A 70,420-nucleotide genomic window follows, 5' to 3' on the forward strand; every position below is an offset into this window, starting at 1 on the left:
TGGTTTGTGCCTCTTCCAATATCCTACCCACTTGCATGCTCCTCTCCTCTTCTATCACCCATCGGATCCCCTCTGTGACGGGTTCCCTCTGCCCCCCAGGATGGCAGCTGGAGCTGAGACAGAGCTGAGACCCCTGCTTCCCATGTCTGGGTTCCCTCCTGTGTTGTGAATTGCAAGTGGCAAAGCCCCCCCATCTGCCTCACCCCAACTTTCACAGGCAGGCCCCGCACTGAGCGGTGTTCATGGATGCTCAGCCAGCCATTGCTTGAGCCCCCAATGGAGAGGCTACAGCCCAAACACCCCCAGACCTCCAGCCAACGCCTCCGCAGCTGCCCTGCCCTTGTCCCATCCAGTATGGATGTGATGCCCAGTGCCCTGCTGCTAGAAAGGAAAGTGCGTGTTCACCATCTAAGGTTCCTGAGCTGAGACTGGCCCCTTTGCACTGATATGAACACACAGTGTGCGAGCTGACGTGTATTTAATAGATTTCTGAGCTACAGAAAGAGTGATTTCCAGGGAGCGGCGGTGATAGCAACCAGGAGAAAGTAGAATAACCCCTAAGGAATGAAAGAAAACCTTGATCCAAGCCTAACCTCCTAGTGGGGCTATGAATGGAGCAGTGTCTCACCAAGTGTTCTAGCACAACAGGGTAGCTTTTTCAGGCAGGCCCCCTTGGTTCCATGCATATGAGCTGTACAGACAGAACCAGCAAATCATCTGCTTTCAACAGACAGCTCCCTCGGCCCGCTTTGTACAAAATGTGGGGCAAACACACAACTCATGTGTTCATAGAACCGTGGAGCTGGAGGAGACCTCAGAAGGTCATCAAGTCCAGCCCCCTGCAGGTTCACATAAGAAATCGGCACAGAGGTGGCCAAGCAGAAATCCTCCCAAGGTTTGAGTGCGGGGCCAGCAGATGCCTCCTAGAGAGCTGTTCCCAATGGGACCAACTTTCACTGGTGCACATATCACAGAACCCGTCAGTGCTCAGGCCGGTGAGGGTGGCACCGCAGGCTGCACATTTCAAGCCCCTGTCACACACTCGAGTCCAGCCCAAATGCAGCCTGGCTGGAGTTGCAGACGCAAGGCACCAGGCACCAGGCACTAGGCACGGGACAGTTGGGGACCAAAGGAGGGGAGCAGGAAGACTCACAGGGAGTCTGGTCCATTTGCTCCCAGTGGCACTCCATAGCAAGCTTCGCTGAGCTCAGAATTTCCTGTAAATGTCTTTCAAGCCACCCAGAGTTGGTGTGGGGTGCCCAGGGGCGAGAGGGAGCCAGAATGCAGCTCTCTCAAATCTTATCCTTGCAGGGGACTCTTGAAAGGTGTATACATTAAATGACCTGGAGAGACCCTGCTCTGGTCTCCTGCTTTGCACAGGCCGCAGGACTGCTCCGGAGTCATCCCTGCCTGAAAGGAGCAGAGCTCTGAGGAAAACCCTCCATCCTGAGTGAAACATACGCAGTCAGTGACCCTCCATGTTCCACATTTCCACTACGTCTGTATCATAGAATCATAGAATAGCAGGAATGGAAGGGACCTCGAGAGGTCATCGAGTCCAGTCCCCTGCCCTCACGGCAGGACCAAATACTGTCTAGACCATCCCTGCTAGACATGCATCTAATCTACTCTTAAATATCTCCACAGATGGTGTGACGGACTGGGCCGTATCTGGGCACCGCTGAGGGCGTCCGCTCAGGGTGAATTGCTCAAATCCGGCCCCCAGACTGATGACCTTCCCAAACAGGCCACAAACCAGTCCCACAGAGCACTTCAGCAGCCTGCCTGAAGCCTCATGAGCAAAACCCCTTCGACACCCCAGCAATATCCGTGCCCCAGATGGCCCCAGGCCTCATATACTGGTGGGGGGTCTTAGCACCCAATATCATCTACCCTGAACAAGTTCTGTCCGGTTCCAAGAAACCAGCCACAGATCCCTGGTCAATTTACCCTCTGGACCTTACCCACAAATCACGCTGGGCCAATCCTTTAGAATCTATATCTAAAGGTTTATTACCACAAGAAAGAAAAGCATGAGAGTGAGGTTGTTAAAGGATAGTACATTACATGCACCGAATCTCCCAGTTCTCGGTGCAGGCTCTAGCAGAGATGTTACAGCTGCTGGTTTAAAAGTCCTTGTTGCGCCTCCTAGGATCAGGATGGGTTCACAGGTCTTCCGGGCTCTTCGATCCCTGCACTGCTGCCTCTGGGATGAAGTGCTGAGCTGAAGACCAAGATGGAGTCCATCACATGGCATCTTTATCCCTCCTTCCTGGTCTCTTCTTGGCTACAGCAGGTCACCTGGCCCACAGCTTATTCCTGTGTTCCCTGCTGGTAGCCCTTAGGTATGAGTCACCCTCATTCTTTAGGTGTGTCCTTGGCCCATTGAGTGCCATTGTCCCACAGGGCCTCGCATGTCCTTAGCATGTCCATAGGCTGGGCTCTGCCCACTGCTCAAACACATGCAGAGAAATATTCAGTTTCCACTCAGATTACAGATTCCTACCTACACACACAGACATTATACACTCACATGAACAGCGTACATAGGATTAGCAGACAGTGAGCTTCTATTCAATACCCCACATGGCCCCTTTTATACCATTTTTGGGGCCAACACCCCCACCTAGGGTTGCAGCAGCGATCTGGCTGCTCTCCTCAAAATCCAGTAATGTGACACCCCCAATGCATCATTGATGCAGGAAGTGATGCCAGTAACATCACTGAGGACATCACAGGCCTCCCCATGCTTTGGTTCTGGGTCATCACATGTTCTACCCAATGGCAGAAACAACAGTACAGAGCTGGATGAGAGTATGAGAACCCAGTGTGCCTAAAATGGGCTTCATTATTGCAAGGTCTGCCCTATTGACACCCATGTCCTTGCACTGTCTCACCAACCCAAGGTAAAACTTGGTAAAAACCACAGCTACCTGGATCTGCTTCTGCGGCATGATCCCTAAGTGTGTCAGGTGATTTTGCCCCGAGCTGAAGAAAATAGTGAATTTATCCAGGCTAGCTCTGGCAACTCTCTGAACAACAATTAACACTGTGTGAATGCAGGTATTCTCACCCCAAATCATGTAGGCATTTTTGCAATTAGCCACAAAAACAAAATGGTGGTGTGCCTCAGTTTCCCTTTTCACACAGGACCGTCTGGCTGGAACCTTTTTTGTCCTGTAAGAAGTTCCAAGACCAGTTACAAGTGTTAACCACGAAATAGCAACATCACAATGTCCCCTTACATACCGTCTGTCGTTTGGTACATCTCTGGACAGATTACATGGTATTTCCATAAGCTCATGCACACTGTATACCCTTACATTTCTCTGCAACAATAATACATCGGTTACAAGAATTAACATCAGTAACAAGAACAATCCTATCTCAGGTGTATATTGACATTCTCCATCAGGCCCCTTCTCTGGCCCCACACCATTGCAGTTTTGGCCCTTCAGGTTTAAACTTCATATCTTCTTGGCCAAAGCAGGTCCTGCCCCTCCCCCTTGTCCTGTGGCTCCAGGCCTGAAACCTCTGGCCTGACCAAGACAATGGGCTGGCTGGGTGTGACTCCCTGGCTCACAATGGCCCTGGAATTCTCCCCCTTCCCCCACTCAGTGCGGTAACAGCAGTGAGCTGTAGACTCCCAAGTCTCTCCTCTGACCACCTCCAACCTCTGTTTCCACATGGAACCAGATATCCACCTCCCTGATTGATTACGAGCGTCCACCGTGTCCAGAGATGGGAGCGTAACTGCCCTCTCCTGCATCCTAGGGAGAGTGACCACACAGCTGTTCTGCTCTGCATACTTAGTGTCTCAGATTCAGGAGAAGGACTGTGTAGCTAAGTTCCCACTCTCCTCATCCACCTGGGAACAATCCTGTCCCACACACACTGACTTCCCAGCAGGCTGGTCACACACAGTCACTTGTTCATCAGCCTGCTCCAATTCTCTGGCGGTTTCTGCCTCATCTGAAACAACCCACTGTCCCTCTGAGACCTCTCCACAACCCTCCACCCACACCCATGGGTGCATCAGTGATCTGGCTACTCCCCTCAAAATCCAGTAACGTGACAGATGGGGATTTCACAACCTCCCTGGGCAATTTATTCCAGTGTTTGACCACCCTGACAGTTAGGAACTTTTTCCTAATGTCCAACCTCAACCTCCCTTGCTGCAGTTTAAGCCCATTGCTTCTTGTTCTATCTTCAGAGGACAAGATGAACAAGTTTTCTCCCTCCTCCTTATGACACCTTTTCAGATATCTGAAAACGGCTCTCATGTCCCCCCTCAATCTTCTCTTTTATAAACTAAACAAACCCAATTCTTTCAGCCTTCGTTCCTTGGTCCTGTTCTCTAGACCTTTCAGCATTCTTGTGATTAATGATTCCATAACCCTCACCATGTATTTTTCCCCCACAGTGTCCCCTTCAATAGCCTCTCCAGTTAAGTTCATTTTTCAGTTGTTTGTGTTCCAGGGTCCGGTGTGGTAAGGCTGTAGGGGTCTTTGTGTGGTGGCTAGCCCTCTGTGGAGCTCTTCCCCAGTCCCAGTGCTCTGCCTATGTCAATAAAACCAAGCAAACCCATCCAGGATTTCCCAGGGATCCCACTCCCAGCTCGGGAATTTCAGTGACTAACAAAAGTGACATTTTCAGTGTGTGCAGAGACTGACGTGCTTCCCCCATGAGCAGAGACTTCAGTAGTGCGTTCTCTCTCCCTCCAGGCATGTGTTTTGCAAGCGTCATCTTCAAACATGTGCACACAGAAGAAGTCAGGGGCTTGTGTGGTGCATGCGGGAGACACCGTTCTGCATCAAAGTTGGACACCTTCTCCGCTGGGCCATGGCACATTCCAACACAACACACTTGACTAACCCCTCCACCTTCATCCTGCTGGGCATCCCTGGTCTGGAGTGGGCCCATGTCTGGATCGCCATCCCCTTCTGCGCCATGTACATCATAGCCCTCTTGGGGAACCTCACCATCCTGTTCATCGTGAAGAGGGAGTTGAGCCTCCATCAGCCCATGTACTATTTCCTCTGCATGCTGGCCATCTCCGACCTCATCCTACTTACGTCCATCCTGCCCAAAATGCTGAGCATCTTCTGGTTCAATGCCAGGGAGATCGATTTCAGTGCCTGCCTCACCCAGATGTTCTTCATTCACTGTTTTTTAGCGGTGGAGTCTGGGATCTTCGTGGCCATGGCGTTGGATCGCTACGTGGCCATCTGCCATCCCCTGAGACATTCCACCATCCTGACAAACCCGGTGGTGGCCAAGATTGGCCTGGCTGTATTAGTACGCACTGGCCTGCTCGAGTTACCCCTCCCCTTACTGGCCAGGCAGTGGCCATATTGCAGAACTAACATCATCTCCCAGCCGTACTGTCTGCACATCGCCGTGGTGAGCCTGGCCTGCGCCGACATTCGTGTCAGTAGCTACTACGCCCTCGCTGTGACATTGTCTCTGACAGGTCTGGATGCGCTACTGATCGCCGTATCCTATATCCATGTTCTCAGGGCCATCTTCAAACTCCCCACAAAGGACGCCTGGCTCAAGACATTTGGAACCTGCAGCTCCCACCTGTGCGCCATCCTCGCCTTTTACATCCCTAATCTTTTCATCATCCTCATAGCTGGGCTTGGCCAGATTTTGCCCCTGCACTTCCACATTCTTTTTGCCAACTTGTGCATTTTGATGCCTCCCACGCTCAACCCCATCATCTATGGGGTGAGGACCAAACGGATCCGGGCCAGGCTGCTCTCCCTCTTTACTCAAAAATGGATCTAAGGTTTTCCCGGTGCTCTGGTTCGGAGAATCAGCTCAGTGAAGGGCTGGTTGGTGACACAGGGCTGGGGCCTCATCCCTGAATCACTGACTGGACAGAGAAAGTGCCAGTAACCTCATTCCTGGCCTCCCTGGGATGTGTCAGCAGAAGAATCTGAAGACTCAGTCTGTGTACAACTCATTTACCCCTCAGTAGCTTGAGGGGTAGGCAAAACCTTTGTCACTAGGGCCAGTCTTGGAGTAAGAATGAGGGCTGAAGGATCAGCCACATGCCTGGTGTGAGGCTGGTGAGATAGGGAACAGTGCTCAAGACTTTGTTGAAGTTGGGAGGAAGCTCAAGACTATGTGAAAGCTTTCAAAAAATCCTCTGTCAAAAAAGAGCATCTATATTGCATTTTGCAGATCGAAAATGCCTTTTTGAAAAAGAGTGTCCAGACTTCCGGATGCTCTGTCAAAAAAAGAAGGCACCTGGAAGTGCTTCTGGTAGTGTATCGGGGCAGCCTTTATTTCCAGGTGCTGCTGCATGCCCTTTGCAGAGACACGTGCTTATAGGGATCCTCCTGGACAGCCGTTGCTCTGCTCCTGTTCTGGCTTGCCCACCTCCTCGAGGGAAAGCAAAGCTGCTGCAGTTCTTGCTCTGGTTGCCCTGCTTCCCCGGACACCACAGCAGCTCATTCTCAGGGTTTTGTTTCTGCTTTTCACTCTTTTTGGCCATGGAGCCTGAGCTGCCCCTGGGCAGGCGACGGCCCCATTCTGCCGTAGTGCAGCTTCTGTTGCATCTTCATGACTCTGTCATGAATCTCCTGCCTCATAAGGACCGAGAACGGACCAAGGAGACCTTCCTCCGGGATGCAGGAGCTCTGTCCTTGCCCCCAGACTTTTTAGGGACAGGCAGATTTGGAGGCAGGAGACGAGTTCAGACTGGTGAGACCAACTCATCATGCAGCTCTGGGATGATGAACACTGGCTCCACAACTTCTGGATGCAGAAGGCCACACTCCAGGAGCTCTGTGCCTGGCTTGCCCCTGCTCTGCAACACCAGGACACCCACCTGCGGCCCACCATCCCCCTGCAGAAGTGGGTCGCAATCGCCCTGTGGAAGCTGGCCACCGCTGACAGCTACCGCTCCATTGGACACCAGTTTGGCGTGGGGAGATCTACCGTCGGGGCCATCTTGATGGAGGTAAGTCACTTTCGGGGGACAGGCCCTGCTGAGTGAGTGGGTTGAGAAAGGGGGACTGCCAGGCAAGGGCAAGAGGGAGTGGGGGATGGAGTGGCACTTGGAGGCTGCTTCTCGGCCACCCCTGCACTGATGTGGGGGAGGGGTCATCCTGACAAGGGGAGGGGTGGGTTGGGAGTGGGGAGGGTTCTCCTCCCAAGTGCTTAGGTAACCTGTCCAACTCCCTGGTTTCTGTCTGTCTATTTGTCTCGTGCTGCAAGTGGTGAGGGCCATCAATGTGGAGCTGCTGAAGAGGCTCGTCCGTCTCCGGGACCTAGACAACATCCTTGCCAGGTTTGCTGCCCTTGGCTTTCCGATCCGTGGAGGAGCCCTCGATGGGACACACATCGCGACCCATGCACCGCCCCATCGAGCAGCCCAGTTTATAAACAGGAAGGGCTCCTATTCCATGGTGCTGCAGGCGCTGGGCGACCACAGGGACACTTTATGGACGTTTGTGTCGGGTGGTCGGGGCAGGCACATGATGCCCACATATTCCACAGCTCCTACCTGAAATGTTGCAGGCAGGAACATTTTTCCCCAGTGGCACCTTGAGCTCTGGGGCGTGAAGATGCCAGAGTGCATAATGGCCGATGTGGCCTATCCCCTGATGCCGTGGCTCATGAAGCCCTACACCGGCTACCTGTATGCAAGCAAGGAGCTTTTCAGCACGCATCTTAGCCAGGCTCGCATCCAGGTGGCATGCGCCTTCGGCAGTCTGAAAGAGAGGCTCCGTTGCCTCCTCACACGCCTGGAGATGGGCGAACGCAGCGTCCCAGAGGTGGTGGCCGCATGTATAAAACTATGGTATGCCCACATCTTGAGTACTGTGTACAGACATGGTCTCCTCACCTCAGAAAAGATGTTTTAGCCTTGGAAAGGGTTCAGAAAAGGGCAACTAAAATGATTAGGGGTTTGGAATGGGTCCCATATGAGGAGAGGTTAAAGCGACTGGGACTTTTCAGTTTGGAAAAGAGGAGACTGAGGGGGGATATGATAGAGGTCTATAAAATCATGAGTGGTGTGGAGAGGGCTGATAAAGAAAAGTTATTTATTAGTTCCCATGATAGAAGAACTAGTGGACACGAAGGGTGTGTCTAGACTACATGGCTCCGTCGATGGAGCCCTGTAGATGAGGCAGGGAAATGAAGTGGCAATTTAAATAATCGTTGCTTCATTTAAACCAAAATGGCCGCTGTGCTGTGCCAATCAGCTGTTTGTCAGCACAGTGCGGCAGTCTAGACGGGGATCTGCCAGCCCCAGAGCCCTTTGTTTGCAGGTCCTTTATGCCTCGTGAAACATTTCCTTTTGTCGTCCTGCCTCATCTACATGGCTCCATCGACAGAGCCATGTAGTGTAGACACACCCCAAATGAAGTTAATGGGTAGCAGGTTTAAAACTAATAAAAGAAAGTTCTTCTTCACACAGTGTGTAGTCAACCTGTGGAACTCCTTGCCAGAGGAGGCTGTGAAGGCTAGGATTATAATAGAGTTTAAAGAGAACCTAGATAAATTCATGGAGGTTGGGTCCATAAAAGGCTATTAGCCAGGGGGTAGGAATGGTGTCCCTGGCCTCTGTTTGTCAGAGGCTGGAGATGGATGTCAGGAGACAATTCACTTGGTCACTGTCTTCGATCCACCCCCTCTGGGGCACCTGGTGCTGGCTACTGCTGGCAGACAGGATACCGGGCAAGATGGACCTTTGGTCTGACCCAGTACGGCCGTTCTTATGTTCTTATGTTGCGCCCTCCATAACCTGTTGGGGAGGAAAGGGGAGGACAGGTGCTGATGGAGAGCAGAGGCCATTTGAGCAGCCCCGGATGGCTGCCATCTGCCTGGCTCACCAGTCTGGTGTCTGAATCCGTGAGGCCTTGAGAGATTCTCAGGAGTCCACTGACTCTCCCCAGGGCCTCCCCCATGGGCCTGGCCGACCCTACCTTTCCCTCCACGACCCTCGCTCTCTTCCCATAAATACATACACACCCCGTTTTCTTTGGAAACAGAAATTGGTTTTTTATTAGAAGCAGTAATGTCGAAGCGAAGGCTTCACTCACTTTTAGCAAAGTGAGCCAAACGTGGCCCCAGCAGAGCCGGGCCCAGTAAGGCTGCTAATACAATCAATCCTAGTATCTCTAACCTAGTACACTTAGCCAAACAAGTCTGATGGCAGGGCAAGAAATCAAAGCAAACTTCAAAGAGGAATTATTATCAGCAAAGAAAGAAACAGGGTTTTTTAGGGAGTTCGAGCTTCAGCTCAAAATAGTTCATTATCACATTCCACCAGCGCATCCTTCTGGCCTCTCCCCACCTCGGTGAAGGCCCGTTCACTCCCTCTAGTGTACGTGCAGACACAAGAAACTGAAATGGCTTTTTTTTATACAGAACGGCTTCTAGCTCAATATGAAAAGGTTTCTACAGTAGCAATACAGAAAATGTGCTAATTGTGTAAACCACCTTTCTCTCGTTCAACTGCTTAGAAACAAGTGAATCTGTCAGTGAAAAATAAAGAATTGGTTCTATGTCCGTCCACTGGGGTGGTAGGGGGCTGAACACCGGGAGGGGGGAGAGGGGCTGAACACTGGGAGGGGGGAGGGGGGCTGAACACCGGGAGGGGGGAGGGGGGCTGAACACCGGGAGGGGGGACGGGACTCAAGTAGGCCGCTGCTTCCTTCCTGCATCTTGGCACCGCCACGGCCTTGGGCTCTGGTGAAGCAAGAGCTAGTCCTGGCCTGGGTGGGGGGGGGGGTGGGGGGCAGTTGTTGGGCCTGTGAGGGCTCAGGAGCAGGAGGAGCTGGGGGTCTGGAGGGGCTGGGGTGTAAGGGACGGCTGGAGGGGCTCAGGGAGTGGGAGGGGCTGGGGGGGAAGGGGGGCTGGGAAGAAGGGGGGCTAAGGGGTATGGGAGCAGGGGCCTGGCGTGCAGGAGGAGCGGTGCCTGTGATGGGGCAGGCAAGGCTAGGACCTCCCGCATAGTGGCACAGATGGAAGTGCGCTACCAGACCAGCTCATCCAGCAGCCTGGTGCGCCACTCGGCCTCTGCCTCCAGCCACTACGTGCTCCCTCAGCAGGTCCGTGTAGACCCGCCAGTGCCTGCGGGTGTCACAGGTCCGGGATGGGGGTGGGGCGAGTGTGGTGCTCCCCTGTTGGGTAGAGGGTCAGGCAGTGGACTAAAAGAGGAGGGGACAGTCACTGTCTGTGAGCGCCCCCGCTGTCCCCTAGGGCAAGCCGTGTCTGGCAGGAGCTCTCCTTGGACAGGAGACTCAGGGGTGTTACACATGACACCGCGTGTGAGTTGGGCAGCGGCCTGAAAGCCTCACAGGGGCCCCACAGTGGCAACGGGACTAGCTGGCCCCCCACACTGCCAACCCGCCCGTATTGGGTGACCCTCAAATCACTCACCGGATGATCCCTCCCCGATGTCCTCGGACGCCTGAGAGGCCTGTGGGGTCCACAGGATCAGCTCCTGGGAGAGGATCCCTGCTGCCTCCTCTTCCTCCTCCGGGTGCAGCTTTCCTGCCTCTCCTGCCTGGTCCTCCTCCCTCAGGGGTCGGTCCATGATGTGGTGGACGCAGTGGACTCTGGGCTTCCACACTGCCCAGGCTGTGCTCCAACTCCTGGTAGTAAGGGCAGCTCCCTGGGAGCTCTGCTCCCAGGCCTTGGCATATCCCTGGCACAGCTCTTTCACCTTGGCCCTGACTTGGGCCATGGTGCAGGGGTGATGCCGTTACTGGGCAGTCCCTGGGCCATGTGCCCATAGACGTCCGCGTTCCTGCGGCGTGGTGGCAGGGCCCGCAGGGCCTCTTCCTGGGACCAGAGCTCCAGGAGGGTTTTTATTTCAGGGCCAGACCAGACTGGTGCCCGTGTTTTGGTGCCCCTGGGTGGGTTCTCCTCGCTGTCCTGAGAAGGGTCACGGGGGCCTTGAGGCTGGGACGTGGCTACACGGGTGCTCTGGCTGGCTCCCTGAATGGCCCTATGGGCTCCAATCAAAGGCCCATCCGGCCAGTGTCCTCCTTCCACACAGACCGGTGCCCAGAGGAGAGGAACAGGGAAAACATGCATCCACTACATGCATCTGACGAAGTGGGTCTTTGCCCACGAAAGCTTATGCTCCTACACTTCAGTTAGTCTATAAGGTGCCACAGGACTCCTCGTCGCTTTTGCAGGGAAAACATCGTCCACTGAGCCACCTCCACAGAGCAGGGGATCAGCAAGTGACCAGAGAGGGTTTGTGTTTCGCTTGTGTTGGCTATTCTAGATCTCTCTGTCTATCTTCATTAATGACCGGGCTGAGGGGATGGGTTGCTCCCTCGGCAAGTTTACGGATGACAATAAGAACGGGGGAGAGGTAGATACGCTGGAGCGCAGGGATAGGGTCCAGAGTGACCTAGACAGATTGGAGGATTGGGCCAAAAGAAATCTGAAGAGGTTCAACAAGGACAAGTGTAGAGTCCTGCACTTGGGACGGAAGAATCCCAAGCATTGGTACAGGCTGGGGACTGACTGGCTAAGTAACAGGTCAGCAGAAAAGACCCTGGGGATTCCAGTGGATGAGAAGCTGGGTGCCCTTGTAGCCAAGAAGGCTAATGGTACATTAGGGGCATTAGGAGCAGCATTGCCAGCAGATCCAGAGATGTTATCATTCCCCTTTATTTGGCACTGATGAGGCCACATGTGGAGTATTGTGTCCAGTTCTGGGACCCCCACTACAAAAAGGATGTGGACACATTGGAAAGGATCCAGCGGAGGGCAGCCAAAATGATTAGGAGGCTGGAGCACATGATCTACGAGGAGAGGCTGAGGGATTTGGGCTTGTTTAGTCTGCAGAAGAGAAGAGTGAGGGGGGATTTGAGAGCAGCCTTCAACTTCCTGAAGGGAGGTTCCAAAGAGGAGGGAGAGAGGCTGTTCTCAGTGGGGGCAGATGGCAGAACAAGGAGCAACGGTCTCAAGCTGCAGTGGGGGAGGTCTAGGTTGGCTATTAGGAAACACTATTTCACTGGGAAAGTAGGGAAGCCCTGGAGTGCATTCCCTAGGGAAGTGGTAGAATCTCCGCCTCTAGGGGTGTATAATTCCCAGCTTGACAAAGCTCTGGCTGAGATGGTTGAGTTGGGGTTGGTCCTGCTTTGGGCAGGGCGCTGGACTCGATGACCATCTGAGATCTCTTCCAGCCATAGGATTCTCTCTGCCCATCCCTCCTGGGCATTTCTAGACTATCGGGCCCTATGGGCACTAGGCATAGCCCCAACTCTTCTATTAATGAATGATTATTTAAAATACACAAACACAGAGCGGAGCCAATTCCTCCCTGATGCAGCCAAGAGGCCAAGACGTCTCCTCGCCCTTTGGGAAGAGACTTTAATTGCTGTGGAATCCTCACTATGGATGGAGAATTCAGCAGCACAGACAAGCTTGTCTGCAGCCTATTTACACGGAGACGGTTGCTCATTCATTAGAGGCTGAGGGAACCCCCCCGGGACGGCCCAGAGCTGTATTATAGTCAGTGCCCAGCCCTGTGCCGGATCTCGGCGCGGGACGCTGCTGCAGACGCTGGGCTGAGAGAGGTGGGGACGCGGCTGCCTGAGGGGGGTTCCAGGGAAGACACGTCCCTCTCAGCACTCACAGGTACCAGCTCTAGCTGAGGGGTTACCCTGCCCCACAGACCCGGCACAACAGTGTGTTTGATGGGATAGTGAATAGGTCTGGGGCCCTCTCTGCCCTGCCCAGACATTCTACATCCCTGGGCCCTTGTCACAGGGGATGAGTTTGCTCCGGTATCACGAGCCAAAAGGACCCTCTTTTCAATGTCCCAGCCCATCTGATGGCCTCTAGGCCAGAGGTGGCTGCATTTCCGTGGCCCGGGGATCCTCCAGGACGTAAGATTTCCGGACATGCACATCACAAGGCTAGTTCTGAGTCCACGGGCTGGACTCTGCTCAGTCTCCTCTTAGTGAAAACTGCCCTTGTCGTGAGAGCTGAGCAAAGAGCTGAGCAGCCAGTGGTGGGTGAATTCGCAGACACCGTCCCCTCCTCCCCGGCCTCTCAGGGCTCCGGCTGTTCACGGAGGGGGTTCCACACGACCTGTGTGTGGTAGGGAGCATGGCAGTGCGGGGGGATCCTCGCTAGAGGTGCCAGAGCCCTGGGAACAACTCCACATAAGACAAGGCGCTGCTCCTCTCGCTTCCTGTGAGATGGCAGCTGAACTGTCATGCCCGAAACGTTCTGTATCCTTTCAGTGGGAGGACAACACCCCAAGTGGGAAATTTCAGTCCAAGCCACCACAGTGTGGTGACAGCAACTTAAAATGGTGCTGTCTGGTTGAAGGTGCCAGACCCCCTTAATAAAGGGGAGGCCAGTAGCACCAACAACAGTGCCCAATTCATCTGTGGGTCCCAGTCCACCGGCCTCTCTGCTCCACAGATGCCTGGGGCGAGGAGTTCCACAGGCCCAACATATAGGAGGGAAAACGTTTCTTTCTCCCCTGTGATATGTCCAGACGTGCACTGTGACTGAATGGTCCCTTCTCCATGTGCTCTGAGGCAGAGTAAATTATTTCCCCAGGAGGGTGGGGAAGCACTGGGATGGGTTCCCTAGGGAGGGGGTGGATTTTTAAGTCTCGGCTTGACAGAGAGCTGGCTGGGATGATTTAGTTGGGGCTCCTAATGCTGGATAAATAGCACAGACAGGCTGGTCTCCAGCCTCTTTACATCCAGTTGTCGCTTCTCCCCCCAAGGCTGAGCGAACCCCCTGGCACAGCCCAGAGCAGTGTTATAAGCAGTGCTCAGCCCTGTGCCGGCTCTCGGCGCGGGACGCTGCTGCAGGCGCTGGGCTGAGAGAGGTGCGGGACGCGGCTGCCTGAGGGGGGTTCCCAGGGAAGACACGTCCCTCTCAGCACTCACAGGTACCAGCTCTGGCCGAGGGCTCCCCTACCCCACAGCCCCAGGGCAAAGTGAATTTCTCTGACTTCAGCTTCCAGCCACTGATCCGAGTTCTGCGCCAGGTCACAGAGCATCATTACAACGTTACTGCAAAGGTAAATCAATGAAGTTCCCTAAGTCTCTGTCTCAGCCCAGCGGTCCCTCCAGCCCAGTATCCGTGAATTCAGCTAGGTCTTTGCTGAGCCCTGTTATAGTCTGAGCCTTCACAGCATCCTCCCACAAGACGTCCCGCGGGTTGTTGTGCTTTGTGCAGACATACCTCCTCTTACTGCCTTTGGTTTGCTTGTAACCCTGCTCCCCGTTTCATATGTGCTCTACTGACAGTGTAGACTTACAGAGTGTCATGACAACCTAAGGTAAATTCCCCAAGTCTCTGGCTGTTCCTCATTGTGTCCAGCTGCCAATTGCTTCTGAGGCTATTTTGACTCCATCTCCCATGTGCCAGCCTCCCTTTGGAACGTGACCCTGAAACTGGACACACCCAGGATCCCCGATGCCACCGGAAGGACTTGAGCCCCCCTAGAAACAGCCCCATTTACCGAGCATCACCCATTGACAGCAGCTTTCTGAGAGCCATCAGCTAGTGTCTAGTCATGACAACATCCGAACGGCCATCCTGGGCCAGCCCAGCGGTCCCTCTAGCCCAGTGTCTGTGAATTTAGCTAGTTCTTTGCTGAGTCCTGTTACAGTCTGAGCCTTCACAGCATCCTCCGGCAAGACGTCCCGCGGGTCGACTGTGCTTTGTGTAGACATACCTCTAATGTGTTTAAACTGAGTAGAGATCTGGAGTCAGACCGAATCCTTGTTCCAGAGTGCAGGGTGTTCTGATGGAAGGGTTTGCTCAGGCCCTCTGTGCTTTTCATGGGCTGTTCAGCAATTTGAGTTCATACAGATCTTCCTAGGCCACGTTCCATCTCGGGAAGAGTGTGTGCTTTGGTGAAGAGCCACTCTGCTGAGAGCCAGGAGACCTGACTTCTAGCACTGATCTCCAGTGTGGCCTTGTACAAGTTGCTTATCTCTCCTGTGCTTTTGTCTGCCCCTCCGTGAAATGGGAATATATGTCCTCCTTCCCAGGAAGGTCAAGGCATATAGAATAGGACTCACTGGCACTTAGGGTCTTTTTGAAAGGCCTCTGAGATACAGGAAGGCAAAGGTCTCTAGAAGAACAGGATATTATTAAAAGCTTCAGGGATAGCCGAGTTAGTCTGTACAAGATAATCTTAAAAAAGAACTGGTAGCATTTTAAAGACTAACAAAACATGTAGATGTATCATGAGCTTTCGTGGACACAGCCCACTTCTTCAGATGTAATGGAGTTTTATATGTGAGTGGGGATCAGTGAGAACCACAAGGGATTTTAATGGATGTATCAGCTAGAACCTTTTCATTGCAGGGAATGTGGTTTCTTACACAGAGCAGCACCTCCCGAGGGCATCATGCCAACCTGCAATGAAACCAACATCAGTCGTACAACCTTCCTCCTGGCAGGCATCCCCGGGTTGGAAGATGCCAGCCCCTGGATCTTCATCCCATTCTGCTCCATGTACCTCGTGGCAATTTTAGGAAACTCTCTGATTCTGTTTGTGATAAAGACACGACAGAGTCTCCATCACCCCATGTACTTGTTCCTTTCCATGTTGTGTGTCACCGACCTCTGCTTCTTGGCTTCTACCTTGCCCACGGTGCTCAGCGTCTTCCTGTTTAACAGGAGAGAAATTGACGTTGATCTCTGTTTGGCCCAACTTTTCTTTGTTCACACTTGCTCTCTCATGGAATCCTCTGTACTACTCGCCATGGCCTTTGACCGCTTTGTTGCCATACGCCACCCACTGAGATATGCTTCCATTTTAACCAGTGCCAGGATAAGAAACATTGGGCTGGCAACAATAATCAAGGGTAGCGGTCTGAATATCCCACTCGTCCTTCTTCTCAAGAGGTTGCCGTACAGCAGGATTCAACCTCTCTCCTATCCCTATTGCTTGCATCCAGATATGATGAAGGTGGCCTGCGCAGACACTACGCCCAATAGCTCCTATGGCTTGTTTATTGTTCTTTCTTCTTTGGCCTTGGACTCGGTGCTTATTATCTTGTCTTACATCATGATCCTTACCACAGTGCTGAGTCTCACGTCCTGGCGTCAGCGTCTCAAGGCCCTGAATACCTGCATCTCCCACATCTGTGTCACGTTGCTGTTCTACACCCCGTTGCTCAGTTTGACGATGATCCATAGAGTCATGAAAAATGCCCTTCCGCTGAGTCAAATTCTTCTGTCTTATGTCCACTACCTCCTCCCCCCTGTGCTGAACCCCATCGTGTACAGCATAAAGACCAAAGAGATTCGTAAACAGACCATGAAGATCTTTCAAAACTATTCCACTAAGAGGCTCTGATGGGGCTCTGAGCTGCTTTGTCTAATCTGTTTATGTATGAACCTCCATACCCAGGATCTCCAAGAGCTGCTGTGACCCTGAACCAGCAAGGGTTAAGCATCCAGGGAGCGGATTGAACTAAATACAACTTTCAAGAATGTATGAGAAATGTATTGAAATGGAAACAAGGTCATTGCTTGTAGACAGCTGGAGGAGCCATAGTAAACATACTGTCAAGTATCAGAGGGGCAGCCGAGTTAGTATCGATCTGCAAATGAGACAAGGAGTCCTGTGGCACCTTATAGACTAAGGGTATGTCTACACTTGTGTCACGTTGCTGGATCTTGAGGGGAGCAGCCAGATCACTGCTGCACCCATAGGTGGGGGTGTTGGCCCCAAAAATGGTATAGAAGGGGGCCATGGGAGGTATTGAATAGAAGCTTATTATCTGATAATCCTATGTACGCTGTTCTGGTGTTTGTATAATGTCTGTGTGTGCAATTATTAGCATGTACTTGTATGGATACTGAAGATTTCCCTGCATGTGGTTAAGCATTGGGCAGGGCCGAGCCTGTGGACATGCTAATTACCGAGGCCCTGTGGAACAATGGCTCTCAATGGGCTATGGACACACCCAAAGAATGGAGGCTGTCACCTGAGAGCAGCCAGCAGGAAACACAGAGATTGGCCTCTGACCAGGTGACCTGCTGCATACAAGAAGAGGCCAGGAAGGAGGTATAAAGAGGCCATGTGGTCGATGCCATTTTGTTCTCAGCTCAGCACTTCATCCCAGAGGCAGCATTGCAGGGATCGAAGAGCCCGGAAGACCTGTGAACCCATCCTGATGCCAGGATGTGCAACAAGGACTTTTAAACCAGCAGCGGTAACATCTCTGCTAGAGCCTGCATCGAGGACTGGGAGATTCGGTGCATGTAACGTACTAAACTTTAACAACCTTACTCTCATGCTTTTCTTTCTTGTGATAATAAACCTTTAGATATAGATTCTAAAGGATTGGCCCAGCGTGATTTGTGGGTAAGATCCAGAGGGTAAATTGACCAGGGATCTGTGGCTGGTTTCTTGGAACCGGACAGAACTTGTTCGGGGTAGGTGGGATTGGGTGTTAGGACCCCCACCTGTGTATGAGGCCCAGGGCCATCTGGGGCACGGATATTGCTGGGGTGTCGGAGGGGTTTTGCTCGTGAGGCTTCAGGCAGGCAGCTGAAGCACTCTGTGAGACTGGTTTGTGGACTGTTTGGAGAGGTCACCAGTCTGGGGGCTGTAAGGAGCCCCGGATTTGAGCAATTCGCCCTGAGCGGACGCCCTCAGCTGTGCCCAGACACGGCCCGGTCCGTCACAACTTGCAGCCTATTTCAGACTAGGGCTGCACATGTAGGCATTCGGAATTGCAAATCAAGCCCGGGATTTAAATATCCTGAGCTTGATTTGCATCTTCCTGGCCGGGCGCCATTTTTTGAATTTGACAAGCCCGGAATAACTGTCCGCATCTACACGCAGCAGTGAAACGGACGTTCGAAATAAAGCCCTATTTTGAACTACCTGTTAAACCTCATTACAGGAGGAATAAAAGGTAGTTCGAAATAGGGCTTTATTTTGAATGCGCGCTTCACTGCTGCGTGTAGACGCGGGCACTTATTCCATGCTTGTCAATTTCAAAAGTGGCGCCCGGCCGGGAAGATGCAAATCAAACGCGGGATATTTAAATCCCGAGCTTGATTTGCAATTCCAAATGCCTACATGTGCAGGCCAATTCGGAAATAGGCTGCAAGTGTAGACATACCCTAACAGATGTATTGGAGCATAAGCTCTCGTGGGCAAAGACCCACTTCGTCAAATGCATAAATTAGACATAGATAATTATTTTATTTGTCTGCATTTACCTATATCTTATTAGAAATTCAATGAGATCTGATTATTTTGTAAATACTACATTGTGATTCATGTCTGTAATGCTTCCCTACTGTATTCTATTGGTTTGGTGATCAAAAGCTTATATTAACCTTTAGATGAAACTTGAAATTTAATTGTCTTTATTTCTCTTTGAACTTTATGGTAAACTATCTATGAATCATTTGAATTGTTAATTGCCTTATGTTAAGCAATGCAAGTAGTTATTGGTGTATGCCCAGAAAAGAAACATGTAGGCTGTGTCTAGACTGGCAAGTTTTTCCACAAAAGCAACTGCTTTTGTGCAAAAACTTGTCAGCTGTCTACACTGGCCACTTGATTTTGCGCAAAAGCACTGACGTTCTACTGTCCGAAATCAATGCTTCTTGTGCAAATGCTTTGACGTTCCCGTTTGGGCAAAAGCCCTTTTCCGGAAATGTTTTTGCACAAGAGGGCCAGTGTAGACAGCTAAAAACTGTTTTGCGCAAAAAAGCCCCTATGGCAAAAATTGCGATCGGGGCTTTCTTGCGCAAAACCGCGTCTAGACTGGCACGGACGCTTTTCCGCAAAAAGTTCTTTTGTGGAAAAGCGTCTGTGCCAATCTAGACGCTCTTTTCCACAAATGCTTTTAACGGACAAACTTTTCCGTTAAAAGCATTTGCGGAAAATCATGCCAGTCTAGACGTAGCTGTAGTGTTTCAAGTGTACATTGTCTATTCTTCACCAAAGAAATCCCTGCTTTGATCAGTTGCCGACACAAGGCAAATCTGATGAAATTCAGTTACAAAAGGACTTTGGGGCCTTATCCTTATAATTTCAGATGTGCTTAAATTATGTCAAAGAAAGTTCAAGTCTCAAGAGAGAGGACTATTATGGATGATCCATGCAAGTCTTATGGAAGAAATTGCATAAACACTGGAGATGGGCCGCTTGTTGGATCATTTTGTTTTCCATTAAGTGCAGAAGGATTTCTACTAATCAGCAGCCTCCCCAGTTCATCTATGAAACTGACCTAAGGACCTGATTCTCATCTGTTTCTATACATTTATCTTTTAACTGCAATAACTGTTTTTTATTTTGAAATGAATTCTAGCTTAGTTAATAAGAATTGTTTGTATGAATCTATTTGGCTAAGATGTGAAATAGTCGTTGGGCAGTGTATTTGACTTCTTGGGGCTGGGAGATCTTTATTTATGGTGAATAAAGTTTTGAATAACTCTCGCTATGTAGACTTGGTTGTCTTTTTGTGAACCAATGACTGGAATGCTTAAAGGGAATTGTATTTTGGCTTCTTGATAACCAGTGTGGACTTCCATATGTTTTGTTACTGGCTCGGGAAGGTTCATTGTAAGACAAAGCCACCAGTTTGGGGGATTGACCTTGCAGCTGTTCCTGATTAAGCATTTGCAGTATAGCCCCACCGTTCATCACTGTCACTGCTTCCCAAAAAAGGAAAATTGCGATGTTCACTCCAAAAGTAGCGGCAGATTAACTCTGTGTGCAAAACCACATTCCTTCGCCCTTAGATCTCATCTTTCATCAGTGAAGTACCCTGTTTTGGATGAGGATTTAGGGGTGGCCAAGGGGACCCATATAAGGAAGAAGTAATTGTACGGAAGAAAGACCACATGCATTCATTCCTAAACCAATTAGCAGATTGACTTTAAAAATGTATTCTGTATTTGGAAAGTATTGGCGGGGGCTCCACTCTATTTTGTATCCATTAACATACAAAATCCCTGATCAAGATGTAAAATGTGGCTCACCTTCCAATATGATTTGCTTGTAACCCTGCTCCCCATGTCATAGGTGCTCTGCTGATAGTGTAGAGTTGTTATGTTCTGGGGGATTTTGTCTCACTACATTCAGTGCCCCAGAGAAATAGCGCTCTATTGCCTCGCCTCCAAACGTCGGTAAGGGGCGTTGATTCTGTTCCTGCACGTTTGGAAGAGCTCCAACACCAGAGTTACTATGGTTTCTAACCTGAGTCAAATCTTTTAAAAAGTGGCATCTTTGTTTTTCACATTTTCCCTTTAACACCGCACAGCCCCACATCTGCTGTTTTGGCTCTGCTGCCACCTGATTGCCGACTTCTGGTGCCCAGTCAGACATGTCTGAGTAATCAGCTCGTAACCCTGCCATTCTCCTACACGATGTTTAGCATCCTCTGTGAGTGCAAGCGGCTCAATAGTATTTCCACACCTCCACTGACACGAGTAAGCCCTTTGCTACTTTCCAAAGCTATTCCTTCCACATACCTACGATTTCTGCAACACCGAGGGATTTCCTTTCTCCCCCTAAGATTTGCCAACTCCTTCTCCAGTATTTCTTTTATTAAAACATGAAATAACATCCATATTTGCATCCTAAGCCCTCCAGGCTTGGGTTTCACCCTCACAGTTTTAACATCTCTTAACAATTTCCATACTTCCCCTCCGTATTTATGCTATGAAATGTCCCTTTTCCTGATTTAGTTTTGATTGTTTTTCCCCACAAATTGTTGCCTGAACTTTGGAACTGAACCTGGTTTTGTCCCAACTAGTAGAACTGTGGCCTGTTAGCTCTCCATGAATTGCTTCTTAAAGAATGCCCAAGTTTATTCCCTTTTTTTCTCTATTTTTTCCTCCCACTCAATTTTGTTGCTAATTTCCCTCAGTTTTTGGGAGTTAGTTCTTTTGAAACACTAAGGCTATGTCTACACTGAGCCCATTTTGCACAAGAAATATTGTGACAGCGCGGAGAGCCCCGTCTCCCGATCAGCGCCGCATCTGAGTGGTGCAGAGGCCTGGCCCCGCCCCCATGCCACTCCAGTGCATGCTCATGCTGAACACCAGGCTCTTTAAATGCCAGTGGCAGTGAGAGCAAGGGGGAGGAGGAAGAGCAGACAGAGAGGAGCAACCCCGCCAGAGAGGAGGAGCATCCCTCCCACTCTGGTTGAGGATAAACCTGCCGAGTGTGGCCTGCAGCGAGTTAAAGTCCCAGAGAACTGGACCAGTCCTGATACTGGGAAGCTGCCCTAACCAGGCCAGGGGAGAGGATGTTTAAGGACACGCTTCGAATTGGTGAGGCTCGGTGCGGGTGGGAAGAGATCCAGGGTGGGTTAGAGCCTGGAGGGGTTGGCCAGTTTCAGGGACTGCCCCCATCAAATGGGTAGCAACTCCAGTCTCTACCTTAAGGACCCTGCACTGGGACCTGGACACCACTTACCGTAGAATGAGATTTGATCCATGTTATTCACGTTGGGTGTATAGAGCTGGACTAAGGACCCAGAGGGTTTAGGGGAAAAGGATTGAACTGCCCAAAGCAGATTTCCTTATTGACTCGAGTGTGCCCGAGGGGCAGAGGGCTCTGGTGAACGGGCATTGGACCCACGGTGCCGAGTTTCTCCCCACCCCTGGGCTACAGTAAAGTGGGTACCGTCCCAGACCTGACCCCCTTGAGGAGAGGATCTTCCAGGTGACCCTCCACACATGGTGGAGAATGTGGGTACAGTGACCTCCCTCCCCGGTTCGTAGGGGGGCAACGTACAATTACGTGGAGATGGTGATCTGCAGCACTAAGATGGAGACTTCCGAAATACTTGAATGGATGGCGGCGAACCAACGCCAGCAGGCCCTGATATTGCAACAGTTAGCGACTTGATTCAAAACCAAGAACAGCAGAGGCAGCTGCTACAGAAGTTCACCGAGCAGCAACAGGTACAGCATGATCGATGGTTCCAACAGTGGATGACCATGACTCGCAGGGGCCCTAACCCCATCCCGGGAGGGGAGGGAGGGCCAAAACTGTGGTACAACCACCAATCTGCTTAACAAAGATGGGACTCAGTGATGAGCCAGAAGTGTTCTTGGAAACCTTTGAGCAGATGGCAACCGCATTGTGTTGGCCTAAAGAACAGAGGGCTACTATTTTGGCCCCATACTTGATGGGTCCTGCCCAATTGGCTTATAGAAGTCTGGACAGGAAAGACGCCTTGAACTACCATAGAGTTAAGGAGGCAATCACAGACCAGACGGGCATCACCCCCAAGGCATTTCGGCAGTGGTTCTGCCAAGAGTGCTACCGCCCGAGGACTCGGCCCAGGGTCGTAGCCCAGCACCTCAAAGAACTTGGGTGGCACTGGCTAGAGCCTGAGCAGCATTCTGTGGCCCAGCTGGTGGAGACCGTAATCTTAGAACAATTTGTGAAATCCTCCCAACTGAAGGACAACGATGGATGTGGTGTCATCACTCCAACACCCTCATGGAGGCTGTGACACTTATGGAAGACTATTTAGCATCAGAGGGGATAGAGGAGAAGGGAAGAGAGTCCAAATAAGCTCGTGCTGCCAATTATAAGGGCTTTCAGCATCAATCCTGGGATGGGGGAGCAGTAACAGGTGACCCCCTGGGGGGCTTCCCAGAGTGCTGACACAGCCACTGCCACTCGCCTTCCCTCTCTCTGGGGCTCCTCACCGCCCAGTCCTGCTGGGCCAGCTCCATGGTCACACCCAGCCGAGGCCCCGAGCTGAGGTCCCTGCTCCCGCCCCCAAGAAGCAGCACAGACACTGAACCTCTTCATGTCCAAGGAGAGGGCAGATCCCCAGACAGGATCAAACCCCAACGAATGACTTGGGTCAGCCCCCTCTAGCAGTGAACGGGGGAATGTGCCCACTGGTTCCCACCCCCCCTCCCAGGTAACAATCATTTACACTGGGCTTGGTAGGAAACACGAGTGACTGTATTAAATACCAGCAGTGGGGTTGACATGGTGATAAGTGAGAACAGGCCGAGCAGAGTCGGTAACAAATCAGAAGAAACAAAACCGCTTGGCTAATTCGACACTGACACCTCAGAGCAAACTCCTCACACTCACCCTCCAACCTCTTCCCCAGCCGCCCCCCCAAACCAGGCCTCTCCCCCTACACCCAGGGTCTTCAGCTCCGTTCTTCAGGTGCGCCCAGCCAAAAGACCCAGGCCGCTGCTTTCCTATTCCTTTGTTAAGGGATTGGGGCCCTCCTGAGCACCCACTGCTCAGCCCTAAGGACAAAAGGGATCGTTTAAGAGCTCCTCATCAAGACTCCATGTCTCTCGTTCACATGTTTAAACCCACAGCGTATTCCCCACTCCATGGCTGTGTCTAGACTGGCCAGTTTTTCTGGAAAATCAGCAGCTTTTCTGGAAAAACTTGCCAGCTGTCTACACTGACCGCTTGAATTTCCGCAAAAGCACTGACGTCCTACTGTAAGAAATCAGTGCTTTTTGCGGAAATCCTATGCTGCTCCCGTTCGGGTAAAAGTCCCTTTTGCGCAAAACTTTTGCGCAAAAAGGCCAGTGTAGACAGCTCAGATTTGTTTTGCGCAAAAAAGCCCCGATCGCAAAAATGGCGATCGGGGCTTTTTTGCGGAAAAGCGCGTCTAGATTGGCCAGGGATGCTTTTCCGCAAAAAGCACATTTGCAGAAAAGCGTCCGTGCCAATCTAGATGCTCTTTTCCGAAAATGCTTTTAATGGAAAACTTTTCCGTTAAAAGCATTTCCGGAAAATCATGCCAGTCTAGACGTAGCCCATGTGTCTAATTTTACACACCACATGGATGCCGACATCGAAGTAAGAGCAACAGACCCAGCGGGTCATGACATGCCGATGGACGGGTTACACACAATGATTCTCTCAAAGCACCGTTGAGTTACGTACATTCGTGTCCATACGTCCCTTTCATAAAGCATGGGGGGGGGGTCACATTCCCCTGAAAAGCATCACTTCTCTCTAGCCGGCTGTGCAGCCACCTGGCCAGCCCGCGCCCCCTTCCAGCCCCGCTCCTGCTTTCCCACTCCTCTGGACCAGGCTCCATTGCAGGAAATGGCGTCCAGACTGTCTGGTCCAGCCCAGTGGGAGCCCCTCACCCCACAGCTCCTCCTGCCCCCGGTGCTGGGCTGCATGGGGCTCCAGCCCCCCTAGGGTTGGCCCTGCTGACTGGAAGCCCAGGCGAGATCAGATCCGTTCCTGGTCTCTATGTCTCATTGGAACGTGCTGGGCAGTCGGTCGGGGTGCAACTCGTCCCCTCCTACGGCTGCCAGCGTATGAACTGCGCATCGCAGTGTACCTGGGCACCCAAGAACCCTCCTTCTGCCCTGCCTCTTTCCCACAGGAGCTGCTCCTGCCCTGCCTCTACCCTCCGGCCCTGGCAGTTCTCTGCCTTTTCCTCTAGGCGTCCTTCCCTCCCGTTTGCTCCTCTCCTCCCCCATCTCTCGCTGGGTCCCCTCTGTGACGAGTTCCCCCTCCAGGCTCCACGTGCAACAGAGGCAGAGCTGATCCCTCGGTCTCCCCAGTATGGATCCCCTCGTGCACTGTGCAGTGAAAAGCAGCAAAGCCCCCAGGCTGCCTCAGCCCGACATCCGCAGACAGGCCCCGTGCCCAGCGGTGTTCATGCATGTTCAGCTAGCCACTGCCTGAGCCCCCAAGGGAGGTGCTGTAGCCAAAACACCCCCAGCTCCTCAGCCAACTCCCCTGCAGCTGCCCTGCCCTGGTCCCATCCAGTATGGCTGTGATGCCCAGTGCCCCACTGCTTGGAAGGAAAGTGCCTGTTCACCCACTCGTGTTCCTGAGCTGAGACTGACCCCTTTGCACTGCGACCAACACACAGTGTGCGAGGTGACACAGATATAAGAGATGCGTTCGCTACAGAAAAATGACTGTCCCATGGCACCTTAGAGCAGTGGTCACCCCCAGTAAGGATCAAATGGCGACGTTACAGACATGTAACGCTGCCCTCTGGGCATCGAGCAGTGGTCACCCCCAGGCGATCGGGATCTACTGGTGGATCTTGGCGCCTCTGGCAGGGGATTCTCACTGGTTTGGCCAAGAGGCTGTCAAGTGCCAGCTCTTCCGCTGCTTCTCCCCACACTGCTCCTGCCCTTTGCCTTGGCACTGCCCCCCACCCGCATCCCCGGGAACCTCCCACTTGCTGTGCAGGGCAGGGGAGGGGGAGGAGGGTGCTGATCTCAGGGTGCCTCTCTCCCACCCGTATCCTATCTCCACCAAACGGGGGCAGGGCACACAACAGGGCTTGGGATGGAGGGAGTTTGCTGGCTGCTTCGGAGAGAGGTGAGGGGCCAGGACAGAGGTGAGCCTGCTGTAGCCCCCCGACCCACCACCCAGGAGCCACCAATGTAAGCAGTGCCCAGCTGAAGCCAGCTCTGAACCCCTGTTTCAGGCATGAACCCCCTCCTACACCCCAACCCCCTGCCCTAGCCCTCAGCCCCCTGGACCCAAACCCTTATGGAGCCTGTACCCTGAACCTCTTCCTGCTCCCCAACTCCCTGCCTCAGGCTCAGCTCAGAGCCTCTCCCACACTCCCAATCCCTTAGCCCAAGACCAGAGCCTGCGCCCCACCCCTCTGCCCCTGCCTGGTGAAAGAGAGGGAGGACGGGGGGGGACTTAGTGAGCAGGGGCAGGGCCTCAGAGAAGGGGTGGGAAGGAGGGGGGGCAGGGGTGTTTGGGGGTGAGGTAGATCCTGGATTGCACTTACATTCAAAAAGCGATCTCGTGCTTACAAAGGCTGGAGAGCCCTGCCTTAGAGACTAACCAAACCATCCAGAGTGTCCTGAGCTTTCCTGGGCACAACCCACGTGCTCCTCTGAAGAAGAGGGGTTTTGCCCTCAAAGCCTCCTGATATTTCATATGATTCTGTGCATCCGTAAGGCCATGTCGACACTACAGAGAAAATGGAAGATGCTGCAGTCGGTCTCCCTTTCAACAGGGCTCCTTTCTAGACAGTTACGTCCCATTGTTTGAAGGCTGTACCCCATGCTGGCACAACAAATGCAGAAGTAAGGGCCCGCCAGAGCATCCCAAAATCTTGTCTCTGCAGGCTTTGGTACAGAAACTACCCCCAAAATCCTAATACCCGGGTTTGGGGAAATCCGTGGCCACCACCCAAGTAATTCAAAGAAAACAATGGAAGAGATCACTTGAGATCATCACCTCCCTGAGGTAAACCTCTCCCCTGCCCCAACCTCTGTTTTATTTGGAGTTGGGAAAAACAGAGGCATCCCACAGACCAACCTTTCAGGACACAGCAATCAGCCAGTACTGGTTAATTAAGTAAATAAAAGAAAATAAACTTTTATTATCAAAACAAAACTACAGATGCAAGCATAGCAAAGTGGCTAGATGGGAATCTTCTCTTTTCTAAACTAAACAAACCCAATTCCTTCAGCCTTCCCTCATAGGTCATGTTCTCTAGACCTTTCATCATTCTCGTTGCTCTTCTCTGGACCCTCTCCAATTTCTCCACATCTTTCCTGAAATGTGGTGCCTATTTGAGGGCTACAGCTTAAGTGTGGTTGGATGTACATGCAAATATATGCAAATAGCTTCTTTCACACCGACGGGAATGAATACAAAGACTAAGGCAAGACTACACCACACACAGACCGCATTCAAGTCAGTTCTGCTGATATTAATAAAATGCAATAGTTCCCAATATCCACCCCATGACAGCACTTTGAATAAGCAATGACAGTCCAGGAATTTAACTGCTAAAATGCATCTCAACAGAGATATTGACTATTTTTTTGTTTTAGCGCCAACCCTTGGGCCATGAGTTGAGCCCAGCATAAACCCATGGGCCGCGTGTTGAGTAGCCCTGATCTACACAGAGCTTGGTCCTGCCATGAGGTCAGGTAACTGGATTTGATGATCTCTCAAGGTCCCTTTCAGTTCCACTGTTCCATGGATCCATGATTCTGGCTCAAATTGGTTCAGCCTCGTTCAACATTCACTGAGTTTTGTCAGTTTGGATGACTGTGCTTGATTTTGAGAGTCCTTCTGTTTGGATGCTGGAGGAATGGGATGCAGACTTACTCAGACGTGTGTGCCTGAAATGGGACTGCTGCTCATAAAGCCAGACATGAGCTTTCCTTCCACCACCAGTATGAATGAGCGGGGGTGCTGATAGCAGTGAGGACCTTGTGTTCTCCCAGAGGTGTGTTTCCTGCTGTTCCCTTTCAAGGTTTCTCACAGCAAGAGCTGTAGACATTAGTGACACAGGGAACAGAATAAACTGTGGAATTGCCAGTAGTAGGGTCATTGCTTCATAATTCATTTCTCCGAATAATGAAAATGCTTTCCAGTGTGTGAACAGCAACCAATCCACTTCACCATGAAAATAGTCCCCATCAGTGCATACCGTGCCGTGCCATATACTATCTTTCTCTGTCATTTCAGGCATTTGTACTGTGATCATTGGTCCTGGTATTATGCAGGTTAACCAGGGATCATAAGGTATATACAGAAGACAGCCTTCTGCATCAGTGTTGGACACGTTTTCCATTATGCCATGTCAGATTGCAACACAACCCACTTCGACAGCCCCTCCACCTTCATCCTGCTGGGCATCCCTGGCCTGGAGTCAGCCCATGTCTGGATCTCCATCCCCTTCTGCACCATGTACGTTATCACTATCTTGGGGAACCTCACCATCCTGTTCATCGTGAAGATGGACCCAAGCCTCCATGAGCCCATGTACTATTTCCTCTGCATGCTGAGCATCACCGACCTGGTCCTGTCCACATCTACACTACCCACAATACTGAGCAATTTCTGGTTCATTTCCAGAGAGATCGATTTCAGTGCCTGCCTCACCCAGTTGTACTTTGTTCATTCCTTCTCGGGGATTGAGTCTGGGATATTGGTGTCCATGGCTTTGGATCGCTACGTGGCCATCTGCCATCCCCTGAGACATTCCACCATTCTGAATAACCCCGTGATGACCAATATCAGCCTGGTTGTGGTGCTACGAGGTGCCATACTTGCACTGCCCTATCCCTTTCTGGCAAGGCACTGGCCATATTGCAGAACCAACATCATCCCCTACACGCACTGTGAGCACATGTCTGTTGTGTAGCAGGCCTGTGTCGACATCCGTGTCAGTAGCTACTACGGCCTCTTTGAGCTAGTCTGTAGTTTTGGTCTGTATGTGATTTTTATTGTCATTTCCTACACCCAGATCCTTAGGGCCATCTTCCGCCTCCCCACAAAGGATGCCCGGCTCAAAACCTTTGGGACCTGCACTTCCCATCTCTGTGTCATCTTAGCCTTTTACACTCCAGATGTGTTCTCCTCTCTCTTAATCCTGTTTGGCCTCAATATACCCCTGCATTTCCACGTTCTCTTTGCCAGCATTTATCTCCTGGTGCCCCCCATGCTAAACCCCATCATCTACGGAGTGAGGACCAAAGAGATCCAGGACAGGCTGCTCCAGCTTGTTACTCCAAAAGAGACCTAAATGTTTTTTCCTGGTGCCCTGGCTCTCGGCCAGACCTCCATGCCAACATGCCTGGTGACAGGGTGCTGGGCCCTCTTCCCTAAAAGACTCACTGGCTAGTCAAAAAGTGATTCACTCCTTTACTGATATTTCTTTCTCATAGTCTGAATTTGGTGAATTGTTCTGTGTGAGACTTATTCATTGTACCTGGACCTGCCATCTACCCCATCCTTGCCCAGAGACCCCACCCCGATCTACATCTTCCCTAGAGGCCCCAAGCATTACTGTGCCTTTTCTTCCAAGTTTCTTTTCCTCTTGCTTGCTCCTCTCCCCTCCCATCATTTATTGGATCATCTCCATCATGGGTTGCCACCCCTTCCAGGGTTCCACGTGGAACAGAGGTAGAGCTGTGGCCTCTCTCTCCCCAGTCTCGTTCCTCTCTTGCTCTGGGGTGTAACATGCTAGAAAGCCCTCAAAGAACCCTCCACCAGTATGCACAGACAGGGCCTGCCCCCAGGAGTGTTCATGGAGGCTCTGGTGAGCCACTGCATGAACCCACAACCTAGATTGCACCCTGTCATCCAGCTTCCCAGCAGAGACCCCAGATCTGCACTGGTCTGCCCCACTCAAAACTAGGCCAGTAAAAATTTGTTACCCAGGCCACCACTGCTACAATGAAAATGAGTGTTCAGCTCTTGTTCCTAAGTGGAGAATTTCCCCTTTGTGCTTCAAACAATTCATGTTTCATTGGGTAATATGAAAAATTCATTCACTGGCTACCAAAAGACACCTTTGAAAGGTGCATAGATGATAGGAAACTGATCTAAGTAGATTAATGATGAAATACAAAAAAAAAAAAAAACCCTATTGTCTGTACCAAATGTACTAATTGGGCTTTCAAACAATCATTGTCCAACTGTGTTTGCTAGCAGTAGCAGGTGAGTGTTTTCAGGAGGTCTTTTTGTTTCCTGCGTAGGAACAGAACTTCACCCCTGGTTCACTCCTTTCCCTCTGGTACTTCTAGGTGCGTTGTTGTAGGGAGAGTGAGGAACCATCATCGTGTTATTTCCCCTTTATAACTTAAGTGCTGAAGGAACTGACCAGGAACCCGCCCTCATCTTGACCTGCTGCTCACAAACAGGGAGGAACTAGAAGGGGAAATAGAAGTGGGTGACAACCTGGGCAGCAGTGATCATGAGATGCTTGAGTTCAGGATCCTGATCCAAGGAAGAAAGGGGAGCAGCAAAATACATACCCTGGACTTAAGAAGAGCAGACTTTGACTCCCTCAGGGTATGTCTATACTAGCCCCCTCGTTCAAACTAGGGAGGCTCATGTAATCATTCAAAGTTGCAAATGAAGCCCGGGATTTAAATATCCCAGGTTTTATTTGCATCTTCCCATCCGGGTGCCATTTTTAAATCCCCCTAGTCCGAACGAACTGCCCGCGGCTACACGCGACTGTTAAACGTTAACTCAAACTAAGTCCTTAGTTCGACTTAACTGTTACACCTCATGGAATGGCCCAGGTTTGGGAATGTCCCCAATATCCTCAGTTCTGAAGACTGAAGCACAGAATTGATTGTCCCCACAATGACCTTATCATACCTGAGTTCACCTTTAGGGCCTAGCAGAGAGAAAGCAAAGTGATTTGGGGCTGGAGCACATGGCCTACGAGAAGAGGCTCAGGGACTTTGGGTTATTTAGTCTCCTGAAAAGAAGTGTGAGGGGGGATCTGAGAGCAGCCTGCAACTACCTCAAGGGGGTTCCAAAGAGGATGGCGAGAGGCTGTTCTCAGTGGTGACGTGGCTCATTCCCTAGCCTAGGTTGCCCCTCTCTCTTGTAGGGCATCGGCCTTAGACTTTGATTATGTTTGCGGTGGGTCACTCAGGGCTCTGGCTGTGACTGTCACTCTCTCCACGAGCACGGACAGGCCACCTCTCCCTGTGGCTCCGTGTGTCGCACCACACGAGGGTGTGTTGGGAGGGACTTCCCTGTGCTAGGCGCTTCCATGGCCCTGCAGGAAAGGGGCTGCCCAGTGTAAGGAGAGTGACCGAGGAGAGTTGCTGCGCTCCGGCCCCTGCGTGACAGCCCCGTGGGCCTGCAGAAAGTGCCCGGGCCTGCCCGTAGCAACCTTCTCCACGTGGCTCTGTCTCCTGCCCACCCCCCCCCTCTCCTCCCTGGGCGCTCACAGGTGCCACATTCTGTGCAGACGTAGGCCTGGTGCCAAACTTTCTCACTAACCAAATAACATTTTGAAGTAAACATGGAGCAGCCAATTGCTCTGTGGCTCAGCCAAGGGCCCAGAGTTCTCATCTCCCTGTGGGAAGGTCCAAGAATTGCTGTTCATGCATGAAGCTGGATGAATAGCCCAGTCTCCAGGCTGGTTACATCCAGATGCCATTTCTCCCCAAGCGGTTAAGTAAATCCCCCTGGGATTGTGCAGAGCTGTGTTATAACCAGTGCACGGCCCTGTGCCGGCTCTCGGCGTGGGACACTGCTGCAGGTGCTGGGCTGAGCGCGGTGCAGAACACGGCTGCCTTGGGGAAGTCACTGGTACCATCTCTGAATTCACAGGTACTATCTCTGGTGGATAATCTCAGATGATCAATAACCCCTGAGCGATGTAGACGTGCTGAGATAGAGGGTAAATCTGGGGAATTTTCAGCTCTGCGCGGCCATTAAACATCTTCTGACTCTGACCACAGAGGATGAGTTTGCTCCATTATCCCAGGCCAAAACACCCCTCTTTTCTGTGCACCAACACCCCTTCCCAATGATGTGCTCCATCCATGAGGTGGTTGCATTTCCATGGTACTGGGATCCTTCAGGAGGAAAGGTTATAACAAATGTATAACACAAGGACCAGTCCTGAGGCTGTGCCCAGTTTTTGGCTCAGTCCTCACTCAATCAAAACTCCCCTTGGAATAAGAGGGCAGGAAAGAGCTGAGGAGGCAGCTGTGTGTCCCCTCCTCCTCTGGCATATCAGGACTCTGGCTGGTCGTGGGGGATGTTTCCTGCCGTTAACCTGCCAGAAAGTGTGGAGGTGCAGGGCTCCACACTGCAACAACTGAACCTACTTTTCAGCAGAGGCCAGACCAGTCTTGCCAATGCAGCTATGAGGCTGTGATGCTTTAATGCTTTGAGTGCTCAAGAGCCCTCAATCCAATGCCCAGAACAGCCTCTGGACCGAGTCTGCCAGGGAGTTGGAGAATCCAGCCCTTCCCCTCGCAGTCTCTCCGCAGGGTGAATCACGCTCAGGGCTCAGCCGTTAGCCTGGATTTCCAGCTGGAATTCGTCTGGCTTCAGCCTCCAGCCTCTGGGCCTGGCGCTTCTCATCTCGGTGAGATCCCAGCGCCCGACATTCCCTGTGGTTTCGCCCCAGCCCAGTCTCTGCCTGAGCCTAGTTTGATACGATAATGAGATGAGGGTTTGGGTCTCTCTCTGGATGGGATTTGACGCAGCCTCCCCCCATCTGTGTGGCTCTTTTCCTCCCCCGCTCCCAGTTCAGGTCCCGCGATCTCACCCAGGCGCTTTCATCGATGCCGTGTGCAAGGGGGAAACCCTGCCCCTGCGCCAGCTCACAGCTCTGCTGTGCACACGACCAGGAATCCCAGCGTCCCTTGGCCACAGCCCGGCACTGGGAGCTCCCCACGAGGCGGTTGTCTATTCCAGGCTCTGTTTGTTCCAGGACATGGGGCTCTCATCTCCTTTATCTTAGGAACATAGAGAGACATACAATCCCAGGCCTGGCAGGGACCATGGGAGGCCCTCAAGCCCCAGCCCCTTTCCTCACACAGGGCTGGTCAGTCCTAGGCTGGTGCTGGGCAAGCTGCAGCCCCCGGCCACACACAGCTGCTGAGGAGAATGGGACCGTGTTCTATTGTGCTACCATAGAAACATAGAAACACAGAAACATAGAGTCCTAGGCCTGGCAGGGATGTGGGAGGCCCATGAGTCCCGTCCCCTTTCCTCACCCAGGGCTGAGCAGTTCCAGGCCGGTGCTGGGCAACCTGCAGCTCCCGGCCACACACAGCTGCTGAGGAGAATGGGACCGTGGCTGGGAGACATTTTGCTGACAGCGACCATCCCCAGGCACCGCTCCCACAGCTCTGCGTGGCTCTGTCCCTGTGCCCTGCCCAGGAGAGCGGTGGGGAGGGCGGCCCCCTCGCCTGCAGACCCTGCTCCCCACAGCTCTTCATTCACCTTGTACCCAGCGTTGTGCTTCACTCCACACCCTGTCCAGTCTGCCCGCAGCTTTCCCAAAACGAGGTGCCCAGAACTGAACAGAATATTGTAGCTGGGGAGAACTGAGTGCAGAGCAGAGAAGAAGAATTGCTCTTCTGTGCTGCGTTCATCATCCCTGTTTCAGACACTCAGAATGAGATTTTTTTTCCCGCTTTGTGACACTGTTGACTCTTATTTAGCTTGTGGGCCACTAGGAGCCCTCGATCCCTTTCAACTGGCCACTATCTTAAGAGTCCCTTCCCTTTTTAGCAGTTCTGCTGATATTAATAAAATGAAATAGTTACACTCAAAGTGACAGCACTTTGAGTGAGCAATGACAGTCCAGGAATTTAAATACTAAAACGCATCTCAACAGAAGACAATTATACTGACTCCTTTTTTCATTTGGCTCCCACTCGCGGGCTGCGTGTCAAGCCCTGCATAAACCCAAACTGGACCGCGTGTTGAGTAGCCCAGATCTACACAGTGCCATGAGGGCAGAGAACTGGACTTCATGACCTCTCGAAGTCCCTTTCAATTCCACTGTTCCATGGTTCTATCATTCTGCCTGAACTTGGTTCAGCCTCGTTCAACATTCACTGAGTTCTTTCACTTTGCATGACTGTACTTGATTTGGTGAGCCCTTCTGTTTGGCTTTATGAGCACCAGTCCCATTCCAGGCACACCCATTTTCCTGGCACAACCAAAACTTTATGTTTTTTAAGCGCTTTCTGGACTGTGGAACTGGGGCTATTTACATATCTACCAAATTCATGCTAAAGAACATCTGATTTCCATTCTACTTTTTCCAGATAACTTTCCCCCCCACTCAGTTGTGCTGATGTATGGATATTATGGGTTGGGAACTCTTCTCTCTTTGCACATTGGAATGCACCAGTTCTATTCTTTACTTTTCTCTCCTCCATCATCTTCCCCTTCTTGTTTCCTCACAGACTTTTCAATCTCCCCATATACAGCAGTATGGTTTTTCTTGGAATGCCCCTTTCTATCTGCTGTATCCACCACAGAGATGAGGTCACCACCGCTGAGCACATGTCCAACTGGGTGATTCTCCTTCCCATTCCTCCGGCATCCAAACATGGGCTTTCCTTCCGCCAGTGCTGGGTTTCCATGGTGCTGATAGCAGTGAGGACCTGGTGCTCTCCCTGAGGTGTGTTTCCAGCTGTTCCCTTTTAGGCTTAACCGCAGCAAGAGGTATAGACATGACTGACATTAGGAGCACCATCAGATATGGTATTGCCACTGCTAGGGTCACTTGTTCATAATTCATGTCTCTGAACAATGAACTTTTGGTGGGGGGTTCAGTGTGTGAGGAGCAACCAATCTGCTTCACCATGAAAATAGTCTCCATGAGTGCGTACCGTGCCATATAGTAACATTCTCTGTCCTTTCAGGCATTTGTACTGTGACCACTGACTCTCCATTGATCCTGGACACATGCAGTTCAGCAGCGGATCATAAGGTACATACAGTCTGCCCCAGTGTTGGACACATTCTCCGTCATTCCATGTCAGATTCCAACACAACCTCCTTCACCAACCCTTCCAACTTCATCCTGTTGGGCATTCCTGGCCTGGAGTCAGCCCATGTCTGGATCGCCATCCCCTTCTGTGCCATGTACGTCATAACCATCTTGGGGAACCTCACCATCCTGTTCATTGTGAAGACAGACCCGAGCCTCCATGAGCCCATGTACTATTTCCTCTGCATGCTGGCCGTCACCGACTTGGTCCTGTCCACGTCTACACTACCCACGATACTGAGCAATTTCTGGTTCAATTCCAGAGAGATCGATTTCAGTGCCTGCCTCACCCAGTTGTACTTCGTTCATTCCTGCTTGCTGATTGAGTCTGGGATACTGGTGGCCATGGCGTTGGATCGCTACGTGGCCATCTGCCATCCCCTGAGACATTCCACTATCCTGAATAACTCCGTGGTGGCCAAGATCTGCCTGGCTGTGGTGCTGCAAGGTGTCATATTTGCACTGCCCCTTCCTGTCCTGGCCAGGCAGTGGCCATATTGTAGTACCAACATCATCCCCTACACGCACTGTGAGCACATGCCTGTGGTGAAGTTGGCCTGTGCCGACATCCGTGTCAGTAGTTACTACGGCCTCTTTGTGCTATTCTGTAGCTGTGGTCTGTATGTGATTTGTATTGTCATTTCCTACACCCAGATCCTCAGGGCCATCTTCCGCCTCCCCACAAAGGACGCCCGGCTCAAGACTTTTGGGACCTGTATCTCCCACCTCTGTGTGATCTTAACATTTTACACTCCAAATCTCTACTCCTCTCTCATGACCCGCTTTGGCCTCAAAATGCCCCTGCATCTCCACATTCTCTTTGCCAACATTTACCTCCTGGTGCCCCCCATGCTGAACCCCATCATCTACGGGGTGAGGACCAGACAGATCCGGGCCAGGCTGCTCCGGCTTGTTACTCTGAAAGGGACCTAAATGTTTTCTCCTGGTTCTCTGGCTCTCGGGCAGTGCTCCATAAGAGTGTGCAGGTCCCTCTTCCCTAAATGACTCACTGGCTAGTCAAAGAGCAATTCAGTCCTTTCCGGATATTTCTTTCAGATTGTAACAAGTTTGGGAATCGGTCTGTTTGCGACGGTCTGGCCCACGAAAGCTCATCATCTAATAAACCATCTTGTTAGTCTTTAAAGTGCTACATTGTCCTGCATTTTGCTTCAACTACCCCAGACTAACACGGCTACATTTCTATCTCTGTTTGCGACTTACTCATTGTAACTGGACCTGCCACCTAGCCCACCCTTGACCCTACCCCTCGCCTTCCCTTGAGAACCAGGCATCACTGTGCCTTTTCTTCCAAGTTTCCCTTCCTCTTGCATGCTCCTCTCCTCCCTCATCACTTATTGGATCATCTTCATGTTGGGTTGCTGCCCCCCCAGGGTCCCATGTGGATTGGAGATGGAGATGGGACCTCGGTCTCTCCAGTCTGGCTCCCCTCTTGCTCTGAGATGTGACAAGCTTCAAAGCCCTCCACGCTGCTTCACCCATCATCCACAGACAGGGCCTGCACCCAGGTGTGTTCATGGATGCACTGGCTAGCTACTGCAAGAACCCACAGCAGAGATGACAGCCTAATGTACTAGTCGGGATTTCAATCAAGCACTGTCCAGCTGAGTTTGCTAGCACAAGTAGGTGAGTTTTTTCAGGCAGGCTTTTTTTTTCCTGCCTTGGGTCAGAACTTCACCCCTCTTTTAGGTGTGTTGTTGTAGGGAAGCTGAGGAAATCGTGTCATGTTATTGCCCCTTTATAAGCTAAGTGCTGAAGGAACCGACCAGGGACCTAGGCTCACCTTGACCTGCTGCTCACAAACAGAGAGAAACTAGTAGGGGAAGTAGAGGTGAGTGACAACCTGGGCAGCAGTGATCATGAGATGGTCGAGTTCAGGATCCTGACCAAAGGAAAAAAGGAGAGCAGCAAAATACACACCCTGGACTGGAGAAAATTAGACTTTGACTCCCTCAGAAACCTGATGGGGAGAATCCCTGGGATGTAACATGAAGGGGAAAGGAGTCCAGGCGAGCTGGCCGTATTTTAAAGAAGGCTTATTAAAAGCACAGGAAGAAACCATCCCGATGCACAATAAGGTGACCAGATCGGCTTATGAGGGAAACCCATGGTGAGCTTAAACATAAAATGGAAGCTGACAGGAGTGGAAACTTGGACAGATGACTAGGGAGGAATATAAATATATTGCTCGAGAACACAGGGGAGCAATCAGCCAGGCAAAAGTTCAGTTGGAATTACAGCTAGCAAGGGTGAAAGGGAACAAGAAAGGTTTCTCCAGGCATGTTAGCAATAAGAGGGAGGTACCCCAGTGACAGATGATGTGGGATAAGCGGAATGACTCAATGCTTTCTTTGCCTTTGTCTTCACAGACAAGGTCAACTCCCAGACTACTGCACTAGGCAACACAGTATGGGAAGGAGGTGGACAGCCCTTGGTGGCGAAAGAACAGGTTAAGAACTATTTAGAAAAGCTAAACATACACAAATCCATGGGCCCGGATTTAATGCATCCGAGGATACTGAGGGAGTTGGCAAATGTCATTGCAGAGCCTTTGGCCATTATCTTTGAAAACTCGTGTTGATCAAGAGAAGTGGAGGAGAAGCTGGAAATCAATCAGCAGGATGCCCTTGTAGCCAAGAAGGCTAATGGCACATTGTGGTGCATTAGGAGGATAATTGCCAGCTGATCTAGGGAAAGGATTATTCCCGGGTTTTGGCACTGGTGAGGCTACAGCTGAAGTATCACAACCAGTTGTGGGCCCCATTGCAGAAAGAAACCTCCTGAAGGGGGTTCCAGAGAGGATGGAGAGAGGCTGGTCTCAGTAGTGACAGATGGCAGAACAAGGAGCAATGGGTTCAAGTTGCGGTGGGAGAGGTCCAGGTTGGATGGTAGGGAAAACTATTTCCCTAGGAGAATGGTAAACCACTGGGATGGGCTCCCTAGGGTAGTGGAGTCACCATCCCTAGCGGGTTTTAAGACTCAGCTTGACAAAGCCCTGGCTGGGTTCATTTAGTTGGGATTGATCCTGCCTTGGGCAGAGGGCTGAACTCGAGGCCTTTTGAGGTCTCTTCCAGCTCTATGATTCTATGACATGAATGGATTAGAGAGAACCTAAGTACATAAGAACGGCCATACGTGGTCAGTCCATCCAGCCCAGTGGCTAATACTGGATGCCCCAGAGGGATGGAACACAACAGGAAATCCTCATGTGATTCCTCCCCTGTCACCCATTTCCAGACAAACAGAGGCCAGACTCCATTCCTACCCATCCTGGCTAATAGCCATTGAAGGACCCAACCTCCATGAATCTATCCAGTTTACTTTGGACCCTGTTAAAGTTCTAGCCTTCACTGCATCCTCTGGCAAGGAGTTCCACAGATTGACTGTGCGCTGAGTGAAGAAAAACGTCCTTTGTTTGTTTTAAACCTGCTGCGGATTCATTTCATTTGGTGACCCCTAGTTCTTATAGTGTGGGAATAAATAAATAACTTTTCCTTAATCACTTTTCCACACCACTCATGATTTTTTAGACCTCTACCATATCCCCCTTAACCTTCTCTTGTCTAAGATGAGAAATTCAAGTCTATGTAATCTCCCGTTTACAAACCCCTCATCATTTTTGTTGCCCTTTTCTGAACCTTTTCCAATGCCCATATATCTTTTTTGAAATGAGGCAACCACATCTGTACGCAATACTGAAGATGTGGGCGTCCCATAGATTTATACAAAGGCAATAAGATATTCTCTGTCTTATTCTTTATCCCTTTTTAAATGATTCCTAACATTCTGTTTGCTTTTTTGGCTGCCACTGTACTCTGAGTGGATGTTTTCAGAGAATTATCCACAATGACTCCAAGGTCTCTTTCTTGACTAGCTGTAGCTAAATCAATCCCCGTCATATTGGGGCATAGGTTATAGGTAAGTGAAGAACATGGAGACCTGGGAGATGGGTTGGAAATAGGAGAGAGAAAAAAGAGGGGGAACGCAGAACTGGAAGAGAAGATCAAATGAGTATCTTACATGCCTATATAAAAATGCAAGGAGTATGGATAATAACCAGAAAAACAAAGTGCTAATAAATAAACACAACTATGAGATTGTTGGTATCACAGAGACTTGGTGGGATAATACACATGATTTGAATATTGCTATAGAAGGGTACAGCTTACTCAAGAAGGGTAGGCGGGGGGAAAGGGAGGAGGTTTTGCTCTATATATTAAGAATGTACACATTTGGACTGAGGTGGAGATGGACGTAGGAGACAGACGTGTTGAGAGTCTCTAGGTTAGGTTTAAAAGGATAAAAAATGGGGTGATGTCATGCTAGGGGTCTACCACAGACCCCTACCCAGGTTGAAGAGGTGGACGAGGCTTTTTTTAAACAACCACCAAAATCATCCAAAGTGCAGGATTTGGTGGTCTTCGGAGACTTCAACTATCCAGACATATGTTGGGAAACAAACACAGTGGAGCACAAACTATCCAATAAGTCCTTGGACTGCATTGAACACAATTTTTTATTTCAGAAGGTCAGAAATACTACTGGGGGGAAGCTGTCCTAGATTTAATATTAACAAATAGGGAGGAATTGGCAGAGGATTTGAAAGTGGAAGGCAGCTTGAGTGGAAATGACCATGAAATCATAGAGTTTGTGATTTTAAGAAGTAGTAGAAGGGAAAACAGCAAAAAAGAGTCAATGGATTTCAGGAAGGCAGATTTTGGTAAGTTAAAAGAGCTAGTGGGTAAGGTCCCATTGGTAGAAAGACTAAGGGGAAAAACAACTGAAGAGAGTTGGCAGTTTTTCAAAGGGACGTTATTAAGGGCCCAAAAGCAAGATATTCCGCTATGTAGGAAAAATAGAAAGTATGGCAATAGGCCGCTTTGGCTTAACCAGGGGATCTTGCATGATCTTAAATAATAAAGAAATCATTTAAAAAGTGGAAACTAAGAAAAATTACAAAGGATGAATATGAGCAAACAATACAGCTATGCAGGGGCAAAATTAGAAAAGCAAAGGCACAAAACAAGCTCAAACTAGCTACAGACGTAAAGGGAAACAAGAAGACTTTCTATAAATACATTAGAAGGAAGACGAAGACCAAGGACAGGGCAGGCCCGTTGCTCAGTGAGGAGGGAGAAGCAGTAACAGGAAACTTAGAAATGGCGGAGATGCTTAATGACTTCTTCGTTTTGGTCTTCACACATACAGAATGGGAAGCGACTATCTAGGAAGGAGTCTGGCAGAAGGGGATCTAGGGGTCAGAGTGGACCACAAGCTAAATAGGAGTCAACAGTGTGACGCTACTGGAAAAAAAGCAAACATAATTCTGGTCTACATTAACAGGAGTGTTGTGAGAAAGACATGAGCAGTCATTCTTCCGCTCTGCTCTGTGCTGATTAGGCCTCTGTTGGAGTATTGCATTCAGTTCTGGGCACCACATTTCAAGAAAGATGTGGAGAAATTGCAGCAGGTTCAGATAAGAGAAACAGGAATCTTTAAAGGTCTAGAGAACATGAACTATGAGGGAAAACTGAAAGAACTGGGATTCTTTAGTTTGGAAAGGAGAAGACCCAGCTGGTTTACCCACTGTGGTTTTCTTGATATTTTTTTCTCTTTTCATTTATGGGATGTTCGTGTACGTTTGTCTCCTTTTTGACTTATTAATAAGAACATCATGCAAGACCATATCAAAAGCCTTACTAAAGTCTAGGTATCCCACATCCACCACTTCTCCCTTATCCACAAGATTTGTTATGCTAAAAAGAAAGCTATCAGATGGGTTTGACATGGTTTGTTCTTTACAAATCCATGCTGGTTGTTTCCTATCACTTTATTATCTTCCAGGTGTTTTCAGATGAATTCCTTTTTGCCCTCGGGCCCTCATTGCTGGTTCCTAGTGGCAGACACCTCCACCGGCAACTTACATTTGCAAGTATTGCAAATATACCCAGTGCTGCTGTTTGCCCCTTCAGTGACAACTTCTGTATCCAACTCCTGGCTTTTACTGTCATTCCCCATGGGAGCCAACAAGCCAACTTGGCGCTGAGCCCACAAGAGGGTACCTGGCACGGCAGAGATAGAATTCTAGCAAAATTAGCACAGCTTCCATAACCCACCTACGTTAGAAACAATGCTGGTTGTGTCTGTTATGGGAAGAAAATGGAGACAGATTTGGGGAACAGTGTAGTCTGGGGCTGCATCGTGAATATGTTCGAGTGCAGGATTTTCCCAGCCCATGGAAAGAGAGGGCCCAGCCTCATACGTTTTGGAGACCATGGCCTTTCAAAGGCTTCTCTGTGCCGTGGGGCTGCTGAGAGAGCAGTGGGACATTATTCGGCACGTCTGTCGGATAATCCAGGTATGTCACGAATCTTCGGGAAGAGTTTGCAGAAACCGCTGAGAGGCATGGGGCAGTGCGTGGAAGTGGAGACACCTGCCGGATATCGTAGGGTGCGCAGTCCTGGCATGAGTGTAGGGGCCTAGACTAAATCACCTCTTCAGGTTTCTTCCCACGCTATGATTGTAGGGTACTGGGGAGAAAACTGCAGATGCCCCAGAGGGATTCTCTGTGTGGCCCGCAAGACAGTTTGTTTACTGGTGCCCCACAAAAAGTGGCCAGATGTTGTGATATTTCATTAGGTTATTCTCCTACTATTATTACAAAAGTGATGCACTTAAATCAAGAGCATTTGGAGTGCGAGATGTTTGCACACAACTGTGCAAAAGCCGGGCGCTCACTCTGCATCCAATCAAAGCACTGATACAGCTCCATCGGCAAACCTGGCATACACAAGCACAGCTGGCAAGGTTACCCCATCCCAGTAGACTGTCCTGAGCACTACAATCGTGCAGCAAACAAGGGAAAGGAGGTTCACTCCTGCGGCCTGCTCTCCAGCCTAGGCTTCCCCTCACCCTACCAGGGAGTTGGCCTGAGGCTTTGCTGATGTTCATTTCTTAGGCTGCTCTGCTCTCACAGCGGTGGGTTGCCGGGGAGGGAGTGTTTGCGACTGTTCCCTCAGGGCTCTGGCTGTGACTGTCACTCTCTCCACAAGCGCTGACAGGCCACCTCTCCCTGTGGCTCCGTGTGTCGCGCCACACGAGGGTGTGTTGGGAGGGACTTCCCTGTGCTAGGCGCTTCCACAGCCCTGCAGAAAGGGGCTGCCCAGTGTGAGGAGAGTGACCAAGGAGAGTCGCTGCGCTCCCGCCCCTGCGTGACAGCCCCGTGGGCCTGCAGAAAGTGCCCATGCCTGCCCATAGCCACCTTCTCCACGTGGCTCTGTCTCCTGCCCATTCCCCCACACCCTGCGTGCTCAGAGCTGCCACATTCTCTGTAGACCTAGGCCTGGTGACTAACTTTCTCACTAACCGAATAGCATTTTAAAGAAAACACGGAGCAGCCAATTCCTCTGTGGCTCAGCCCAGAGCCCAGAGTTCTCCTCTCCCCGTGGGAAGGTCCTTTAATTGCTGTTTGTGCTGCAAGCTGGATAAATAACGCAGTGTCCAGGCTGGTTACGTCCAGATGCTGCTTCTCCCCTAGGGGCTGAGCGAACCACCCGGGATGGCCCAGAGCTATATGAACAGTGCCCAGCCCTGTGCCGGCTCTGGGTTCAGGACGCTGCTGCAGACGCTGGGCTGAGAGAGGTGCAGGATGCGGCTTCCTGAGGGGGAGACCCAGGGAAGACTCTTTGGTCTCCGAATTCACAGGTACCATCTCTTGTGGATAATCTCCGCTGCTCAATAGCCCCTGAGCTATGTAGGCATGCTGAGAGAGAGGGTGAATCTGGGGTCTTGTCAGCTCTGCACGGCCTTTGAACATGCCCGGACTCCGGCCACAGAGGATGATGTGCACCAGCCCAGAGGTGGCTGTGTACCAGTGGCACTGGGGTCCTTCAGGAGGAAAAGTTCTAACAAATGTAGAACACAAGGCCCAGTCCTGAGGCTCTGCCCAGCTTCTGGCTCAGGCCTCACTGACACAAAACACTCCTTGGACTCAAAAGAGAGGAAATGTCACTCCGGCATGTCAGGGCTCTGGCTGGTCGTGGGGGCCCTTTCCTGCCTGTAGCGAGCTGGGCACTGTAACCACTGAACCTACTTTTCTGCATAGAAAGACCAGGGTTCCCAGTGCAGCTGTAAGGCTGAGATGTTTTAAAGCATGAACTGCTCATGAGCCCAAAGCCAATGCCCAGAACAGCCTCCAGGCTGGCTCTGTCAGCATGGGAAGTTGGAGAATCACCCCTGCCCTCCTAGTTTCTCTGAAGGGTGAATCATGCTCAGGGCTGAGCCCGGAATTCCGGCTGGAATTCATCTGGCTTCAGCCTCCAGCCTCTGGGCCTGGCGCTTCTCATCTCGGTGAGATCCCAGCGCCCGACATTCCCGGTGGTTTTGCCCCAGCTCAGTCTCTGCCTGAGCCTAGTTTGATACGATAATGAGATGAGGGTTTGGGTCTCTCTCTGGATGGGATTTGACGCAGCCTCCCTCCATCTGTGCGGCTCTTTTGCTCACGAGCTCCCAGTTTGGGTCCCACGATCTCACCCAGTTGCTTTCACCGATGCCGTGTGCAAGGGGGAAAACCTGCCCCTGCGCCAGCTCTCAGCTCTCCTGTTCACACGACCAGGAATCCCAGCGTCCCTTGGCCACAGCCCGGCACTGGGAGCTCCAGGTGAACCCGGCTAAACTCTGAATCCCGTCCAGGGTCCCATTGATCCATTTCACGGTGCCCTTATCTAGGGCTCAGGCCGGCACTCAACACACTTTCGTGCCCACCACAGAGCCCTGCGTTCCCATTGGACAGCTCCGCATTCAAGTACATCAAACTATTTTGTTACCATAGAAACATAGTAAGACACAGAATCCCAGGACTGGCAGGGACCGTGTTCTATTGTGTTACCATAGAAACATAGAAACACAGAAACATAGAGTCCTAGGCCTGGCAGGGATGTGGGAGGCCCATGAGTCCCGTCCCCTTTCCTCACCCAGGGCTGAGCAGTTCCAGGCCGGTGCTGAGCAACCTGCAGCCCCCGGCCACACACAGCTGCTGAGGAGAATGGGACCGTGGCTGGGAGACATTTTGCTGACACTGACCATCCGCAGGCACCGCTCCCACAGCTCTGCGTGGCTCTGTCCCCCTTTCCCTAGCACAGGAGAGCGGTGGGGAGGGTGGCCCCCTCGCCTGCAGACCCTGCTCCCCTCAGCTTTTTCCTACCTTGTCCCCAGCATTGTGCTCCACTCCACACTCAGTCCAGTCTGCCCGCAGCTTTCCCAAAATGTGGTGCCCAGAACTGGACACGCTATTCCCATTGAGAACTGTTCAGTACATGATTGACACGGGGAGCACCAGAAACTATGGAACTGCCAGTAGTTGGGTCATTTGTTTACAATTCATTTATCTGAATAATGAAAATGTTATTTCTCGGGGTGTGAAGAGCAACCGATCTGTTTCCCCATGAAAATAGTCCCCCTCAGTGGGAATAGTCTTTCTCATACAAACATTCTCTGTCCTTTCAGAGGCTAGTACTGCGAGCATTGCTGTAGATCTTGGGCCCACACAGGACGTCAGGGGAACGTATGGCACATGCAGTACACCCGGTTCTGCCTCAGAGTGGAACACCTTCCTCCCTGCTCCATGGCAGATTCCAACACAAGCCAGTTCACTAACCCCTCCACCTTCATCCTGCTGGGCATCCCTGGCCTGGAGTGGGCCCATGTCTGGATCGCCATCCCCTTCTGCACCATGTACGTCATAACCATCTTGGGGAACTTCACCATCCTCTTCATTGTGAAGACGGAGCCGAGCCTCCATGAGCCCATGTACTATTTCCTCTGCATGCTGGCTGTCACTGACCTGGTTCTGTCCACATCTACGCTACCCACAATACTGAGCAATTTCTGGTTCAATTCCAAGGAGATCGATTTCAGTGCCTGCCTCGCCCAGCTGTACTTCGTTCATTCCGTAGCACTGATTGAGTCTGGGATTTTGGTGGCCATGGCTTTGGATCGCTATGTGGCCATTTGCCATCCCCTGAGACATTCCACCATCCTCGATAACGCTCTGGTGGCCAAGATCGGCCTGGCCATGGTGCTGCGAGGTGCCATACTTATATTGCCCTTTCCCATCCTGGCAAGGCAGTGGCTGTATTGCAGAACCAACATCATCCCCTACACGCACTGTGAGCACATGGACGTGGTGAATCTGGCCTGTACCGACATCCATGTCAGTCGTAACTACGGCCTCTTTGTGCTGCTGTGTGGGGATACTCTGGATATGTTTCTTATCGCTGTGTCCTATATTCTGATCCTCAGGGCCGTCTACAAACTCCCCACAAAGGACGCCCGGCTCAAGACTTTTGGGACCTGCACTTCCCACGTGTGTGTGATCTTAGCCTTTTACACTCCAAGTCTCTTTGGCTCCCTCACGACCCGCTTTGGCCTCAATATACCCCTGCATGTCTATGTTCTCTTTGCTAACATTTACCTCCTGGTGCCACCCATGATAAATCCCATCATCTATGGGGTGAGGACCAGACAGATCCGGGACAGGCTACTCCGGCTTGTTACGCTGAAAGGGACCTAAATGTTTTCTCCTGGCTCTCAGATCAAGCTCATTGCTGTGAAGGCTGGTGCTGGGCTTGCCTGCCTGAATGACTCACTGACTAGTCAAAGAGCAATTTAAACCTTTCCTGATATTTCTTTCTAAATGTAACATATTGGGGAATTGATCTCTGTGTGACTCATTAAATTGTAGGGTTTCTCTGTTGTAACTGGACACCCAAGGCCCTGGCAATGACCCCACCTCTTTCCCAAAAGCCACACCGGTGCCCCGCACCTTCCTTTGGGCTCGGGGCAGGTTTGTGCCTCTTCTAAGTGTCCTTTCCTCCTGTTTGCTCATCTCCCCTCCCCTCACTCATTGGGTCACCTCTGTGACGGTTTCCTCCTGCCACCCAGGGTGGCAGTTAGAGTTGAGACAGAGCTGAGTCCTCTGCCTCCCATGGCTGGGTTCCCTCCTGTCTTGTGAATTCCAAGTGGCAAAGCCCCCCAGTTTGCCTCACCCCCACATCCGCAGGCAGGCCCCGCACTGAGCGGTGTTCATGGATGCTCAGCCAGCCATTGTTTGAGCCCCCAGTGAGAGGCTACAGCCCAAACACCCCCAGATTCCCAGCTGATGCCCCCGGAGATGCCCTGCCCTTGTCCCATCCAGTATGGATGTGATGCCCAGCGTCCTAGTGCCAGGAAGGAAAGTGCGTGTTCACCAACTAAGGTTCCTGAGATGAGACTGACCCCTTTGCACTGATATGAACAGACAGTGTGTAAGGTGACGTATTTAATAGATTTCTGAGCTCAAGAAAGAGTGATTTCCAGGGAGCAGCAGTGACAGCAACCAGGAGAAAGTATAATAACTCCTAAGAAATGAAAGAAAACCTTGATGCAAGCCTAAGATCCTAGTGGGGCTATGAATGGAGCAGTGTCTCACCGAGTTTTATTGCACAACAGGGTAGCTTTTTCAAGCAAGGCTCCTTGGTTCCATGCATATGAGCCGTAAAGACAGAACCAGCAAAGCATCTGCTTTCAACAGACAGCTCCCTCGGCCCGCTTTGTACAGAATTTGGGGCAAACACACAACTGATGTGTTCTCCAGGTTCACATCAAAAATCTTTAACGCCACAGAGGTGGCCAAGCAGAAATCCTCCCTAGGTTTGAGCGAGGGGCCAGCAGCCCCCTCCCAGAGAGCTGCTCCCAATGGGACCAACTTTCACTGGTGGGCGCATCACAGAACCCTTCAGTGCTCAGGCCGGTGAGGGTGGCACCAGAGGCTGCACACGTTCCAAGCCCCCGTCACACACTCAAGTTCAGCCTAAAAGCAGCCCGGCTGGTGTTGCAGACAAAGGCACCAGGCACGGGGCAGTTGGCGTGTGCACTCCAGCACACTGGGACCGAATGGGGGGCGCACAAAGACTCAAAGGGAGTCTGGTTTGTTTGCTCCCAGGGGTACTCTGTAGCACAGAAACATAGAATCATAGAGCTGGAAGAGGCCTCAGAAGCTCAAGTCCAGCCCCCTGCTCTAGGCAGGACCAACCCAACTAAATCAACCCGGCCAGGGCTTTGTCAAGCCGAGGCTTAAAAACCTCTAGGGATGGAGACTCCACTACTCCCCTAGGTAACCCAGCCCAGTGCTTCACCACCCTCCTAGGCTGTGTCCAGACTCAGGGTTTTTTTTGAAAAAACTTCACCTGCGTCTAGACTGCAGCCGCGTTCTTTCGAAATGAAATCGAAAGAACGCGGCTTTTCTTTCGACGGCGGTAAACCTAATTTCATGAGGAAGAACGCCTTTTTTCAAAAGTGCTCTTTCGAAAAAAGGCATTCTTGAAAGCAAACAGGGCTTTTTAGAAAGAGAGCATCCAGACTGCCTGGGTGCTCTCTTTCAAAAAAGTGGCTTGCTTTTTTGAAAGTTCCGCTTGCAGTCTAGACACTCTCTTTCGAAAGAGGCTTGCAGTCTAGACATAGTCCTAGGGAAATCGTTTTTTGTAATATCCAACTTGGACCTCTCCCACCACAACTTGAGGCCATTGTTCTTTGTTCTTCCATCCATCACTTCTGTGAAAGCCTTTCTCCATCCTCTTTTCACCCCCCTTCAGGAAGTTGAAGGCTGCTCTCAAATCCCCCCTCACTCTTCTGTTCTGCAGACTAAACAAACCCAACTCCCTCAGCCTCTCCTCGTAGGTCATGTGCTCCAGCCCCCTCATCATTTTGGTCGCCCTCCTCTGGATTCTCTCCAATGTGTCCACTTCCTTGCTATATTGGGGGGGGGGGGGCGGCAGAACTGAACACAATACCCTAAAGGTGGCCTCACCACTGCCAAATACAGGGGAATAATCACTTCTCTAGATCTTCTGGCAATTCTCCTAATAATTCACCCCAATATGTTGTTATTGTCTACAAGGGCACCCTATTGACTCATCCATATTTCTAACTTCTGTGTCAGAGGCTGGGATTGGGTGACAGGAGAGGGATCACATGATCATTCCCTGTTCAGTTCACTCCCTCTGGGTCATCTCGCATTGGCCACTGTCGACAGCCAGGACACTGGGCTAGATAGACATTTGGTCTGACCCATTATAGCCGTTCTTATGTTCTTGTGTTCTCATCCACTATGATCCCCAGGTCCTTTTCTTCAGAACTGCTACTCAGCCAGTCGGTCCCCAGCCTGTAACGATGCTTGGGATTCTTCCAACCCATGGTTGAACCTTATCAGATTTCTTTTGGCCCAGTCCTCCAATTTGTCTAAGTCACTCTGTTCCCTATCCCTGCCCTCCAGCGTATCTACCTCTCCCCCTAGTTTAGCATTATCTGCAAACTTGCCAAGGGTGCAATCCATCCCCTCAGCCAAGTCATTGTAACCCTTCTGCCGGGTAGGGGTTCCATCTCAATATATAGGGGTCCATCTCACACAGAACCGGCTCGAGCCCCCACCCAGTAATCTGGGAAATTCACACGCCCCTGGGAACCTCTGAGAGGCAATGCTTCCCCACTCGTAAGCACAGAGTCTGAGTGTAGGAAAGAAACATTTAATGAAACAGAGAGAGAAGTCATATGGCATTATAACTTGGGGAAATACCACAGAGTTCATAGCCCAAACCACGAGCTGAGCCCCCCGCCCCCAGCCAAGAATCACCCGAAGTCCCAAAGTCTAACACTTCAAAAGTCCTACCGGCCGCACCGCTGGCCGCCTGCCAGTCATTCCCACTGAACTAGCAAAAAGACTCCTCATAGAGTCTGCTTTAGATCTGTCCTTAAAACAAAGGGGCTACGTCTAGATTACATCCTTTTTTCGTAAAATAAGGGATCTTTCAGAAAAGGCTTTATCTTCCGAAAGATCCTCGTCTAGACTGGCACTTTACTTCGGCAAAGCTACATGCCAAAAAAAAGCAGCAGCCATTTTTATGCTAATGAAGCAGGGGAGATTTAAATTCCCGCTTCATTAGCAATTGCGATACATCTAATTTGCATCCCTTTTTCGTAAAAGGGATGCAATCTAGATGTAGCCAAGGTGAAAAGGGGTAGGTTAGGCCAGTCTTACAGCTCACACCTGATAGGTGTGACACAGGCTGACTCAAGCCCTTTAGCCCTTCCCCCCAGCTCAGTTCACTCAACTCTGGAACGGGGGAAGCTTGTTCCTTGGAGACTTCTTACAATGATGGTGTCTCTCCTGCAAGCACTGGTGTCATGTTTTACAGTTCCCACGTTTAGGGGAAGCTTGATTTGTAACCCCCACAACAGCCCCAAATTAGTTAAAATACACCACATTCCATTCCAACACTGATCTTCCATCAGCCCTGGTTGAACTGGACTTACATAGCTACACCTCGGATTCCTTCCCCCTCCTAGCCTGAGCTGTATTTACATATTAACAGTTAACAGTTAATCGTCTTGCAGGGCTAAACAATTGGGCTGCATCTAGACTGGCATGATTTTGCGCAAATACTTTTAACGGAAAAGTTTTTCCATTAAAAGTATTTGTGTAAGAGCACGTCTATACTGGCATGTGCCAGTGTAGACGCTCTGTTGTGCAAGAAAGCGTTGATGGCCATTTTAGCCATCGGGCTTTCTTGCACAAGAAATTAACATTGCTGTCGACATTGGCCCTCTTGCGCAAGAATACGTGCGCAAGAGGACTTATCCCTGAGCGGGAGTGTCGGAGTATTTGCGTAAGAACCACTGATTTTGTACATTACTAAGTCAGTGTTCTTGCGCAAATACTCGCGGCCAGTGTAGACAGGCGGCAAGATTTTGCGCAAAAGCGGCCACTTTTGTGCAAAATCATGCCAGTCTAGACGCAGCCTTGGAGTGAGTATACCCATGCCCAGGGCAGCTCTCTCCTTTTAGCTGTCTGATAACAAGCAGTAGTTCAGCCCCTGCTTACATCATTAATAAAGATGTTGAACAAAACCAGCCCTAGAACCAATCCTTAGGGTACTCCACTTGAAAGTGACCACCAACCTGACATCGAACCGTTGATCACTACCCATTGGGCCTGACAATCTAGTCAAGTTTCTATCCACCTTACAGTCCATTTATCCCATGCATATTCCCTTAACTGGCTGGCAAGAATATTGTGGGAGACCGTATCAAAAGCTTTGCTAATGTCAGGGTAGATCACATATACTTCATGCCCACAGAGTTAGGGTATGTCTGCACTACAAAGTTAATTCGAACTAACAGCTGTTAGTTCGAATTAACTTTCATAGGCACTACACATGCAAACCACTAGTTCGAACTTAATTCGAACTAGCGGAGCGCTTAATTCGAACTAGGTAAACCTCATTCTACTAACTAGTACTAACGCCTAGTTCGAATTAAATAGTTCGAATTAAGGGCTATGTAGACACTTAATTCGAACTAGTGGGAGGCTAGCCCTTCCCAGGTTGCCCTGGTGGCCACTCTGGCCAACACCAGGGAAACTCTTCTGCCCCCCTCCTGGCCTGGAGCCCTTAAAGGGCCACGGTCTGGCTACAGTGCCCGTGCCAGGTGCAAGCCTGCCAGCACCCAGCCAGCAGACCCTGCACCTGGCACGGCATGAGCCAGCCACCCGCTGCCACCCAGCCCTCTGCCTCTTCCCAGGACCAGGCTGACGGCTCCCAGGAGGCAAGAGGCGGGCGCCCACCTGGTCTAGTGCAGAGATCGTGGTCCTCATCCAGGTTTGAGGGGAGGCCACCAACGTCCACGACCTCCACACTAGGCACAGGAAAGGAGCCGTCTAGGGCAGGATAACTGCCAGCCTGGACACCAAAGGCCACATGCGAACCCAGGAGCAGGTTTGCATGAAAATCAAGTTGGTCCAGTGGGACCCCTGATCCTGAGCCCTGAGCTTAGAACATAAGAACGGCCGTACTGGGTCAGACCAAAGGTCCATCTAGCCCAGTAGCCTGTCTGCTGCCAGCTGCCAGCACCAGGTACCCTGGAGGGGATGGACCGAAGACAATGACCAAGCCATTTGTCTCGTGCCATCCATCTCCAGCCTTCCACAAACAGAGGCCAGGGTCACCATTCCTTACCCCCTGGCTAATAGCACTCCATGGACCCAACCTCCATGACTTTCTCTAACTTCTCTTTAAACTCTGTTAGGGTATGTCTACACTACCACCCTAGTTCGAACTAGGGTGGTTAATGTAGGCAACCGAAGTTGCAAATGAAGCCCAGGATTTAAATATCCCGGGCTTCATTTGCATCTTAGCGGGCGCCGCCATTTTTAAAGCCCCGGTAGTTCGGACTCTGTGCCCGCGGCTACAGGCGGCACCGAGTAGGTAGTTCGGATTAGGCTCTCTAATCCGAACTACCGTTACCCCTCATGGAACAAGGTGTACCGGTAGTTCGGATTAGAGAGCCTAATCCGAACTACCTACTCACGGGCACGGAGTCCGAACTACCGGGGCTTTAAAAATGGTGGCGCCCGGCAAGATACAAATGAAGCCCGGGATATTTAAATCCCGGGCTTCATTTGCAACTTCGGTTGCCCACATTAACCACCCTAGTTCGAACTAGGGTGGTAGTGTAGACATACCCTAATAGTTCTAGCCTTCACAGCCTCCTGTGGGAAGGAGTTCCACAGCTAGACTATTTGCTTTGTGAAGAAGAACTTTCTTTTATTAGTTTGAAGCCTGCTACCCATTATTTTATTTGGTGTCCTCTAGTCCTTATATTATGGGAACTAATAAAGAACTTTCCTTTATGCACCCTCTCCACACCACTCATTCTTTTAGAGACCTCTATCATATCCCCCCTCAGTCTCCTCTTTTCTAAGCTGAAAAGTCCCAGTCTCTTTAGCCTCTCCTCGTATGGGACCTGTTCCAAATCCCTGATCATTTTAGTTGCCCTTTTCTGAACCCTTTCCAAGTCCAAAACATCTTTTTTGAGGCGAGGAGACCACATCTGTACACAGCACTGAAGATATGGCCTACCATAGTTTTATACTTCCCCTCCTCCTTCTTCCAGCTCCCTCCTCCCAGGTTTCCACCTCCCCTCTTCCACCTTCTCTCTTCCCCTCTCCAACCTCCTTTTCCCAGTCTCCCCAGAGGTTAATCCCCCCCCCCCCCGTTTTGTTAAATAAAGACAGTTTCTATTTTTGAACACATGTGTCCTTTATTTTTTACATCAGGAAGGGGGGCTAGGGATGGGCACTGCATTTTCATTTTTCCAGTCATACGGGACCTCCTCTGATCACCACAAGTTTTCAAAGATAATGGCCAATGGCTTTGCAATCACATCAGCCAACTCCCTCAGCACTCTTGGATTCATTAGATCTGATCCCATGGATTTGTGTATGCCTAGCATTTCCAAATAGTTCTTAACCTGTTCTTTCTCCACCGAGGGCTGCCCACCTCCTAAACATAACGTGTTGCCAAGTGAAGTCGTCTGGGAGCTGAACTTGTGTGTGGAGACTGAGGCACAGAGAGCATTGAGTACTTCAGCTTCTCCCACACCATCTGTCACTAGGGTACCTCCCTCTTCTAGTAAGGGCCCCACACCCTCTCTGATCACCCTCTTATTGCTAACATGCCTGTAGAAACCTTTCTTGTTACCCTTCACATCCCTTGCTAGCTTCAGTTCTAATTGTGCTTTCACCTTGCTGATTACTTCCCCGCATTCTCGAGCAATGACTCCTCCCTAGTCATCTGTGCAAGTTTGCACTTCTTATAAACTTCTTTTTTGTGTTTAAGCTCACCAGGGATTTCCCTGGTAAGCTAAGATGGTCACCTGCCATATTTGCTTTCACCTTCCTGCTTACTCCCCTGCATTCTGGAGCCAGACAAATTCCAGCTGGAAATACGGGCAAAAGGCTGAGCCCTGAGCGTGATTCACCCTTTGGAGAGACTGCGAGGGGAAGGGGCTGTTCTGGGCTTTGGCCTGTGGGCTTGTCAGGACTGAAAGTGACACAGAAGCTTGGCCGTGGTGCTTCACCGGAGACTCTGGGAACCCAGGTCTTAACTCTGCTGAAAAGTGGGTTTAATGGTTGCAGTGCGGAGCCCTGATGCCTCCAGGCTTCCTGGCAGGCTAAGGGCAGGAAAGAGCCCCCACGACCAGCCAGAACCCTGATATGCCGCGGTAGTAGGGGACAGCGTCTGTGCAGGGACACACAGTTGGCTTCTCAGCTCTTTCATCACTTCTGATTCCAAGGGGAGCTTTGCTTCTGTGAGGCCCCAGCCTCAGGACTGGGCCTTGTATTGTACATTTGTTAGAAACTTTCCTACTGAAGGACTTCTGAGGCACTGAAATGCACCCACCTCCGGGCTGGTGCACATCACTTGGGGGAGGTCTAGGAGGGACATTAGGAAAAACAATTTCCCTCGGAGAGTGATGAAGCACCGGAATGGGATCCCTCGAGTGGCTGCAATTTAGTTGGGGCTTGTCCGGATTTGAACAGTGTTTGGAGCTGACAATGCTGCCTGGTAGGACTGTATGAGTCTATGGAGGGGTGAACATGCACAGAAGAGAGCGGTGTTTTGGCCAGAGATACAGGAGCAAACTTACCTCTGGGTATGTCTACACTACCACCCTAGTTCGAACTAGGATGGTAATGTAGGCAACCGGAGTTGCAAATGAAGCCCGGGATTTGAATTTCCCGGGCTTCATTTGCATAAAGCCGGGCGCCACCATTTTTAAATGTCCACTAGTCCAAACTACCTAGTCCATGCCACGTGTAGCCGGGCGGCACGGAGTCTGCACTAGCGGACATTTAAAAATGGCGGCACCCAGCTTTATGCAAATGAAGCCCGGGAAATTCAAATCCCGGGCTTCATTTGCAACTCCGGTTGCCTACATTACCATCCTAGTTCCAACTAGGGTGGTAGTGTAGACATACCCTGTGTGGTTATGACCCAGGGGTGTTTAATGGCTCTGCAGAGCACACGGTTTACTCTGAATTGATCATGCCTATGTAGGTCTGGGTGTGTGAAGCAGGGGAGCTCATCAGAGATGGGATCTGTGAATTCAGAGATCAGAGAGTCTTCCGAGGGAATCCCCCTAGAGCAGCCACATCCCGCACCTCTCAGCCCAGTGTCCCATGCTGAGAGCCAGCACTTGGCTGTGCACTGTGCATATAGCTCTGGGCCATCCCAGGGGGTTTTACTCAGCCCCTAGGGGAGAAGCGGCATCTGGATGTAACCAGCCTGGAGACCGGGCTATTTATCCAGCTTTAGGCATAAACAGCAATTAAAGGACCTTCCCGCAGGGAGAGGAGAACTCTGAGCTCTGGACTGAGTCACAGAAGATTTGGCTGCTCCGTGTATATTTTAATATGATATTTGATTAGTGAGAAAACGAAGCACGATGCCCAGGTCTGCACAGAATATGGCATCTCGGAGCGCCCAGGGTGGGTGTGTTGGCGGGAGACAGAGCCACAGGGAGAAGATGGCTACGGGCAGGCACAGGCACTTTCTGCAGGCCCACGGAGCTGTCACTCAGGGGCCGGAGGGCAGCAACTCTCCTCAGTCACTCTCCTCACACTGGGCAGCCCCTTTCCTGCAGGGCCATGGAAGCGCCTAGCACAGGGAAGTCCCTCCCAACACACTCTCGTGTGGTGCGACACACGGAGCCACAGGGAGAGGTGGCCTGTCCGTGCTCGTGGAGAGAGTGACAGTCACAGCCAGAGCCCCGAGTGACCCGCCGCAAACATAATCAAAGTCTAAGGCCGATGCCCAACAAGAGAGAGGGGCAACCTAGGCTAGGGAATGAGCCGCACGTCACCACTGAGAACAGCCTCTCTCCAGCCTCTTTGGAACCCCCCTTCAGGGAGTTGCAGGCTGATTTCACATCCCCCCTCACTCTTCTCTTCTGCAGACTTAATTACCTGAAGTCCCTCCTCATTTAGGTCCCTTTCAGAGTAACAAGCCGGAGCAGACTGTCCCGGATCTGTCTGGTCCTCACTCCATAGATGATGGGGTTTAGCATGGGGGGCACCAGGAGGTAAATGTTGGCAAAGAGAACATGGAAATGCAGGGGTATATTGAGGCCAAACCGGGTTGAGAGAGAAGAGAAGAGAGTTGGAGTGTAAAAGGCTAAGATGACACAGAGGTGGGAAGTGCAGGTACCAAAAGTCTTGACCCGGGCTTCCTTTGTGGGGAGTCTCAAGATGGCCCTGAGGATCTGGGTGTAGGACAGAGCAATAAAAAGCACATCGAGACCAATCCTAGAGATTAGTGCAAAGAGGCCATAGTAGCTACTGATGCGGATGTCCGCACAGGCCAGCTTCACCACAGGCATGTGCTCACAGTGCGTGTAGGGGATGATGTTGGTTCTACAATATGGCCACTGCCTCGCCAGGAAGGGGTAGGGCAGGGCAAGTATGGCACCTCGCAGCACCACAGCCAGGCCGATCTTGGCCACCACAGTGTTATTCAGGATAGTGGAATGTCTCAAGGGATGGCAGATGGCCACGTAGCGATCCAAAGCCATGGCCACGAAGACCCCAGACTCAATCACAGAGAAGGAATGAATGAAGTACAGCTGGGTGAGGCAGGCATTGAATTCGATCTCTCTGGAAATAAGCCAGAAATTGCTCAGTATTGTGGGTAGTGTAGACGTGGACAGGACCAGGTCGGTGATGGCCAGCATGCAGAGGAAATAGTACATGGGCTCATGGAGGCTCGGCTCTGTCTTCACGATGAACAGGATGGTGAAGTTCCCCAAGATGGTTATGATGTACATGGTGCAGAAGGGGATGGAGATCCAGACATGGGCTGACTCCAGGCCAGGGATGCCCAGCAGGATGAAGGTGGAGGGGTTGGTGAAGTCGGTTGTGTTGGAATCTGACATGGAGCAGGGGAGGACGTGTCCAATGACACGGCAGAAGACTGTCCACTGTATGTATCTTATGATCCCCTGCAGAGCTATATGGGACCAGGATCAATGGTAAGGGTCACAGTACAAATGCCTGAAAGGACAGAGAACATTAGCAGATGGCATCGTATGCACGGATGGAGATTATTTTCACGGTGAAGCGGATCGGTTGCTTTTCACACCCTGAAAAAAAATTAATTATTCAGAGAAATGAATTATGAAGAAATGACCCCACTACTGGCCATTCCATGTTTTATTATGCTCCTGATGTCAATAATGTCTGTACCTCTTGTTGTGGGAAACCCTAAAAGGGAACAGCTTAAACACACGTTAGAGAAAACACCAGGTCCACTGGTCTCAGCACCATGGAAACCCCCGCTCATTCTCACTGGTGGCAGAAGGAAAGCTCATGTTTGGATGCCAGAGGAATGGAAGCCAGAGGAAAATTACCCAGTCGGATGTGTGCTCAACTGTGGTGACCTCTCCTCTGTGGAGGATACGGCAGATAGAATGAGGCATTCCAAGACAAAGCTTGGGAATAGGGAGCCTGCCATGAGTGAGCAGATTGAAGAAACAAGAAGGGGAAGATGATGGAGGAGAGGAAGGTAAAGAATAGAACTGGTTGCATTCCAATGGGCAAAGAGAGAAGAAATCCCAACCCGTAATATCCATACATCAGCACAACGGAGTGGGGGGAAATGTTAGCTGGAAAAATGAGCATGGAAATTGGATGTTCTTTACCATACGTTTAAATGGCATGTATATAGTCACAGTGCCACAGTCCAGAAAGCGCTTGAAACAACATAAGGGGTTGGTTGTGCCAGGAAAACAGGTGTGCCTGGAATGGGACTGCTGCTCATAAATCAAACAAAAAGAATCACCAAATCAAGTACAGGCATCCAAACTGACAGAACTCAGTGAATGTTGAACGAGGCTGAACCAAGTTGAGGCCGAATCATGGATCCATGGAACAGTGGAACTGAAAGGGACCTTGAGAGATAATCAAGTCTTGTTCCCTGCCCTCATGGCATGACCAAGCGCTGTGTAGATCAGGGCTACTCAACACAGGACCCATGGTCCATCTGTTTATGTCCTGCAGTGCAGATGGGGTTAATGTGGGACTCAACTCATGGCCCGCGAGTGGGAGCCAAATAAAACAAAATAAAAAAAGTAGTCAAAATAATGGTCTTTGGTTGATATGCGTTTTAGCAGTTCAGTTCCTGGACTGTCATTGCTCATTGAAAGTGCTGTCAGTTGGGTGGAAATCATGTAAGTATTGCCTTTTATTAATATCAGCAGAGCCGACTTAAAAGGGGCCAACGTGTTGTGTAGTCTTGCATTAATCTTTGTATTTGTGCCCCTTAGTGTGAATGAAGCTATTTGCATATATTTGCATATATATTTGCATGTATATACAACCACACTTCAGTTGCAGCCCTTTGCAAGTGCTGTGATTATCATTGTGGCCCCCAGAGCTTCCAAAGTTGTGTAGCCCTGATCTAGATCAACCCTGACTGATGTTTGTTTAACATGCTCTTGAATATCACCAGTGATGTGGATTCCACTATCTCCCTAGACATCCTATTTCAGTGTTAACCACTCTGACAGGTAGCAAGTTTTTCCTCATGTCCAATCTAAACCTTCCTTGCTGCCTTTTAATCCCATTCCTTAAAATAGGATTAATCTGCAATAGGATTGCTTCTCAATAGGCCTTTCATAGAAGGGATAAAATGGAGAAATTCAATGTAGAGCTCTGTTTTGGAATAGGTAAATGCACTGCCAAAGGGCATCGAAAAAGCAATCTCCTTTTTCAAAATATAGCGTCCACACTGAATGGACACTAACTCTCATGTAAGTCGTGATTAATATGGATGGAGTGGCCACCGGGGAACTGAGCTTTTTTATCCTTTCCTTCTTTCAAAAAAACTCCCTCTTTCCCCGTACACAACCACCATTTTCTGAAAGAGCTCTTTGGCAAAAAGGCTTCTTCCTTGTAGAATGAGAATTACCAATGTTGGAAAAAACCCTCTGTTCTTCGGAAGAACACAATTGTAGTGTAGATGTAATTGAAGTGTTTTCGGCAAAATGGCCATTTTTCTGAAAAATCTCTGTAGTGTAGTTCCAAAGTGAACGATCAACCACACATCTTATTCATTACCAAAAGTGCTCCTTTGGGCATTAGTAGAGCCAATAACAAACAATAAAAAAGACAAATATGGGGCAATTTTCTTTTAAACATAAACTACTAAAAGTAAAGGCAAAGTTTGAACAAAGAAATCTTAGGAGAAAAATGGAAAACCTGGGTATGGAATTAATTCAAAAATAAATCTTATAAATGAAAAATCAATTGCACACTGTCATAATCAGGAGTGCTCACCAGCACCTGGTGACTGAGAGGTTAACTCTGTCCCTAGCTGGTTATCTGGTCAGCCAATAATAATGCAGGTAGGAATTTCAAACTGGGACAAAGGAATCTTTATCTTTATCTTACCCTCCTTTGTCTGAAAAGCAGAATGATTACTTCCAAGACTGAAGGAGATGGGAAGCCTGTCTCTCTCCAAGAACAGACTTCTTATGCTGTGTAAGTAGGGCAAAGTTTAGCTAGTCTCTCAGGATCTGTAGTTTTTCCTGGTTTGGGAATTTAGAACTAATGTCTGAGCTGGTGACGTATTGGTCTTTCTTTGTAACTCAGTTTTAACCCAGGGGATTCCCTGAGAATCGTTATCAATTGGTGGCTCTTCCCATCTAGCTACTTTACTATACTTCCAACTGTAGTTTTGTTTTGATAATAAAAGTTTATTTTCTTTTTTTTTAAATTAACACACACTGGTTGATTGTTGTGTCCTGGATGATCTGTCTGTGGGTCACCTCTGTTTTTTCAAATTCCAAGCAAAATTTGGAGCAGGGGAGAGTTGGAGCAGGGGAGAGTTGGACCTGAGAGAGGAAGTTTCCCAAGTGATCCCTTCCCTAGTTTTCTTGAAATTACCTGAGTGTATTTCCCAAAATCCGGATGCTAGGATTTTGGGGGAAGATTTGTACTAAAGCCTGTAGAGACAAGCTTTTGGGGTGCTCTTGCTGACCCCTACTTCTGCATTTGTCGTGCCAGAGTGCGGAACAGATTTGACACATACACACAAAAAGGGAAGCGACTGTCTAGAAAGGAGCCCTGTTGAAAGGGATCGAGGGGTCCTAGTAGACCACAAGCTAAACATGAGTCAACAATGTCACACAGAGAAAAACAAAAAGCAAATATCTTTCTGGAACTCTGTAACGGGATGTTGTGAGAAAGACAGAAAAGTTCTTCTCTGCTCTGCACTCAGTTGTTCCCAGGTATAATACTCTGTCCAGTTCTGGACACCACATTTCAGGAAAGCAGCAGACAGACTGGCCAGGTTGCGGAGTGGAGAACCATTCTGGGTACAAGGTGAAGAAAGAGCTGTGGGGAGCAGGGTCTGCAGGCGAGGGGGCCGCCCTCCCCACCGCTCTCCTGGGCTGGGCACAGGGGGACAGAGCCACGCAGAGCTGTGGGAGCGGTGCCTGTAGATGGTCGGTGTCAGCAAAATGTCTCCCAGCCCACGGTCCCATTCTCCTCAGCAGCCCTGCGTGGCTGGGGACTGCAGACTGCCCAGCACCAGCCTAGAAATACGCAGCCCTGTGTGGGGGCAGGAGATGGAGCTCGAGGGCCTCCCATGGTCCCTGCAAGTCCTGGGATTCTATGTTGTTCCATGTTTCTATGGTAAAAGGGATGAGAGCCCCGTGTCCTTCAGCAGATGGAGCCTGGAGTAGACAACTGCCTCGTGGGGAGCTCCCAGTGCCGGGCTGTGGCCAAGGGACGCTGGGATTCCTGGTCGTGTGCACAGCAGAGCTGTGAGCTGGCGCAGGGGCAGGGTTTCCCCCTTGCACACGGCATCGGTGAAAGCACCTGGGTGAGATTGCGGGACCCAAACAGGGAGCGGGGGAGGAAAAGAGCCGCACAGATGGGGGGAGGCTGCATAAAATCCCATCCAGAGAGAGACCCAAACCCTCATCTCATTATCGTATCAAACTAGGCTCAGGCAGAGACTGGGCTGGGGCGGAACCACCGGGAATGTCGGGCGCTGGGATCTCACCGAGATGAGAAGCGCCAGGCCCAGAGGCTGGAGGCTGAAGCCGGACAAATTCCAGCTGGAAATCCGGGCTAACGGCTGAGCCCTGAGCATGATTCACCCTTTGGAGAAACTAGAAGGGGAAGGGCTGGATTCTCCAGTTCCCAGTGCTGGCAGAGCCGGGCTGGGGGCTGTTCTGGGCATTGGCTGAGGGCTTGTGAGCACTCAAAGCATTAGAGCCTCACAGCCTTACAGCTGCACTGAGAACACTGGTCTTCTTTCTGCTGAAAAGTGGGTTCAGTGGGTACAGTGTGGAGCCCTGGCACCTCCTCGCTTCCCAGCAGGCTAACAGCAGGAAAGAGCCCCCACGACCAGCCAGAGCCCTGACATGCCGGAGGGGGAGGGGACAGCGTCTGTGCAGGGACGTGCAGCTGCCTCCTCAGCTCTTTTCTCACTTCTGATTTCAAGGGGAGTTTTGCTTCTGTGAGGCCTGAGCCAAATGCTGACCACAGCCTCAGGACTGAGCCTTGTGTTATACATTTGTTAAAACCTTTGCTCTGTGTTATACATTTGTTATACATTTGTTAAAGCCCTGGGGCACTGAAATGCAGCCACCTCTGGGCTGCAGCACATCATTGGGGAGGGGTGTGGGTGCACGGAAAAGAGGTTCCGGGGATGTAACCAGGGTCTGGGGATGCTTAATGGCCGTGCAGAGCTGACAAGACCCCAGATTCACCCTCTCTCTCAGCATGTCTACATAGCTCAGGGGCTATTGAGAGGCTGAGATTATCCACAAGAGATGGTACCTGTGAATTCAGAGACCAAAGAGTCTTCCCTGGGTCTCCCCCTCAGGCAGCCGCGTCCTGCACCTCTCTCAGCCCAGCGTCTGCAGCTGAGAGCTGACACAGCATGTGAACCATTTATAACCCAGCTCTGGGCAGTCCCGGGGGGATGAGAGGGTGTGCTCAGTCTCTGAGGGAGAAGCAGCATCTGGATGTAACCAGCCTGGCCACTGGGCTATTTACCCAGCTTTAGGCACAAGCAGTAATGAAAGGACCTTCCACAGGGAGAGGGGCTGGGCTGCATCACACAGGAACTGGTTGTGCCGTGTATATTTTAAAATGATATTTGTTAGTAAGAAAACTGGTAACAAGGCCTAGGTCTGCACAGAATGTGGCTCCTGTGAGCGCCCAGGGTAGGCAGGTCAAGACAGAGCCAGGTAAAGAAGGTGGCTACAGGCAGGCCCGGGCACCTTCTGTAGGCCCACAGGGCTGTCACTCAGGGGCCGGAGCGCAGCGACTCTCCTCACTCACTCTCCTCACGCTGGGCAGCCCCTTTCCTGCAGGGCCGTGGAAGCGCCTAGCACAGGGAAGTGCCTCCCAATACACCCTCGTGTGGTGTGACACACGGAGCCACAGGGAGAGGTGGCCTGTCCGTGCTCGTGGAGAGAGAGACAGTCACAGCCAGAGCCCCGAGTGACCCGCCGCAAACATTCCCTCCCCAGCAACTCACCCGTGCGTGAGCAGAGCGCCCTAGGAAATGAACATCAGCAAAGCCTCAGCCTGATTCCATGGAATAGTGAGGGGCAGCCTAGGCTAGCGCGCAGCCACAGGAGTGACCCTCCTTACCCTCATGGGATGGGGTATCTTGCTGGCTGCGCTTGTGCATGTAGAACAAGAGGGGTTTGCCGATGCAGCTGCAGCAGTGCTTGCATTGGATACAGAGTGAGCGCACGGCTCTTGCACAGTCGGGTGCAAACATCTCGCACTCCAAATGCCCTTCCTTTAAGTGTGTGTCAGTTTTGTAATAATAGTAGGAGAATAACCTAATGAAAAATCACAACATCTGGCCTCTTTTTGTGGGGCAACAGTAAACAACCCGTCTTGCAGGCTGCACAGAGAACCCCCTGGGGCATCTGCAGGTTTCTGCCCTGTACCCTACAATCATAGCACGGGTAGGAAACTGAAGAGGTGATCTTGTCTAGGTTCTTATACTCATGGCAGGACCATGCACTGTCCATACAATACCTGGCAGGTGTCTGCCACTTCCACACACTGCCCATTCCCTGTCAGCTGTTTCTGAAAACCCTGCCCAAAGATTCGTGACAGGCCTGGATTATCCGACAGACGTGCCGAATATGTCTCACTGCTCTCTCAGCAGCCCCAAGGCACAGAGAAGCCTTTGAAAGGCCATGGTGTCCAAAATGTATAAGGCTGGGTCCTCTCTTTCCAGGGGCTGGGAAAATCCTGCACTCGAACATATTCACGATGCAGCCCCAGGCTACGCTGTTCCCCAAATCCGTCCCCATTTTCTTCCCCTCCTAACACACAACCTGCATTTTTTCTGATGTAGGTGGGTTATGGAAGCTGTGCTACTTTTGTCAAAATTCTATGTCTGCTGTGCCAGGTACCCTCTTGTGGGTCCAGTGCCAAGTGGGCCCCCATGGGGAACGACGGTTAAAGCCAGGAGTTGGATACAGAGGTTGTCATTGACAAGGCAAACACCAGGGTATATTTGCAATACAGGCAGTCCCCGGGTTACGTACAAGATAGGGACTGTAGGTTTGTTCTTAATTTGAATTTGTATGTAAGTCGGAACTGGTACATATTGTAGGGGAAACTCTAGCCAAACATTTCTCCAGAGCTCAGTTTTATTCTCCCACACCTCACTTCCCTCAGTCCTTTATTCTCAAGCTGAGGTGTCTGCTGAGAAAAGCCGCTCCACGTCTCCCTGGTCTGCTGGGGGGGGGGGGGGGGCGCTAGCTTTGCGTCTCCCTGGTCTACTGGGGGGAAGCAGCTAGTGTGGGGTTGTCTCACCCCATTTGTAAGTAGGGATCCGATGTAAGTCGGATCCATGTAACCCCGGGACTGCCTGTACTTCCAAGTGGCAGGTGAAGGTGGCTGCTGGGAGAGGCCAAACATAGTGACACAGCGTTTCATAGAATACTAAAAGTGGAAGGGACCATGAGAGGTCATCGAGTCCAGTCCCCTGTCCTCATGGCAAGACCAAGCACCATATTCTAGACCATCCCTGACATGTGTCCGTCCAACCTGCTCTTAAATATCCCCAGTAACGGAGATTCCACAACCTCCCTGGAAAACTTATTCCAGTGTTTGACCACCCTGACAGGTAGGAAGTTTCTCCTAATGTCCAACGTAAACTTACCTTGCTGCAGTTTAAGCCCATTGCTTCTTGTTCTATCTGCAGAGGCCAAGGAGAACAATTTTTCTCCCTCCTCCTTGTGACACCCTTTGAGATACCTGAAAAAGGGTATCAATGAGCTCCTGAGGTCTCTTTCAGATCTATGATTCTATATCCCCTCTCTGTCATCTCCTTTCCAGACTAAACAAGCCCAACACTTTCGGTCTTCCCTCCTAGCTCATGTTCTCTAGACCTTAAAGGATGCTTGTTGCTCTTCTCTGGACCTGCTCCAATTTCTCCACTGCTTTCTTTAATTGTGGTGCTCAGAACTGGACACAACACCCCAACTGAGGCCTAAACAGAACAGAGTAGAGGAGAAGAATGACTCCTCGTTTCTTCCTCAAAACAGTCCTGTTAATGTAGCCCAGAATTATGCTTGTTTTTGTTGCAACAGCGGCACACTGTTGACTCACATGTATCTTGTGGTCCACTATGACCCCAAGAGCCATTTCTGTAGGTCTCCTTTTGAGGCAGTTGCTTTCCATTCTGTATATCTGGAACGGATTGTCTCTTCCTACATGAAACACTATGCATTTGACCTTATTACACTTCATCCTATTTATCTCAGACCATTTCTCCAGTTTATCCACATCATTTTGGATTATGACCCAACCTCCAAACCACTTGTAACCCCTCCCAGCTTCATATCATTTGTAAACTCAATAAGCAAACACACTATGCCAATATCTAAATCGTTGATGAAGATATTGGACAGAACTGGCCCGAAAACAGACCCCGGCGGAACCCCACTTCTTATACTTTTCTCTCTGAGAACCGTTATCCAGTCAGTTATGCACCCAACTTATAATTGCCCCATCTAGGTTGTATTGTCCTAGCTTATTGATAAGAAGATCATGCAAGACCATATCAAATGTGATACTAAAGTCTCAGTATCGCACATCCACTGTTTCTCCCTTATCTACAAGATTTGTTATCCTAAAATGAAAGCTATCAGATTGGTTTGATATGATTTGTGCTTTACAAATCCATGCTGGCTGTTACCTATCACTTTATTATCTTCTAGGTGTTTGCAGATTAATTCTTTAATTACTTGCTTCATTACCTTTCCTGGAACAGAAGTTAAACTGACTGGTCTGTAGTTTCCTGGGTTGTTCTTATTTCCCTTTTTATATATGGGCACTAGATTTGCCCTTTTCCTGACATCTCAAATCTCTCTTGACTTGCATGATTTTCCAAAGATGATAGCTAGAGGCTCAGATACCTCCTCTGTCAGCTCCTTGAGTATTCTAGGATGCATTTCATCAGGCCCTGATGACTTGCAGACATCTAACTTTTTTAAGTGATTTTTAACTTGTTCTATTTTTATTTTATCTTCGAAACCTACCCCCTTCCCACTAGCATTCACTATATTAGGCATTCCTTCAGACTTCTCGGTGAAGACCGAAACAAAGAAGTCATTAAGGACCTCTGCCATTTCCAGGTTTCCTGTTACTGCTTCTCCCTCCTCACTGAGCACTGGGCCTACCCATAGAAAGTTCCTTTCTGTCTGTAGCTGCTTTGAGCTTGTTTTGTGCCTTTGCCTTTCTAACCTTGCCCCTGCATGCCTGTATTGTTTGCCTATATTCATCCTTCATAATTTCTCCTAGTTTCCACTTTCTATATGATTTCTTTATTATTATTGGATCATGCAAGATCTCCTGGGTAAGCCAAGACAGTCTTTTGCCATATTTTCTATCTTTCTTACACAGCAGAATATCTTGCTTTTGGGCCCTTAATAATGTCCCTTTGAAAACCTGCCAACTCTCTTCAGCTTTTTCCCCGTTAGTCTTGCTACACATGGGACCTTACCTACCAGCTCTCTGAGCTTACCAAAATCTGCCTTCCTGAAATCCATTGCCTCTATTTTGCTGTGCTCCCATCTACCATTCCTTATCATCATTAATTCTGTGATTTCATGGCCACTTCCACCCAAGCTGCCTTCCACTTTCAAATTCTCAACCAGTTCCTCCCTATTTGGTAAAATCAAATCTAGAACATCTTCCCTCCAGTAGCTTTTTTGACCTTCTGAAATAAAAAATTGTCTTCAATGCAGTCTAAGAACTTATTGGATAGTTTGTGCCCTGCTTTGTTAGTTTCCCAATAGATGTCTGGATAGTTGAAGTCCCCCATTACCACCAAATTCTGTGCTTTGGATGGTTTTGTTAGTTTAAAAAAAGCCTCATCCACTTCTTCCACCTGGGTAGGTGGCCTGTAGTAGACCCCTAGCATGACATCACCCTTGTTTTTATCCCTTTTAACCTAACCCGGAGACTCTCAACACTTCCATCTCCTACGTCCATCTCTACCTCAATGCAAGTGTGTATATTTGTAATATACAAGGCAACACCTCCTCTCTTTTTTCCCCGCCTACTCTTTCTGAGTAACCTGTCCCCTTCTATAGCAACATTCAAATCATGTGCATTATCCCACCAAGTCTCTGTGATACCAACAATCGCAGAGGGCATGTCTACACAGCAAAGTTATTTCGAAATAACAGCCCTTATTTCAAAAAAACTTTCTTAGCATCTACACAGCCAAACTGCTATTTTGAAATTCATTCGAAATAGCGGAATACTTCTTTCAAATTTGGTAAACCTCATTCTACGAGGAATAACGCCGAATTCCAACTAGTTATTTCTAAATAAGTGCTGTGTAGACACTTATTTCGAAATAGGGGTCTCCAGCTTTCCCAGGGTGCCCTCATGGCCACTCCAGCCTCAGCCAAGAACACTCCTCTCCCTTTCCCCTCCCCGGAGCCCTTAAAGGGGTTGACTCTGGCCACAGTCACTGCCCCTGATCCAGTGGCCCCAGAACATGAACCAGCAAGTCACTGGCAGCCAGCCCTCCACTGCTCCCCAGGAGCACTATGCCAGCTCCATAGAGCCTGCTAGGACCTGGAGAAGGTGGGCGCCTTCCTGGCCCAGGGTGGAGATCATGGACCTTATTCAGGCTTGGAGGGGATGCCCCCCAAGTCCATGAGCTCAGCCCTAGCTGGGGGAATGTGGACGTCTATGGCAGGATAGTTGCCAGCGTGACCACCAAAGGCCACATGCAAACCCAGGAGCAGGTTCACATGAAAATCAAGTTGGTCTGTCGAGATGCCCAACCCTGAGCTCTGAGATTCCCCTCCCCCTTCTTCCCCTTGCTTCCACCTTCCAGCTCCCTCCTCCCAGTTTCCCCCTCCCTTTTCCCACCCTCTCTTCTTCCCTCTCCCACCTCCTTTCCCCAATCTCACCAGAGTTTCATTTCCCCCCAGTTTTGTTAAATAAGGAGAGTTTGTGTTCATGAAAATACATGTCTTTTATTTGACATCAGGAAGGGGGGTTAGGGAGGGGTAAGCTGAAGGATGTGAGGGAGGAATGAGGCACAAGCCCCCAGTGGGGCACCCCAGGGAGGCTCTTATTGCTCCTCAGGGTGGAAGCTCTCCTGCAGGGCCTCCTGGATACTGACAGCCCCCCGATGGACCTCCTGGATGGCAGCCTGCAGAAAGTGCAGCCAGGCTCACAGCAATGCATCCAAGAGAAGCACCAGAGAGCCCAGGGGCAGCTCTGGCTCCATGTTGCCGAGTGCTGTGGTGTTCCGAGGGAGGGCAACCAGAACACACAGAGACAAAATGCTTTGATGTCCCTCATCGAGACAAACAGAGAAAGATGAGAACTGGTTGTCCGGGCGGGGGGGTCCCTTTAAGCACAGGTCTCAGATAGCCTCAGGCAGCAGCCAAACAAATTTACCCCTGACCTGATGCCCTGCTGGACCGGGTTCTGGCCAGCCTTAAATGCAATACAGCATCCACTCAGTGTGGACGTGTTATTTTGAAATAGCAAAATGCTATTTCAAAATTCATTTTTGTGTGTGGACACATTATTTTGAAATAAGATATTTCAAAATAACACTGTAGTGTAGACATACCCATAGTTGTGTTTATTTATTAGTACTTCAAGATTTCCTGATTATTACCCATAGTGCTTGTACTTGTATACAGGCGTCTAAGATACTGATTTGATCTTGCTTCCCAGTTCTGCCTTGCCCTCCTTTTTCTTCCTCCCATTTCCATTTCTAACCCATCTCCCAGGTCACCATGTTTTTCATTTACCTATACCCTATGCCCCAATACGACAGGGACAGATTTAGCTACAGGGACAGATTTTGGCAGCAGCAGCCAAAAAAGCAAATAGAATATTAGGAATCATTAAAAAAGGGATAGAGACTAAGGGTTCGTCTAGACTACATGCCTCTGGTGACAGAGGCATGTAGATTAGGCTACCCGACACAGTAAAATGAAGCGGCGATTTAAATAATCGCCGCTTCATTTAAATTTATATGGCTGCCGCGCTGAGCCGACAAACAGCTGATCAGCTGTTTGTCGGCTCAGCGCGATAGTCTGGACGCTCCCCTGCTGACATCAAAGGTATTTGTCAACCACCCAGGTATGCCTCATCCCAGGCATACCTCATCCCAGGAGGGCTACAAAAACGATGAGGGTTTTGGAATGTGTCCCATATGAAGGGAGATTAAATAGACTTTGACTTTTCAGCTTAGAAAGGGGAAACTAATGGGGATATGATAGAGGCCTATAAAATCACGACTGGTGTGGAAAATGTGACTACAAAAAAGTTATTTATTTATTCCCACAATATAAGAATTAGGGGTCACCAAATGAAATGAATAAGCAGCAGCTTTAAAACAAACAAAGGATGTTTTTCTTCACTCTGCACATAATCAGCCTCTGGAACTCTTTGCCAGAGGATGCAGTGAAGGCTGGAACTTTAACAGGGTTACAAAATAAACTAGATAGATTCATAGAGGTTGGGTTCTTCAATGGCTATTAGCGAGTGTCAAAGTTAGACTCAGTACTCACAATTTAGCAGACCACTCTATTTATTAGCAAAGCGCTTTGCCAATATAGACAGGAAAATGAGTTCCTTTAACAAAGCCCAAGCCTCTTTATTTATACAGATAAAAGGGCGCAAACTCAAACAAGGTTACAAGATTACCTGGGGCTAGTCACGTATCTCATTTCCTTATTAACTCTCACCAATCTCCTCTGAATGTCCCACTATCATCTGAAGTGGAATCATTGTCTACTGTCTTAACATCCTTCTCTCTGCTTACACACAAACAACATTATCTTAACATTCCCCTTCCTGCAAAGGAACAAAAACCATCGTTTTTAACTCATTCAACTTTCACACCAGGATGGTAGGAATGGTGTCCCCGGCCTCTGTTTCCCTGAAAATGGATGACAAGGGAGGGGTCATGTGAGCATTACCTGTTCCCTCCCTCTGGGGAATCCGCTATTGGTCACTGTCAGCAGACAGGATCCTGGGCTGCGTGGACTGACCCAGTCTGGCAGTTCTTATGTTCTTATGTACTTAGATCATGTCCTTTCTGCAATGGGGACCCAAAACCGGTTGTGATACTTCAGATGTAGCCTCACCACTGCCAAAAAATGGGAGTAATCCTTTCCCTAGATCTGCTGGCAATTATCCTCCTAATATGCCATCAGCCTTCTTGGCTACAAGGGCTCCCTGTTGACTAATTTCCAGCTTTTCCTCCACTTCTCTTGATCAACACCAATTTTCAAAGATAATGGCCAAAGGCTCCGCAATGACATTTATCAATTCCCTCAGTACCCTTGGATGCGTTAAATCCGGACCCATGTCTAGCTTTTCTAAATAGTTTGTAACCTGTTCTTTCTCCACCTGGGGCTGTCCACCTCCTTCCCATACTGCGTTGCCTAGTGCAGTATTCTGGGAGCTGACCTTGTCTGTGAAAACAGAGGCAAAGAAAGCATTGAGTCATTTAGCTTTTTCCACATCATCTGTCACTAGGTTACCTCCCTCATCCAGTAAGGGCCCCACACGCTCTCTGATCACCCTCTTATTGCTAACATGCCTGTAGAAACCATTCTTGTTCCCCTTCACATCCCTCGCCAGCTGCAGTTCCAATTGCACTTTCACCTTTCTAATAACTCCCCTGCATTCTCAAGCAATATATTTATACTCCTTCCTAGTCATCTGTCCAAGTTTCCACTCTTGTCAGCTTCCTTTTTCTGTTTAAGCTCACCAAGGATGTCCCCTGTAAGCCAATCTGGTCACCTGCCATATTTGCTTTTCTTATTGTGCATCGGGATGGTTTGTTCCTTGGCCTTCAACAAGGCTTCTTGAAAATATATCCAGCTCTCCTGGATTTCTTTTGCCTTCTTGTTCCATCCCAAAGGATCCTGCCCATCAGTTCTCTGATGGTATCAGAGGCTGCTTTTCTGCAATCCAGGGTGAGCATTTTGCTGCTCTCCTTTCTTCCTTGGGTCAGGATACTCAACTTAACCTGGGCAGCAGTGATCAAGAGATGGTGGTCACCCACCTCTACTTCCCTTACTAGTTCCTCTCTGTTTGTGAGCAGCAGGGCAAGGTGAGGGTGGGTCCCTGACTGGTTCCTTCAGCTCTTAAGGTATAAAGGGACAATAACATTATGATGGTTCCTCATTCTCCCTACAACAACACATCTAAAAGTACCAGAGCGAAATGAGTGAACTAGGGGGAAGTTGTGATCCGAGGCAAGAAACAAAAAGCCTGCTTGAAAAAATTCATGTGCTTGTTCTAGCTAATTCAGTTGGACAGGGCTTGATTGAAACCCCAATTCGTACATTAGGTACCGACAATAGTTTTCTTTTTATTTCTCATTGTTAATCTACTTAGATCTTTTGGTGGCCAAAGAATGTATTTTACACATTGCACTTCAGACAAATCAGAGTATGTTTGGTAAAGGGGAAATTTTCAGTTCAGGAACAAGAGCTGAACACCCATTTTCCTCTGTAGTAGTGGTGCCCTGGGTAAATTCACACTAGCCTAGTTTTCAGTGGGACAAACCAGTGTGGCTGTCATAATCAGGAGTGCTGACCAGCACCTGGTGACGAAGGAGGTATCTCTGTCCCTTGCCAGGTATTTGGTCACCTAGTAACAGTGCAGGTAGGAATTTCAAACTGGGACAAAAGAATCTTTATCTTTCCCTCCTTTGTTTGAGTCAGGGCATTTTCTTCCAAGTAACAGGGAGATGGGAGGCCCGTCTCTCTCCAAGAAAAAACTTCTCCCAGTGTTAAAGTAGGGCAAAGTTTAGATAGTTCATCAGGCTTTGCTCTTTTCTGGTGTGGGAATTTGGAACTGATGTCTGAGCTGTTAAAAGTGTTTTTCTATTTCTCTCTCTTCTGTAATGGAAACGTTCTAACCCATGGACTTTTCATCTGAGTATCTAAATCAATGGGCAGCTCTTTTTCATCTTGCCATGTTATTATGCCTGTAACTGTAGTTTTGTTTTGATAATAAAAGTTGTTTTTTCTAATTAACTGGTATTGGTTCATTTTGTGTGCTGGAAAGTCTGTCTGACTGACTGCGCGGTCAGGTATTACAGACTGCAGCTTGTTTTTCTCTTTTCTCTTTTACAAGCACTATTTGGGAAAAGAGCATGAAATACCACTGAGGTTTTAGGGAGGAGGTTTCCCAAGAGATCTCTTCCCTGGTTTTCTTGGAATTACAAAGGTGGTGGCAGCAGATATTCCCCAAATTCTGGGCATTAGGATTTTGGAGGGAGTTTTTTGTACCAAAGCCTGTGGAGGTAAGGTTTTGCATTGCTTTTGTGGGCCCCCACTTCTACATTTGTTGTGCCAAGATGGGGAACAGCCTTGCCAGCAGCCCTGGGGTCCTCTGCTGGGAAGCTGGAGGGCAGGCTGTAATGTCTGCTGTGGGTTCATGCAGTGGCTGGCCAGAGACTCCATGAACACACTGGGTGCAGGCCCTGTCTGTGGACATTGAGGGAGCTTTGAAGACATTCTAGCTTGTCACATCCCAGAGCAAGAGGAGAGCCAGGCTGTGGAGTCAGAGGCCCCAGCTCCACCTCCTTTCCATGTGGAACTCTGAAAGGCAACAGCACCCCAACATGAGAATGATCCAATAAATAACAGGGCAGGGGGAGAGGAGCAAGCAGGAAGAACACAAGAAAGGGCGCAGTAATGCCTGGGGCCCCCAGGGAAGATGTAGATTAGGAGTGGGGTCTCTGGGCAAGGGTGGG

The 70,420-nt window shown here is 50.1% G+C and overlaps 4 protein-coding genes and 1 pseudogene across 4 annotated transcripts; 4 read left to right on the forward strand and 1 right to left on the reverse strand.

Moving 5' to 3' along the window:
* The first annotated feature begins 4,791 nt into the window (after window positions 1–4,791).
* On the forward strand, window positions 4,792–5,790 carry LOC149526150 (olfactory receptor 52H1-like). Its single transcript, XM_089775397.1, has 2 exons — window positions 4,792–5,075; window positions 5,343–5,790. Exons 1-2 carry the CDS (start codon window positions 4,792–4,794, stop codon window positions 5,788–5,790), a joined length of 732 nt encoding a protein of 243 aa, XP_089631523.1.
* A 9,580-nt stretch (window positions 5,791–15,370) lies between these two features.
* LOC102451288 (olfactory receptor 51G2-like) lies at window positions 15,371–16,324 on the forward strand. Its single transcript, XM_075906212.2, has one exon. The coding sequence runs from the start codon at window positions 15,371–15,373 to the stop codon at window positions 16,322–16,324; it is 954 nt and encodes a 317-aa protein (XP_075762327.2).
* An 11,206-nt stretch (window positions 16,325–27,530) lies between these two features.
* LOC149526151 (olfactory receptor 52E4-like) lies at window positions 27,531–28,478 on the forward strand (annotated as a pseudogene).
* A 15,157-nt stretch (window positions 28,479–43,635) lies between these two features.
* Window positions 43,636–44,814, forward strand: LOC102453897 (olfactory receptor 52R1-like). The gene has a single exon (XM_006121078.4). It carries the CDS (start codon window positions 43,816–43,818, stop codon window positions 44,812–44,814), a length of 999 nt encoding a protein of 332 aa, XP_006121140.3. The 5' UTR covers window positions 43,636–43,815.
* A 9,284-nt stretch (window positions 44,815–54,098) lies between these two features.
* On the reverse strand, window positions 54,099–55,046 carry LOC102453653 (olfactory receptor 52E2-like). Its single transcript, XM_006121077.4, has one exon. The coding sequence runs from the start codon at window positions 55,044–55,046 to the stop codon at window positions 54,099–54,101; it is 948 nt and encodes a 315-aa protein (XP_006121139.3).
* Between the last annotated feature and the right edge of the window lie 15,374 nt (window positions 55,047–70,420).

This window comes from Pelodiscus sinensis, chromosome 1 (assembly GCF_052426305.1).
Source record: "Pelodiscus sinensis isolate ZL-2025 chromosome 1, ASM5242630v1, whole genome shotgun sequence".
In the NCBI taxonomy this organism is placed as follows: domain Eukaryota; kingdom Metazoa; phylum Chordata; order Testudines; family Trionychidae; genus Pelodiscus; species Pelodiscus sinensis.

What these genes read in the sequence shown, in the direction of transcription:
- LOC149526150 (XM_089775397.1), top strand. Translation starts at nt 4,792, where the DNA reads ATGCGGGAGACACCGTTCTGCATCAAAGTTGGACACCTTCTCCGCTGG. An exon ending in TCCGACCTCATCCTACTTAC is followed by an intron (nt 5,076 to 5,342) that starts GTCCATCCTGCC and finishes CTTACTGGCCAG; the next exon opens with GCAGTGGCCATATTGCAGAA.
- LOC102451288 (XM_075906212.2), top strand. Translation starts at nt 15,371, where the DNA reads ATGCCAACCTGCAATGAAACCAACATCAGTCGTACAACCTTCCTCCTG.
- LOC102453897 (XM_006121078.4), top strand. Translation starts at nt 43,816, where the DNA reads ATGCAGTACACCCGGTTCTGCCTCAGAGTGGAACACCTTCCTCCCTGC.
- LOC102453653 (XM_006121077.4), bottom strand. Translation starts at nt 55,046, where the DNA reads ATGTCAGATTCCAACACAACCGACTTCACCAACCCCTCCACCTTCATC.